This window comes from Taurulus bubalis (assembly GCF_910589615.1).
Source record: "Taurulus bubalis genome assembly, chromosome: 15".
Taxonomy (NCBI): Eukaryota; Metazoa; Chordata; class Actinopteri; order Perciformes; family Cottidae; genus Taurulus; species Taurulus bubalis.
The window spans coordinates 3,781,893-3,853,598 of record NC_136603.1 but is presented as its reverse complement, the minus strand read 5'-3'; the positions used below and the strand labels follow the sequence as shown (position 1 = coordinate 3,853,598).

General features: G+C 41.0%; 5 protein-coding genes and 1 long non-coding RNA gene across 6 annotated transcripts in view; 3 read left to right on the top strand and 3 right to left on the bottom strand.

Annotated features, from left to right (window-relative positions):
- psmd13 (proteasome 26S subunit, non-ATPase 13) overlaps positions 1–5,451 on the bottom strand; it is a 7,468-nt gene extending 2,017 nt beyond the window's left edge. Inside the window, exons 1-9 of the mRNA XM_079231206.1 lie at positions 5,269–5,451; positions 4,390–4,468; positions 3,688–3,722; positions 3,542–3,597; positions 3,385–3,428; positions 2,927–3,013; positions 1,552–1,723; positions 1,396–1,475; positions 522–647 (exon numbers count right to left, since the gene is read on the bottom strand). Of these exons, the coding sequence (XP_079087332.1) occupies positions 522–647; positions 1,396–1,475; positions 1,552–1,723; positions 2,927–3,013; positions 3,385–3,428; positions 3,542–3,597; positions 3,688–3,722; positions 4,390–4,468; positions 5,269–5,369 (780 nt within the window). The 5' untranslated portion in view covers positions 5,370–5,451. The remainder of the gene's footprint in view (positions 1–521; positions 648–1,395; positions 1,476–1,551; positions 1,724–2,926; positions 3,014–3,384; positions 3,429–3,541; positions 3,598–3,687; positions 3,723–4,389; positions 4,469–5,268) is intronic.
- Positions 5,452–5,563: 112 nt separating this feature from the next.
- Positions 5,564–11,324, top strand: sirt3 (sirtuin 3). The gene is made up of 8 exons (XM_079230719.1): positions 5,564–5,646; positions 5,729–5,774; positions 6,926–7,090; positions 7,172–7,404; positions 7,605–7,705; positions 8,236–8,397; positions 9,976–10,182; positions 10,740–11,324. The coding sequence occupies exons 3-8, from the start codon at positions 7,044–7,046 to the stop codon at positions 10,761–10,763; spliced, it is 774 nt and encodes a 257-aa protein (XP_079086845.1). The 5' UTR covers positions 5,564–5,646; positions 5,729–5,774; positions 6,926–7,043; the 3' UTR covers positions 10,764–11,324.
- A 6,149-nt stretch (positions 11,325–17,473) lies between these two features.
- Positions 17,474–30,044, bottom strand: drd4b (dopamine receptor D4b; the record flags this gene model as incomplete). The annotated part of the gene is made up of 4 exons (XM_079231216.1): positions 17,474–17,676; positions 24,440–25,035; positions 26,815–26,927; positions 29,796–30,044. The coding sequence occupies 4 exons, from the start codon at positions 30,042–30,044 to the stop codon at positions 17,474–17,476; spliced, it is 1,161 nt and encodes a 386-aa protein (XP_079087342.1).
- A 16,662-nt stretch (positions 30,045–46,706) lies between these two features.
- LOC306747329 lies at positions 46,707–47,500 on the top strand. Its single transcript, XR_013771143.1, has 3 exons — positions 46,707–46,738; positions 46,869–46,955; positions 47,443–47,500. It is a non-coding gene; the product is annotated as an uncharacterized lncRNA (long non-coding RNA).
- A 114-nt stretch (positions 47,501–47,614) lies between these two features.
- cdhr5a (cadherin-related family member 5a) lies at positions 47,615–53,247 on the top strand (the record flags this gene model as incomplete). Its single annotated transcript, XM_079230516.1, has 8 exons — positions 47,615–47,809; positions 48,097–48,187; positions 48,426–48,523; positions 48,611–48,817; positions 49,354–49,467; positions 49,554–49,620; positions 50,565–50,725; positions 51,887–53,247. 8 exons carry the CDS (start codon positions 47,615–47,617, stop codon positions 52,436–52,438), a joined length of 1,485 nt encoding a protein of 494 aa, XP_079086642.1. The 3' UTR covers positions 52,439–53,247.
- Positions 53,248–53,987: 740 nt separating this feature from the next.
- ctsd (cathepsin D) lies at positions 53,988–63,004 on the bottom strand. Its single transcript, XM_079230402.1, has 9 exons — positions 62,884–63,004; positions 60,467–60,623; positions 58,142–58,265; positions 57,925–58,043; positions 57,144–57,343; positions 55,864–55,986; positions 55,477–55,621; positions 54,781–54,879; positions 53,988–54,540 (listed from the first exon to the last, which is right to left on the bottom strand). The coding sequence occupies exons 1-9, from the start codon at positions 62,943–62,945 to the stop codon at positions 54,379–54,381; spliced, it is 1,191 nt and encodes a 396-aa protein (XP_079086528.1). The 5' UTR covers positions 62,946–63,004; the 3' UTR covers positions 53,988–54,378.
- Between the last annotated feature and the right edge of the window lie 8,702 nt (positions 63,005–71,706).

Below are 71,706 nucleotides of genomic sequence, written 5' to 3'. Positions count from 1 at the left end.
TAGTTCAGCGATCGGGTTCAAGGCGACGAGTCTTTGATCTGGTTCTGGATATATTGATCTCTTGTTGTCGTTAGTTCTCTTAGAGTCGTGTAGAAGCTCCCTTAAGGGTAATGAAGCGGCCCTGAAAGGTTAAACCACTTCCTCAGTTTAAGTTATTTTACATGGCGATGTTTTTGTTTTTTTAAATACAATTTTATCTACTTTGTTTGACCTAAAAAAAAATTCTTAGTTTTTTCTTTATTTGTCATGCACATCTTATTGCCCATTTATAAAATAAATAAATAAAACGGACAACGTTGTTATTTACTTTCATCAAGAAAAGTAGAAAACAAAACCTAAATGTACATTAGCCTCCCGTAGTTTTAAGATGTTTGTGCACATGTTGTCACGTATGAAAACAACCAAAATGAACATTGTAAGCGGACATTTTATTTGAACAGCGTTTGTTGAGCATCGATTCCGTCATGAATCGATGCTCAACAAACGGCGATCAGTTGCAGCGGCGAGGTGACCCGCCTCACCTGTTGGCCCCAGGCCGACTTGAAGCCCTGGAACTTCTCCACGTTGCCGCCGTTGAAGGCGTAAAGCGTGTCGATGAGCCACTGCTTGTCCGTCTTCCTCAGGGACTCCAGCACGGGATGCATCAGCTGCAGAGACACGAAGACACGGCTCGGTGAAAAGGAGGACCGGGCGAAGAGAAATTATAACGCCGTCGTTCAAGGTTCAAGGTTTTTTATTTGCCATTTGTGCCTCGACCAACAGTCCAGACACATTGGAATTCTGGTGCAGGACTCTGAGTCAACAGTTTAGGAAATAAAAACACACTATAATCAGAAAGAGAGAAAAATATTAAATATAAAAACACTATACATACGGCGGTATATGTGCAGAAGGTGCTAATATGTACAAGAAAGGTATTAGATACCGTTAAATAACAGTAATAAATAGGCTAGTCCATCGTGACGTGTAATCTGGTAAAATGTAGTTTTGGCGAGAAGAAGAAGTTTTCACAGCAACTTAAATAGATATTAGAGATAAATTATGAGCAGTTAAAATACATCATTGAAACTACTAATACGATTTGACGTAGTCAATAGAAATACAGTATTATATTACCTTATTTAAATTGTGTTTTTATGAAGAAAAAAAACACTAGATGACTAGAACTAATTACAAATAAAACATTTACATTATTTGATCGTGTGAACTGACTTCAGAGCGGTTGAAATATAAAAAAAAATGATATATAAATCGTCTGCTATGACAAAACTAAACGAAAAAGGATCTATATCCGCCAGTTTGGATCATCAATGACCGCCATGTTCTCTTTTGTGCCGATCCGAGAGCTTTCTGACCATCGCACCACTAACGGCGACCATTTGTTTTTCCTCCTACCAGCTCCCCGAAGTTGTAAACTCCTTCTCCCAGCAGGCCGGCCAGCCCCAGTGTGAACGCCCTCTCCTGCTTCTCCGTCTCTGTGGAGGAAGACAACATGAAGTCACGCCGCCGCCCGAGTGAAGCGCGTCCCGGCGCTCCATCGCCCCGCCTCACCTGGAAGGTCTTTGATGTCCACGCAGCCCAGGTAGCGCAGCGCGTCCTTGTAGTAGGAGGCGTGGTTCCCGATGATGCGATAATATTTGCTGGAGAGGTCGTAAAACCGGCCGTGGACCGACGTCACGCCGGGGAGGTTATTCAGCATCTCCTCGACTTCTTCTATGAGTTTCTGGAAGTAAAAGAGGCGACGACGCGTTTATCGTGAGCCGTGTTTTCTTCTTCTTTCGAAAGAGGCAGTTTTCACTCCCTTTATTTAGAAGTGTAACATGTTTTAGCTCCGCTTTCCCCCACAGGTCCAGTTAGGCGACCTAGAAATACCAACGTCTGGCCGGTCGGTCGCACTACACACGTCATACGACAGTTATTGTTACGGATCAAAGCAATCTAACTTGTTCACGCTACCGATGCAGATTCATCCAAAAGAATCAGACTCCTGTTGGTGCAAAGTCGTGATCCAATCTGTACGCCTCACAGCAGGGAACCCATAGAGATGACTTTCATGTAAAGTAGCATGAGGTCAGGTTTAACTGAGGTGCTCTGAAACTTACTCCGAAGCCCAGAATCAAATCATTTTATGACAAAGCAGCTGTATTTAATGCAGATGCAGTTTTAATCATATTTCATTTCCTATGCATTTTATTTTGTGCTCGTTTAACTACAGGGTTTCAACTCACTAAAAAGATAAATTTATAGCAGAAACGTCAGTGTTCCAGAGAGACACTGACAATATTGATAGAATATGTTTTGGTTTTTACCGCCACGGTTCCCATCATGCTTTGGGAGATGGATAAACTGGGTGTCGTCAGCTCACTGCCGTTCTGCACATTAATTTAGCTTCATATGTTTATTTATTATTTGGACAATCTGGGTAGATGTTGTTATAATTACATTGAGCAGAATATAATCTGCACTGTACTGACAACAGAGACACTGAAGAAAATAACTGATGATCATGAGTGAGGATTTCAAGTTTAATTTAAGATCAACTTTTTTTAAATGTAATTGTTCAACAGATTGATGGTCGTTTATCCCTCAGAGACCTTTGGGATTAAATTTGTACAGATTATTTTTCTCCAAGTGCAACAAATGCTTTGCTGCATTCCATTTTTTATTTCCAGAGTTTTCACGTTTCCTCCACAGGAAATAAAAGTGGGGAGAAACACGCCACGTTTGACACGGTGGATTCATTTTCTTGTTGCTTAATTAAAAATGTCGCCGAAACCGTCAACAAGTTACTTCAGCGAGAAAGAAAGACGCCTCACGTGTGAACGCCGCCTGCGGCTCGACGTTTGAAATGTGACAAATCTGAACGAGGCGCGAGGCTCCTTCTGCGTCAGCAGCTTGATTTAAAGAAACAGAGCCGAGTGTTTACCTTTGTGGCAGGAAGATCGCTGATCTCCAGTTTGAGTCTGCCGATAGAAGTCTTGCAGAGAATGAGGGCTTCGTCGCAGCTTTTCACCTGAACCAGAAAGAGACACGTTGGATCAAAAACACTTTATAAGCGCCGATGAATCCTCCGTCGGGAAGGTCGTGATGTTCACTTTGAGAAAGCTGCCGCTCCGTTTCAACAGGATGCAGTTTGTGGGACTGATGTGCTTCATGCAGGAGACGTTTGGGTTATTTAATAAGTTACGTGTGAAGGACAAAATAATGAAGTGCAACGTAATTCAACAGTACATAGAACCGGCAGCCTACGAAAAGTCCTTAAAGTATAATACAAACTGAACATTGTAATATTCATTAAATGAATGAATTACTATTTATTGTGGGGCTTTTGTATTTGACGAATTAGCTTTATAAACAAATGAAGCGGTGCATCGGTCACCTTACCTTGTCCTTGGTCTTCTCGAGAAAAGTGATGGCATCTTTGGGCTCTGGCGACAAAAAACAAATTCAATTTGTAAATACTATTTATTCATTTTGAAATGTGTATTCTGCTGGGAAATATTTATTGCTGCGTTGTTGTTGTTGTTGTTGTTGTTGTCACCTTTCATCTGTCTGGCAACATACAGTATAATCTCCATGAGGGACAATGGGTTGATTCTAGTGAGGGACAGAAACAATAAGTCAGCATCAAACCAGAAACCACTTCCTGAGCCGCCAGGAGTCTCGAGGTCAGACTGAGATTCTCACCTGTGTTCGAAGTCACTGATGAAGTTGTCATAGAGCTTTAAAGAAAGAAAAGGAGCCGTCAGATCACAGGTGGTCAAAGTATAGCCAAGTAGTATTTGGATTATGGCAGAATTTAGGGTTAAAGTTGCTCCTTAGTGAACAGGGAAAGTCATTAAAGTTATTTTAATCCTTTACAGTCGGCATCAAAGCTTCCTGTTGTGCCTTTATTGTATTAATCGTTTAAAAATGGAAAGTTTATGAACATAAAGGAAAACAATATATAAACAAATGCATGTTGTCTAAATTAAAGAATCGGTGAACGTTGTCACTGCAGAACAAACTAGAGGAGTTACCTAAGATCTTAGTTCTTCAACCATCATTTTAACCGTTTTATTAATCTGCATACATTTGCGACGTCATGATGAATATAAAATGTTTAAATCAATATCACGATGCTGATTTAAAAAAAAAAAACATGAAAAAGCTTTTTACTAAACACACAAGACGAAACGATTACATTTAACGGCAACGTCACAATGAACAGAACGTGTGTTTCAAAGAGTTAAACTGTTTATGATGGCATGTTATCGCCTCTATGTCCCTAAACTTGATGCAATAACTTTGTTTAATCCCCTTAAAAAGGTTACACTGAATATCTGAATACAGGATATGAAACGTGTGCGTCCTCATGTAACAACAACACCTGTGTCTGTGAGCGTTTACCTGGATGAGGCCGTCTCCTGTTTTGAAGCAAGGATCTTTAACAAAGTCTGACAACCTCAGAGTCAACTGATGCCACAACCTGTCAATCAAAAATATATATCAACACTTTATCCAGAAGATGAACAAATGTCCCCCCCAAAAAGGTAGTAGTTTTTGCCAAGAAATCAGCTACTATATTACAATATTGTGATACCAAAAACACAAAAATCTATATTAAAAGTAAAAAGAATTGCAACTATTTTGAGAAGTTTCAGTAATTTTTCATTTAATGGTTCCAGCATTGCAAATGTGAAGCTGTACTAATGGTAATATTGGTGTATCTGTAGAATCTTGCTTTTACATTAATGTAAAAAGTTGTAATAACCCTATAATATATGAAAGTATAACATGGGTTGTATTTGTTATACTTTAAGTACATGTTCAACATTATAGTTATATACAATAACTTATTCTAGGCTCTAAAATAAACACTTTGTGATAAACTTCGTCTTCCACTGGCCTAAAGAGACGATGTTGGGTTAAAACCCTAAACAAGGAATTTGACGAGGTAAAAAGTGGATAACAATAAACATAGACATAGAATAAAACAACAACAATAAACAGTAGTGCAATCGTAGATAAATATGGTGAACAATTAACAGTACTAAAGTGGCAAGTGTGATGAAGGAAATTGTCCTTCAGATGTCTTTACGTGACTGATTTACATGATTATAAACTAAAATGAACAGTCATGATCTTTAGGGAGGAACATAGCTGGCTAGCCCCAGCTAACAGCGGCTAACGCTAGCTCCCTGCATGACTCAGCGTGCGTTCAGAATGAATGGGCGAGCTAACGCTAGCTAGCCTAGCTTGAGCGGAGCGCTAGCTAGCTGCCTTTACCTTTTGTTGTGCAGCTCCTCCAACGTGTGCCACTCCGTCGCCATCTCCGGAGTGGTGCTGGTGCTCTGCTGCTGCTTGAGGAACCCGGAGACATCTCTCATCGTGGCGAAGAAAACTATTGAAGGTTGAAGTTGAACTCTTGTATTCTTCCGCTAAACGTCAAGTAGCCTGTCGTGTTGTGGAGTCCGCTGCCGGGCGCAAAGGATGACGGGAAATAAAGTGGGCGTTGCTAAAGCGAAGCGGCGTTGCTAACAATCTGCGAGTGACGTCATCGCGTCACTGCTGTCATGGCCCCTTTACTGAGCTCCTCAGCATGCTCACCTGTCAGGCTCGGTCTGTACCTGAGCGCGAGGGCCAGCAGCACGCGCTGTGCACACGGTGAGTGGACACGACAGATGCAGTCATTATGATATGAGAATGACTGTTTGGTGATACTTGTGAGTTATTGCTCTCTTTATAGGTCGTTGGAGTCAAAGGGGGTCGTGTCCAGCTGCAGCTCTGTGCAGGTATTTCACCCTCAGTGACGCAACACAGCAGAATGTACCTAAGTACATCTACTCAAGTACTATACTCAAGTACTCAAGGTACTTTTATTTCATGCAACTTCCTCCTTCCACTCCACCACGTCTCGGACATGTTCCTTTATGTGCTGGGGAATCCTCCCACTTCTTCAGCTAAATAAACTATTTATAGACCATGTATCTCACAGGGTATTATTTTCTTTAATAATCAATGTCACCAGTATTTCCATGAGTCTTCAAATGTCTTATGTCCAGCAGTCCAAAACCCAACAATATACAATTGATTATATATATGTAAATATATATGACAAGCACTGTCACATTTAAGGAACTGGAACTATTAGATTGTTCAAATTGGCTTACAAAATGGCATTATTGTTATTTTGATTGCCAATTACATTTATATCAATCAACTACTAGTTAAATCGAGTGGAGCAGTATATTCTCCGTTTCTTTAAATGAATAAGTAGAGCCTGCCACAGCTTTATTGGAGTACAGAATCAAATGAGACACTGGATGTTTATGTGATGTTACATGTTATAATGTTACATTATGGACTGTGATGCCTCTGCTGAATCTCATATTTCTGTGCATCTGCATGGAGTTCGAGCCAGAGATGGAGACTAAAACCCTGGGACTTGATTTGGACTTCCAGAAAGGGACTTGTGAGGGATGTGTTGAACTACAGTTGATTTTAAGCTGTCATTAGTTGGAGACTCAGTGTAAATATACAATACAGTCATACTAACTGTTATTGAAAAGTACTTTAAGTTATTATTGCAAGCCTAATCATGTTTCCTTTTATGGATACTTACTTCAAATATTGCAATTGGCATATTTAAAGGAGGGCCTTTAATAAGATAAGAGGAACCCGCATGTTTATTAGTCCCGCAATGGGGAAATTGCAGCATTACAGCAGCAAGAGATAGTAGTAAAATAAGAAACAAGTAATAAATATAAGTAAACGGTAACAAATAATCCACAATAGCACTATTATATATACAGGCAGAATAAACAAGTATTTAAAAATGTATTTATACTGCACCAGTTAAAGTGGTAAAGTGAGACCTCGACTTGGACTTGGAAAACATTACATGCAGACGAACATGTTTATATTTTGTTTTGCTTCTTCGCAGACAAACCAACGGGACTCGGGGGTTCCTCTCCCACGGTGGCGGTTCCTCCGAGGAGCGGCAGACCCTGGAGAACATCGCCAAGAGCCTCCGAGAGCGGCAGTACCAGAGGGTGGTGGTGATGGCCGGAGCCGGGATCAGCACGCCGAGCGGCGTCCCAGATTTCAGGTGAAGGCGCCGGATGTGCACGTGACGGGGTTCTGACGCTCATGGAGAACCTGGAGAAGTCAGTGTGTTGTGACCCCGCAGGTCTCCGGGCAGCGGTCTCTATGACAACCTGCAGCAGTACGAGCTGCCCTACGCCGAGGCCGTGTTCGAGCTCAGCTTCTTCCACCAGAACCCTCGGCCCTTCTTCTCCCTGGCCAAGGAGCTCTACCCGGGGAACCACCGGCCCAACCTCAGCCACCACTTCGTGCGTCTGCTTCACACCAAGAGGCAGCTGCTCCGCATGTACACGCAGAACATCGACGGGCTGGAGAGACGTGTGTTCCTTCACGTGTTCCTTCACGTGTTCCTTCACGTGTTCCTTCATGTGTTCCTTCATGTGTTCCTTCATGTGTTCCTTCACGTGTTCCTTCATGTGTTCCTTCACATGTTCCTTTGTGTGTTCCTTCACGTGTTCCTTCATGTGTTCCTTCACATGTTCCTTCACGTGTTCCTTCACATGTTCTTGTGTCTCTAGAGGCGGGGATTCCTCCTGAGATGTTGGTGGAGGCTCACGGTACGTTTGCCACGGCAACCTGCACGTCCTGCCTGAGGGAGTACGAGGGGGAGGAGCTACGGGTGAGTTATGAACCAAAACACTCAATTAGTGTGTATATATATACACTACCGTATTGTTAATGTGGTAAGTGACTATTCTAGGTGGAAACGTCTGGTTGTTAATGAAACATCTACAGAGGTGTATAGAGGCTCATTTCCAGCAGCTATCACTCAGTGTTCTAATGGTTCATTGTGTTTGGTCATCACATAGAAGACTAATGGATGATTAGAAAACCCTTTAATTATGTTAGCACAGCTTAAAACAGTGATGCTGGTGAGAGAAGCTATAAAACTGGCCTTCCTTTGAGCTAGTTGAGTATCTGGAGCATCACATTGTGGGTTCATTATACTCTCAGAATGGCCAGAAAAAGAGAACTTTCATGTGAAACTCTCCAGTCTGTTCTTGTTCTTGGAAATGAAGGCTATTCCATGAGAGAAATTGCGAAGAAACTGAAAATTTGTCATGTGTGTGTATATATATATATATATATATATATATATATATATATATATATATATATTAAACATTATGAATTTGAATGTCTCTCCAGCCCGACGTGATGAGGGGGGTGATCCCAAAGTGCCCGACCTGTAAAGGTGTGGTGAAGCCGGACATCGTGTTCTTCGGGGAGGAGCTTCCTCGCCGCTTCTTCCAGTACCTCACAGACTTCCCTCAGGCCGACCTGCTCATCGTCATGGGGACGTCCCTGGAGGTCTTTGCTTTAAAGATGATGTCTTTGCTTTAATTAAATATATTTTTAAGTGAAACATGGGGGGAGAGATGGACGTGACCTCATAACCTCTAGCCACCAGGAGGACCCTGACGTTGAGTCAGCTGCCAGCAGGATAAAACCGTCTTCATCTGCAAAAGTAGTAAAAGTCTTTGTTGCCAAGGTTCTTGGTCGTGTTCCTCTTGATTCTTCATTGTTAAATATTTGTAGTCCTTTATAAAACCGCTGAAGGTGTTTAGTGAGTGATGGACTCGAGACGAGCGACTCAGAACCACCAAGTCGCTGTTCCATCCTGGACCTCTTGTTGCTCGTCTGCTTCCTGCCTGCTTCCTGTCTGTCTGCTTCCTGTCTGTCTGCTTCCTATGTGTCTGCTTCCTGTCTGTCTGCTTCCTGTCTGTCTGCTTCCTGTCTGTCTGCTTCCTATGTGTCTGCTTCCTGTCTGTCTGCTTCCTGTCTGTCTGCTTCCTGTCTGTCTGCTTCCTGTCTGTCTGCTTCCTATGTGTCTGCTTCCTGTCTGTCTGCTTCCTGTCTGTCTGCTTCCTATCTGTCTGCTTCCTATCTGTCTGCTTCCTGTCTGCTTCCTGTCTGTCTGTTTCCTGTCTGCTTCCTATCTGTGTGCTTCCTGTCTGTCTGCTTCCTGTCTGCTTCCTGTCTGCTTTCTATCTGCTTCCTGTCTGTCTGCTTCCTATCTGTCTGCTTCCTGTCTGTCTGCTTCCTGTCTGCTTCCTATCTGTCTGCTTTCTATCTGTCTGCTTCCTGTATGCTTCCTGTCTGTCTGCTTCCTGTCTGTCTGCTTCCTGTCTGTCTGCTTCCTATCTGTCTGCTTCCTATCTGTCTGCTTCCTGTCTGCTTCCTGTCTGTCTGCTTCCTGTCTGTCTGCTTCCTATCTGTCTGCTTCCTGTCTGCTTCCTATCTGTCTGCTTCCTGTCTGTCTGCTTCCTATCTGTCTGCTTCCTGTCTGCTTCCTATCTGTCTGCTTCCTATCTGTCTGCTTCCTGTCTGCTCCCTATCTGTCTGCTTCCTGTCTGCTTCCTGTCTGTCTGCTTCCTGTCTGCTTCCTGTCTGCTTCCTATCTGTCTGCTTCCTGTCTGCTTCCTGTCTGTCTGCTTCCTGTCTGTCTGCTTCCTATCTGTCTGCTTCCTGTCTGCTTCCTGTCTGTCTGCTTCCTATCTGTCTGCTTCCTGTCTGCTTCCTATCTGTCTGCTCCCTATCTGTCTGCTTCCTGTCTGCTCCCTATCTGTCTGCTTCCTGTCTGCTTCCTGTCTGTCTGCTTCCTGTCTGTCTGCTTCCTATCTGTCTGCTTCCTGTCTGCTTCCTATCTGTCTGCTTCCTATCTGTCTGCTTCCTGTCTGCTCCCTATCTGTCTGCTTCCTGTCTGCTCCCTATCTGTCTGCTTCCTGTCTGCTTCCTGTCTGTCTGCTTCCTGTCTGTCTGCTTCCTATCTGTCTGCTTCCTGTCTGCTTCCTATCTGTCTGCTTCCTGTCTGTCTGCTTCCTGTCTGTCTGCTTCCTGTCTGCACCTCCACTATGAATCTCCCCCAAACCTCTCTTTGCTGTGCAGGTGGAGCCCTTCGCCGGCCTGGCAGGATCCGTGCGCGGCTCCGTCCCCCGGCTGCTCATCAACAGAGACCCGGTGGGTTCGTTCTGCGGCCGCCGGCCGCGTGACGTTCTGCTGCTGGGCGACGTGGTCGCCGGCGTGAGAACCCTGGTGCACGCCTTGGGCTGGACTCAGGAGCTGCACGCTCTGATGGAGGCCGCTGCTGAGAAAGTGTGTGTGTGTGTGTGTGTGTGTGTGTGTGTGTGTGTGTGTGTGTGTGTGTGTGTGTGTGTGTGTGTGTGTGTGTGTGTGTGTTGTACGTGTGGTGTTTGTTGTATGGTGTACGTGTGGTGTGTGTATTTGTTGTGTGTGTGTGTGGTGTGTTGTGTGTTTTTTTTGTGTGTGTGTTATGTGTTTGTTGTGTGTGGAACAAGTGTGTGTAGTGTGGTGTGTATTTGTGTGTGTGTGTGTGTGTGTGTGTGTTGTGGTCACCAACTCTTCCAAGTCAGAGTTCCCATGAGCCTTTTGGGTACCTGCATCTTTTTAATCAAACAGCCAATATAACGGCTCCTAAATGAGGGAATAATTAATGTGTAATAATGAGATCCATATCCAATCATTTCAGTTGATATACAAACATATCAATAAGCAGCTTTAACGACCTGAAGACAGGCTTTTGATGCGACTCCATGCAGAGCACAATGGGGTTTGTTGATGAAGTCTTAGAATTATAGGATTTAAATGTTTCTACAGCTGATGAGTTGTTTTGCTTCTTTTTGTATCTTTAGGCTCCAACAAAGACAGAAGAGTGACGTTTTCACCGCGTCAAGATGGAGGTTCGGCTTTTATTCACTCGCTGCAACAGAAACCAACACTGCAAGAATAAATCTAGGCTGTTTTTTCTAATGGGACTCATGTGCTGATACCCGGATCTTTGGTTCGATGGAAACTCGGACTGTAAAATAAGGAACAGAAGCATTTCTGCTCCTTATTTTCCAGTCTGTGAGTTTCCATCGATGCAGACTGGAACACACAGTCTGTATCTGGATCTGTTTTTGTTTTTGAATATCAGCAAAACGCAGGTGAGGAGAAACAATCACGTGTATCTGTGCAGCTGATGGACCGTGTTGACCTCCCAGTTAGAAAGATGTGCAATATTATATTTTACTTATTTAACCTCCAGCTGCATGAAATGTGTCAAAAGTCTGCTAAAGGTCCCATTTTGTAAAAAGAACGACTTTTATGTTTTGTTCTTAAAATATAAAGCAGATCTAGATCCATGGTGAAATACACACGGCCCTAATAAAGACACATGCACCTGAAAATTAGCTCAATATGTCTATTAAAAAATACTAATATTTAAGGTCTGGAAATACAGGAACATTTGTTATTTGTTTGCCTTTTAAGCTCAAAATGAGAGGAGCTTTACCTTCATGAAGACAAGCTCAACTCTCATGCTGAAAGTCAGAGGACATTAAACAGATGTAAATGTGTAAATACAAGTCACAAATACATAATTTACAACGTCAGTTTTTTCCTAAATCGGCTGCTCACTGCAGTTTTTAATCAAACAAACACGAGGAAATAGAGCATTTGTTTGGGACTATTTTCAGTGGCGGATTAATCAATTAATCCACTGTGTGTGTGTGTGTGTGTGTGTGTGTGTGTGTGTGTGTGTGTGTGTGTGTGTGTGTGTGTGTGTGTGTGTGTGTGTTTTCATGGTGACAAAGGAACAACATTAGGCTCATTGATGTATTGATTAATAGACACACATGAATTACTAGTTATTGGATTATTTCATTGCTGTTTCTTTTCATGAGGTGATACTATTTCTAACCAGCAGAGGGAGCCAGAGGACCATGATAAAGAGTATGACTGCTACTTGGTTGTGGTTTTTATAACACTGAAAAAATTAAAAGTGAACCTCTAATATGTTTTTACAATGTCTGTATTAAAGCCAAATGTCAATGAAAAACTCACTTTAAACTACATTACTGCAAACTCGGAAATATGTATCTGTGTTTAAGTTGTGTTTAAAAAAAAAAGTCATACTTACTTTTATGAAGGATTGGCTGTTACGTCTAGAATATTATTTTCCTTTTGTAATCTATTATTTTCTAAGTTATCCAACTTCTTGTGATGCTCCAGATACTTCCTTTTAAATTACTAAAGTTTATATTCGCTCAGACATTCATCAAGTTTTAATGGCGCCATCTGATTTGAATGAATCACAATCTGAAGCCACTTGTTATTCAGCATTTAAGACACACAAATGAAATAGCTGGAGCAGCTCAATCAGGATACTTTGGTGTGTAAAATCAAACAAATATGATGTAAAAAGTCTGATTTTGGTGATCCAGAGGAATTGTTCTACTATTAAAGGATTACATCCAGACTGAGATCATTCACAGAGTTCACTCTCTTCCATCTGTCTACATTCCTTTCAGTTTTTTTCCTCAACCTGTCTCTCACACCTCACTCCAATTTTCACCCCCAAACCCCCGCCCCCCACCCTCGGGTCCTTCTAGTGCCGTCGCTGCTGACGTCTATAACAAGAAAAAGTATCACTGCATAATATCATCGACTATGAGAATGTTTTTGTGCCTCTCAAACGGTTTGAAGTACGAAAGTCAAAGCCACTGCTTTTCTGTTATTTATTCTCTTATTAATGACATCGACTGTGTACGTTTTTTGTGTACTCTCGGCTGTTGTTTGTGTGTTTATTTAATAAACGGTATATTAGAAGTAGACGTCACTCTTTGGTTTGTGGACTGCCGTTATGAAGCCTTGAGTTCGCCATTTGGCTGTCGCAATCTTGGCTTTTTTTCCAACAAGTGAACAGGAAGTGACCATATGTGAACTGAGGCGGAGGGACGTAAAGACTTCTATACAACCAGAGGAGTCACCCCCTGGTGGTCAGGAGAGAGAATGCAGCTTTAATACATGAAGCATATGCTTCTATACAACCAGAGGAGTCACCCCCTGGTGGTCAGTAGAGAGAATGCAGCTTTAACACATGAAGCATAGACTTCTATACAACCAGAAGAGTCGCACTCTGGTGGTAATTTATAAGAATGCAGCTTTAACACATGAAGCATATATTTCTATACAACCAGAGGAGTCGCCCCCTGGTGGTCAGTAGAGAAAATGCAGCTTTAACACATGAAGCATAGACTTCTATACAACCAGAAGAGTCGCACTCTGGTGGTAATTTATAAGAATGCAGCTTTAACACATGAAGCATATATTTCTATACAACCAGAGGAGTCGCCCCCTGGTGGTCAGTAGAGAAAATGCAGCTTTGACACATGGAGCATATACTTCTATACAACCAGAGGAGTCGCCCCCTGTTGGTCAGTAGAGAGAATGCAGCTTTAACACATGAAGCATAGACTTCTATACAACCAGAGGAATCGCCCCCTGGTGGTCAGGAGAGAGAATGCAGCTTTAACACATGAAGCATGTACTTCTATACAACCAGAGGAGTCGCACCCTGCTGGTAACTTATAAGAATGCAGCTTTCACTACAAAAAGCACCCAACAGAGGATGCCGTCCAACCGTATTATGGTTTTAAGCCGACGTATATACGAGAAGTCCTAAAAGTACTACTCTGTACTACAGAGTACTACAAAATATGACTGTTTGAACATCTAGAGTTCTGTGTCAACGGGGCAACTTCAACGGATGAGGAACTGATTCAACAGCTGCTGATTGTAGAAGATTGTGTTGTTTTCCAATAATGCTGTTAAGCATCAAGGCACCCAGATGTAATGGGTGAGTCACACATACCTGCAGGTAGCAGCACTACAACAGTAGGAATGCAGACTGTGGATGTAAAAGGCAGAATTTGGTGTTCAACGTGAAGTCACCACATGATGAGTCAGAGGTAATAAGCCTGTGCACATCCCTATATCCAATTTGCACGTCTCAGTTGGGTGCCTGGTTTGTTCTTCCTACTTGGTTGTTTTTCGGCTCAATTAATCCAACAGATCCTTCAGAACTATTCCTCAAAGCCCTTCTGGCACTTTCAAGTTTTCCCTCAAAGAAGCAGAAATCTTGCAATACGTTGCTTATTAAATGCAGGGATGGATTCCTGGACAGGACCCCCGGATCTTCAGACAATCAGCCGCATCCAAGATGTTTCCTTTCATGGTGAACGAGGAAGTACATGTGTGTGGGCGCGTGAAACAAAAAGTCAAGAAGACTTTTTTGTTACATAACTTGTGTACTTCAGTAACAGTACTTCCCTAGTTATTTTAACCCAAACGACAATCTTTTATTAAACCTAACTACGTGTTTTATGATCTTTTCCTAAACCTAACTAAGTACTTCACAATCTTTTCCTAAACCTAACTACGTATTTCACGATCTTTTCCTACACCTAAGTATTTCACGATCTTTTCCTAAACCTAACTACGTATTTCACGATCTTTTCCTACACCTAACTAAGTATTTCACGATCTTTTCCTAAACCTAACTACATGTTTCACAATCTTTTCCTACACCTAACTAAGTATTTCACGATCTTTTCCTACACCTAACTACGTATTTCACGATCTTTTCCTAAACCTAACTAAGTATTTCACGATCTTTTCCTAAACCTAACTACATGTTTCACAATCTTTTCCTAAACCTAACTAAGTATTTCACGATCTTTTCCTAAACCTAACTAAGTATTTGTATTGCCTAAACCTACTGGAGTTGTTTTCCTGTAAAGACAGAAGTTTATTTTGAAAATACTAAACATGCATGTAACAAGCGTAAATCGGCGTGAAGCACAAGTTATCTCGCATTAAAAGATGAGAAAGTTTGACCTCGACCTCAGTCAACAGACACTGGAACATTTAGAAAGATGAAACGCTTTATTAGAAAGGTTTCCACATAAAACGTGGATATGGCGGACGAGAGGCACAGTCAGTAACCGAACACACATACTGTGGTGACAGGCTTCAGGGCTTCAAGGACAAGCTCACATGTAAGCATCCTGCAGACCAGAATCTTTCAGCTTCAGTCATAGAAACAACTTTTTCATAAAACTTGACAAAGATATAATGACTCTACTGAGCAACGTTCATCAAGACACAATCTGGAAATGCTTCACTCACATGTTCTATTACAGCAACTTAAAGGTTTCATTCAACATCAAACAAACATCGTTGAAAGCTAAATTGTTCCGATATTTATTACTGAGAGTAAAATTAAAATAAAAAGTCTTCCTCTCCGGGGCTGCTGCTTTTTTAGATGTACAGTCTTATGAGAGGAGACGCTAATATTATTAATAAATCAGAGAAAGTACTATATTCAGTATTTCATGGAGCAGAAACAATAGTTTTGGAAGGAAATTAGATAATTCGAAGCTGGGAATTAGTGTAAAAATATTAAGTATAAGTTCATTCCGCCACAATGACAAAAACATATTCAATCACATTCTTGTTTTTTGTTTGAATAAGATCCTTGTCACAGATATTTTTCATATATTTATTGTTATTACCAGTTAAAAATAAATGCTGTTTTAATAACGTATCACTTTTTTTTTAAACTTCGCTGTTTTTCTAAAAAAAATCCACGTCTTAATTTTAACGACATTCTTTTTGTTTGGTTTTAGTGCGATGAGTTGGTTTGTTATTACAATAAAATGTTAAAAGAAGCAAAAGGTTGCACGAGATCTAGATGCACGGAAACGTAAATAGACGTTTGATTTTGACTTATCGCAGTATTATATATGACTTATTGCAATTTTTGGGGTTTACATGTTCAACGTTAACCACAAACTGTTAAAACCTGCAAACCGTAATCCCGGAGAAAACTGTTTTCTCTCTAAATTTAATTGAGGTGCAGTTTAGTTGAATGGGAAAGTAAAACGTCTTATTTCTGCAAATAAATGAAACGCGAGCAAGAAACGTTGAGTTAAAGAAAACGTAGATTAACGTAGATCTTTGTGCAATAATGAAAGATTTATTAATATAACAATCAGGATAAAGTGATTTGTTATTATATGAAATATAGTATGGAAATAATTGGTAATAAAGGATCTTGTTTAAACAATACATTTGTTTAAATGTAACGCATAGACAGTATATATCTGTCATGGTGGCGAATAAACCGCCGCAGTAAAATAATTGGTGTGAAGATAAACGTTCTTCTTTGCTGAGCAAAGAGGAGGATTATTTAAAACTGTCTGCTGAAAGATGGCCGCCCTCTTCTCCTGCCTGGTGTGATTTATAATCACGCGTGTGTGTCATATTCTCACCACTGGAATGAATCCTATCACTTTGGTAAAAAAAGAAAAGCAGAAGTCGGGACTCGTCAGTGTTTTTGACATTATGTGTGAAAACGGGTTTGAATATGTTATATATATTTATATATACTGTAGTCTGACTCCTATCACGAACATCCTCTGAATTTTAAGGCATATTGCTGCTTAATAATGTACAAATGTCTTTTTTTTGTTATCAGTACACACGTTAAAATTACTTTAATGGCCGAGATGAGCTGGAGCAACGTTCCGCTTTATTATTATTATTATTATTATTATTATTATTATTATTATTATTATAAAACACAGAAACAAGAAAGAAATCATTGATCCAGTGGACTGGATGCAGTCCATCTTTCCAGTTCTGGTCCTTGATGTCTCGCTTCAGATTCATGGTTTTGTGTAGCACTTTATAATAACTACACACTATTTAGCATTAGTAAAGCATGAGTAAACACTTCATCTTTTCGTCTTCATTTATTTTCACTTTCGATGTGAACTTTGTGCCGCTTTTAAAATGATTTTAGTTCTAACATTTGGTGAAAGTCTTCTTCGACGCGTTCTTGATGCCATTCTCTCTACAGCGAGGAGCCCGGTTAGCCTAGCTTAGCATAATGGCTGGAAACGGGAGGGAACGGCTAGCTGTGGAGTCTCAGCAGGTTGCCAGAAAGTTACTCCGCCGGGCCAAGAAATAGTCCCACATCATAACGCGTTACCTAAAGTTAGCTAAAGGCTAGCTGTAGTCTTTGTGCTAATCTAAGCTAACCAGCGGCCGAATGTAGCTTCACATTTAGCGTAGAGACGTGGGAGTGGCCTAACGCTCAGCAAAATAAAAAATGTTCCCCAATGTCAAACCATTCCTTCCAGCGTATATAAGGAAGAGAAAATCAATGACGGATTTTAAAGGATTTTAGTTTTTCAAGTCTTGAAGCTTCTTTCGGCTTTTTTTTTTTGACGTTCTGGTCTGTCGAAGCTCATTCGATCTCCTGGGGGACGTTTCCCTGCGCTGATCCTCTCAAATCCCACGTCGCTGGCAGGAACTGTCCCACCAAAGCTTCTCCAGCAAAGAGTACAGAGACACGGAGAGGGGAGGAAAGCTCCTCTCACACGGGAGAGTTCATCTTTCCTCCCCGACAGTCTGGGCAGTGAATCCCGGAGGACGGAGAAAGAACATCACCAAGCGATCAAACGGCCCAGAAACGTCCCGTATATCCCCGGTACATATCAGTGTTTCTGCGTTTTATTTGGAGCGGAAAAGCGGGGCATCAGCAGCAGCTGCGGAAACATTTCTTGAAGAACTTCTTGAACTCGGTGTTGAAGATGGTGTAGATGATGGGGTTGAGGGCGCTGTTGACGTAGCCCAGCCAGGTGACGGTGCTGATGAGGCCGGAGGGGATGTAGCACGTCACGCACACGGCTCGGGTCGTGTGCACCACGAAGAACGGAGTCCAGCAGAACAGGAAGCAGCCTGCGGGTCAAACACAATGAATATGAGTTAGTCCTCGAGGGTTTCATCCTCAGGAGCGACTTCAGACGACGGCTTTGCATTCATCGCCTCCAGTGCCAGCGGTGGAACAACAAAAAGCAACACAAAAAAAGTGACACCTTGATTGTCAATATGTCACAAATATGTGACGCGTACACATCTGGGAGGTTTTTATTCTCTCACCAATTATGCCTTTCTGTACCAGTCGGTCTTGCTTTGGCTGGCAGGATGAAGGAAATCACATAAATCAGCAATGAACTGTTCAGAGGGATCGGAGCAATTAAAATGTTGGCACGGAGATTTTCTTCCCAAAGAGGAAAAATCGTGTCTTTTTATTTATTTGTGTTTTGTGGTGTTTTGGGAAATCTCACTCCAACTAAGTTCTGACATGATCACGTTATTTATGTATACTTATTTTGTGGTGAAAGAACAATATGAGATATTTTTACATGAGTAAAAAAAAAAAAAGCACAAACACTCCACTGCGTGTTAAAGTCCTGCGTTGAAAATATTGAGTATAAGTACGCAAGTAATTATCAGCAAAATGCAAAGAAAGTAATGAATGATGAAAAATTACCCCTGCAGGTATTTTACTGGTGTACATGTTTTGTTATTGGTGATACATTCAAGTATAATTGGCATTGTTCAACTAATGTATATGTTCTTGCGTAGTTTAATATATGTTAAGTACAGAACACGTGATGACCTGATACAACTCGATGTATTTTATCAGATGCGAACAAGTCTGGTTCGCAATTTATCTAAAGCTGTCTAACTAAAGGTGTAGAAAGTATAGAAAATGGAAATTCAGAATTACAGTACTTAAGTAAATGTACTTAGTTATATCCCAGCACTGCATGTAGAAAAGCATTGTTAAAAAATAAATAAAAGTTAAGAAGACTTTTTTTCACGTATTACCACAAAAATCAATATAATCAAGAATAAAATAAAGATTCAAAGTTTGTTGTGATCCAGCTGTGTCACATCAAACTGTGAGTACTCTGATTCATACTTCAGTAAAAGTAGTAACAACTGAAAGTAAACGCTCACAATTATAAACTTCCAAATATTCTTTGAGTACCAAAATGGCTGATTTCAGAATAATATATATTGCATTACATGTATTATATATAATCGTCTTATTTTAATCCAAAATAATATTAATCTATAATCTATCTGTAATCTCTATTTGAAAAAAAATTCACTACATGAAAAGGTTTTGTATTTTTTGAACCGAAGGTGGAAGTTTGAAAACGTGAAATCAAGTTTAAGATTGCAATGTTCAAGCACATCTAGTTAAATTCAAAGAACTCTGGCGCCCCCTGTGGACTAATGTGGTAGTGTCTCTGAGCACCAGAGTCCCTTTTAGAAAACCTCATTCTACTGCAGCAGGGTTCCTCACAGTCACTTCAATAAAGCATATTATGGGAAATAAAAGTCAAGCTGAAGCCGAGAGTCTAACGTCTAACGGACGACCTCGTTCTGTAACTGCAGGCAGAACATAGAACGTCTTATAGAACCGCCTCACCCGTCTCATCTGGAAACAAGTCTCTCTCTCGTCGTTAGTTCTGTCCCGCCTGAAGACCCGGCTTCAGCGAGGACGTTCCTAATGATTCACGAGCGAAGACGAGTTCATTAGAGAAGAAGTAGCAGCGTCATTTCATCCTGAGACGTTCCTGCTCAGGGGGAGGTTTGATAAATGTTGCATTCCTTCACTTTTCTTTTCCCTTGTCCCTCACGAGGAATCCATTAGAGCCCCGGGAAGGAAGACGATACAGAAGAAGACGACTCCTATGTATTAAATGGTCCACGCGAGGACATTCATTACTGTCCGATTGTGTGAAAATATGATTTACGACCCAAAAACAAGAGCTCCGTCTCCGACTGAGCAAACACAGGTGAGCTCTCTGCTGGAAGACGATGAACCCGCCTCTAACAAGCTCAGGTTGCCGGATACCGAGGCCATTTGTCTCCGTCGCTGAATAAACGCCTTCCGAGCAATTTAATAGCTTTTTGTGTTGAGAGTTTGATGGATGAGGTTTACGTCTCTCTTCCAGAAGACTTTGCATAATGTGCAACAGCTGTACTCACATTTACGCTGTACGCACATTTTACTGGCCTATACCTGTCATATATACACTTATATATGACAGGTTAAGTACCGCAAAGGTCGGGTTACACGCCGCTACTACCTTCGGTCAGTGTCCCCTTTTGCTCCCCGCTGTAGCCAGCTGGCACTCATGCTAATTCCCTGCTAACTTCCGCTAGCTCCCTGCTAGCTCCCCAACAACCACCGAAGGTAGCAGGACCAGCCCCGGCTTGACACCCGACTTGGGCAGAGGGGACGCGAGCAGTAGCAGCAGCAGCGGGGAGCTAGCAGCAGGAGCGGGGAGCTAGCAGCAGGAGCGGGGAGCTAGCAGCAGGAGCGGGGAGCTAGCAGGAGCGGGGAGCTAGCAGGAGCGGGGAGCTAGCAGCAGCGCTAGCTAGCGCTGCTCCTAGCTTGCTACAGCGGGACACTGACCGGAGGTAGGAGCGGCTTGTAACCCGACTTCTCCGGTAGTTGTATAACCTTGTTTGTATGCCAGAGAGCCGGGTTGCATTAGAGTTATATATAATATGTTTGAAATGCAGTGTTTCATCTAGTTTATTATATATTTGTCCAGTCCTGGGCTCTAATATCTTAATATTTCTAATATCTTCGCACAAGATTAACAGAGATGCACTCTAAGGTATTTGAACCAGGAGGATGGAAACATTAAAAAAAACTTTATTTTGGTGGCTAAATTACTGAAAGGTGTCCACACCTGTTCGGTACAAACAACCAATGGGAGGCCATGACACAAACCAGGTGATACATGCAAGATATTATTTAAAATACAACGTAATGTAATAAAACATAATGGGAAAATTATAATAAAGTGTTATTTTATTATCATTTATTATTATTATTATTGTTAAATATGCTTTATTTTTCTTGGGCAATAGTGCGACACACAACTGCAATAAAACAATACACAGCCACAGAGGAAATAATGAATTAAAGGCAAAAGAAGACAGATGTATACAATACTGCACAATACTGTGAGATAAAAACAAAAGAAAGAAGTCGTGAAACCCTAAATAATCGATGCTCTTGTGTGCGTTGATGTAAATGAGTGCGGACGGTTAATTGTAACGCTACAAAGTACAACAGAGCCAACGCCGGCGGGTTGTTGGTTCTAGCAGCCGGAGCCGGAGCACAGGACAGACAGAGTGACTGTTCCGTCATGTGCTGCATATTAATTGGATTAAAGGCTTTAAGCTATAATGGCGGCGCTGCTTGTTGAGAGGCGGGCGAGTCAGAGGTGACGCTTTCATCGCGGCGCTCACAGAGCACCTGCATGAATGGTCTGCAGCCGCACACACACACCTGCACACACACCTACACCCACCCAAACACCTGCAACACAAACGTTAATTAAGCTGCAAAGTGTGAAAGCTAAGTCCTCAAGAGGCCAAAGTCCATTTTATCTTCATAAACACGCAGCAGGTAAACATTCCGGAGGTTAATTTGCTCATCGTGTGTCTCGTGTGATTAATGGGCTCCAAACAGCTGCTGCAGCGCGGGCTTTAAACAAGGGAGCAATCACGGTATTGAACTGTTCGGCACTCAAACGCCTCATCTGCTGTCACACGCAGCGCTACTTCCATTTCCTGCTTCAGTGAATAAACAGATTACCGGAGTACACAAGTGGCTGTGATGTAAGGCGCGAGGGCCCTCGACAGCACAGGAAACTACATTTTCACTGGAAAAGTGGAAAAACATCTTCTACGAGGGAACAAACACCTCATTTGTTGTTTTCTGAACGGTACAAAGAGAAAGCAATCAAAAGAATCTACAGTTTCAATCATGTAGATATTACCTTAAACAAGACGTCCAAGCACACACAGATAATGACCACGAAGTACCGACAGGTGATTATTTATTATTTTGTACGTATAATGTTATTTTATTTTGTTTTAATTTATTTTAATGTATTTGTTTTATTTTCATACATTTAATTTATTTTAATGTATTTGTTTTATGTTAATGTATTTTAATGTATTTGTTTTATCTTAATGTATTTGTTTTATTTTAATGTATTTATTCTATTTGAATGTATTTGTTTTATTTTATCTATCTATTTACTATTTATTTTACCAGGGACAAATGTAATTTCGGTAGCGTTTCATACTTAAAATGCCATCGATTAACACTCATACGTTTGCCAGTGTATTTACAGTAATCTACTGTGAACAAACAAAAACAAAACAAAAAGAATAATTCTGCATCCAACTCAATGATGATACAACGTATAAACTGGTAATGTGGAGTTTGAAAGACCTGGATTTAGAGAAGGTGTAATAAAAACGGCCAATGAGAGAATGTTCTGTAAACATGAATCGACCGTAAAAAAACTATTCTTCGTTAGTGGATCTGGACCTGGGCCCCGTTCCTCGTAGCTGGCTTACTGAGTTAGCTGGATAATTTTCAGGATAAGATGACGCAGGTCAGGCTTTTCGGTTCCACGAAGCAAGTTTGGAAAAATCACCATAGCAACACATCCAAATCCCTTAACCTGCTCCAGCACAGGCTTACTGAAATTCACTGGATAAGCTGGCCACTCCCATCGGACAAAAAAGGCAGCTCACTTCCTCATTGATGAAGGAGCTATATTAGTTTTATAGGGATATATTAATTTGTATACTACTGCCAGCAGGCACATTTAAAGAAGTATAAATCTGATTGATTTGGGTGACGAGGCACTTCAAATTAGCCGGTACATTTTCCCAACACTGACACATTTAACTGATATTTTTTCAATGCTTATGTCTCGCCGGTGTTATGCTGTGTTCACAACAAACGCGTTGTGAATATTCGCAACGCGTTGGCTGTGAACGCAACATTAGACTTTGCCATGATTATGGTCTTGACTTCCTCATATGCGTTCATGATCATCTCCTGCTCCTCAGCTGAGAAAAAAGAGGCTGTTCCTCTGAGTTTATTTGCCATTGTAGCGCTAGAAGATCATGGAATCTGTGTTTGACTCCTCCCCCTTTTGAAGAATAGCGTGCACGCGCAATTATCCAGATGACTGACGTCTTGTTCGAATTAACGAGACTGTTTGAAGGCGGATCAGCATTTGAGGAACCGACATACATCAATCATCTCGGTAATTTAAGATGGATAATAGGACATTTGATCGACATTGTTGAACCATGTACGAGGAATAGGGCCCAGGTCTGATGACCAGAGGGTCCATGTGATCTGGATCAATAAGACTTTCTCGCTCTCACTAAATTTGCAACATGCGAGCTTCAGTTTGGAGCATCATGGAGACGTTTTCCTCTCTCGTTGTGATTGACAGGCTTCACTAATTGCAACGAATATCAAACTGGTGCTCCCAAATTAAAAAGTTTGATGTCTGATTTTCCAGAAGCAGAAAACAGGAAGCTACATTTTTCTTCAAGGCACTTGAATAACGTTGTCCATGTTGTTTATTTACATTGATGAATCAAAACTCTTTCACATTTCTTCCATAGACGCACTGGTTTGTGTACATCGACAATCCTGATTTCTTTTTCACAAACTCTGGGTGTAACGTGTCGGACATGAGCCACAAAGTAGTGATTTTTAGTTCAGGATTAAAACCATAGACCGTATATGAGGAGCGGACGTAGTCACTGTGACGTCACACGTCGGTTTGTGGACTGATGTGTCGAAGCCTCGAATTTGGCATTTTTACTCTCGCCATCTTGTTTTTTTTGCGACCAGAAGTGACAACCACATGCCGAATAAGACATTTTTAGGCGATCAAAATGTTTCATGAACTAAGACCCAGAACAGACACCGCCGGGGTAGCGACCTGTCAATCACATTGTAGCCCCGCCCTAAAGCGTCCCCTGCTTTATGGTCTGTTTGACACTAAATGACCATCATTTACTAAATGAACATCATGCTGTATTGAAGAAGACTTGAAGCTAGAGATTAAGACATAAACTCATGTTTACAATGTTTACTGAGGGAATAAATCAAGAGAAGTAGTCATTTATATAGACTTCTATACAAACAGAGGAGTCACCCCCTCGTGGTCAGGAGAGAGAATGCAGCTGTAACACATGAAGCATAGACTTCTATACAACCAGAGGAGTCGCCCCCTGGTGGTCAGGAAAGAGAATGCAGCTGTAACACATAAAGCATAGACTTCTATACAACCAGAGGAGTCGCGCCCTGGTGGTCAGGAGAGAAAATGCAGTTTTAACCCATGAAGCATAGACTTCTATACAACCAGAGAAGTCACTCCCTGGTGGTCAGGAGAGAGAATGCAGCTGTAACACATGAAGCATAGACTTCTAAACAACCAGAGAAGTCGCCCCCTGGTGGCCAGGAGAGAAAATGCAGCTTTAACACATGAAGCATAGACTTCTATACAACCAGAGGAGTCGCCCCCTGGTGGTCAGGAGAGAAAATGCAGCTTTAACCCATGACGCATAGACTTCTATACAACCAGAGAAGTCACCCCTTGGTGGCCAGGAGAGAAAATGCAGCTTTAACACATGAAGCATAGACTTCTGTACAACCAGAGGAGTCGCCCCCTGGTGGTCAGTAGATAAATTGCAGGTTTACGGTACTTTTGCATGGGTTTCCCTCTTGAGCATGGATTAAAACATGGTGCTTCAAACAGCTGTTGTGTGCCTCTGATTGGACGACAACAGGAACACTCACCTACGACCACAGGCAGCACCTGCATGGCTTTCCTCTCCCGGCTGTTGATCTTGGCCCTCTTCTTCCTGTGCAGCTGCTGGCTGAACGTCACCGTGGGCACCGAGTTCTCCCGGTACTGTCGGGGATAGGGAATCTCCTGCTGCATGTAGTCGCCCGTGTCGTCCAGCCGAGACTGGGCCAAGTCCCTCTCGATGATCCTGGGCAGGGGCATGGGCAGCGGGCCGGGGATGGTGCCGGCCAGCGGGGGGAGGGCGGTGGCGACGGCGGCGTGCTGCAGCTTCCTGCAGGCGTCGATGCTGCTGCGCAGCTTGACCTTGCGCGTCTCCTCCCAATGTCGCAGCCCGCGGAAAACCCCGAAGTAGAGCAGGACCATGATGGGGCAGGGGATGAAGAAGGAGCAGACTGAGGAGTAAACCACGTAGTTGTTGTCCTCCAGCTTGCACTCGCCGGTGTCGCGGTCCGGCACGTTGTTGATGCCGAAGATGACGGGCGAGGCTACGGCCAGGGCCAGCAGCCAGGTGGCCGACAGCAGGATGATCTGACGGTGGTCCACGTGTTTACGGTTGTAATTCAGTGGGATGGACACGGCAATGAACCTGCAAAGAGCGGGAAGCTGCGACTTTACAGATGTTGAATAGACTAAACCGTTACTTAATGCCTCATAAGTATTTATTTCTCATTATTTCAGTTACCTTGTATTTGATAGATATTAATCAGTCATTGTAAGTCACTCCAAAGCTTTAATTTTCATAAATGACATGATTCCTTTAAGTTCCAAGATGTAATTTAAAGGGTCACTTTAAAAACAATGGTGTTCTAGAAGTATTTGGAAAAAATATTTGTTTTACATATTTTCTATCCAACTCATCCACTCATAATATTTATATTTAATGAAGTGGGTTGAAAAGAAAAGAAAGGAAAATCTCCGTAAGCGCATCACCCTGCTGCTCCCGATCAGAAAGTCAGCAGTCGCTGTTAATTTCTACTTTTTACAGGTTGTGTGAAATGTAAATTGCCTGTTTGTCATGCAGAGATCTTCTGCAGCGCCCATCTGCTGTGTTTTTCATGAACACTTCAGTTGTATTCTGTCTTCACCATCAGAGACTAACATAAGCTGTTAATATTTAAAACATGTATGTTCAGTTATTTTAGGAATTAGACCAAATTCAAGTGTAGCAAACAGACTCAGATTTCTTTTCCTCATCAGTCAAACAAAATGTACGCGAGCCTTTCGTATTAGATTCGATGTTAAAGGTCGGCAACAACTATCAGAACAATGCGAACATTCAGGCTCCCTCACCACCGCAACGATATCTTCTTAAAAATCTTTTTTCCGAAACCTAACTCAGTATTTCCGGATCTTTTCCTAAACCTAACTATTTCACGATCTTTTCCTAAACCTAACTCAGTATTTCCGGATCTTTTCCTAAACCTAACTATTTCACGATCTTTTCCTAAAACAAACTAAATATATTATGATATTTTCCTAAACCTAACTCAGTATTTCACGATCTTTTCCTAAACCTTTCTAAATATTTCACGATCTTTTCCTAAACCTTTCTAAATATTTCACGATCTTTTCCTAAACCTAACTATTTCACGATCTTTTCCTAAAACTAACTAAATATATTATGATATTTTCCTAAACCTAACTCAGTATTTCACGATCTTTTCCTAAACCTAACTCAGTATTTCACGATCTTTTCCTAAACCTTTCTAAATATTTCACGATCTTTTCCTAAACCTTACTATTTCACGATCTTTTCCTAAAACTAACTAAATATATTATGATATTTTCCTAAACCTAACTACGTATTTCACGATCTTTTCCTAAACCCAATTATTTCACGATCTCTTCCTAAAACTAACTAAATATTTTACGATCTTTTCCTAAACCTAACTCAGTATGTCACGATCTTTTCCTAAAACTAACTAAATATATTATGATCTTTTCCTAAACCTAACTAAGTATTTCACAATCTTTTCCTTAACCTAATTATTTCACGATCTTTTCGTAAACCTAACTAAATATTTTACAATATTTTCCTCAACCTAACTAAGTTATTTCCTGTAAAGACGGAAGTTTATTTTGAAAAGACTATATGCATGCAATGAGCGGAAATTGACAAGCACGAAAAATGTATAACTTTTCCTCCGACATCGTCCGAACCGTTGTTCAATGAGGACTCAAGAATATTCAAACAATATCCGTTGACTGATAAATTGGATGAATATTGAATCTTCAAACTTTCAGATTAATATGAATCACCACCCTTCCACCTCAAACACACGCACACACACACACACACACACACACACACACACACACACACACACACACACACACACACACACACACACACACACACACATACCTGTCCACGCTGATGGCACAGAGGTTGAATATGGATGCGGTGCACAGCATCACATCCATGGTCATCAGGCCGTCACACACCACCATGTTCAAGGACCAAACTCCCCCCTGGAACTACACAGAAGACACACACACACACACACACACACCTAATGATTAGCTGCCCTAAGTCTTGAGAGCAAATATGTTTAATCCTCTTGCCCCACTGCAGCTCAGCGGTGAGACAAACATTCCTCCATGAAACACTTTCTCCTCTCCTGACTTGTCTTCAGGTGAACACGGCGAGGTTTTTAACTTTCAGACTTGACTCCTCTAATCCGGTGGGTGCAGGCGAACGAAGAGCCGTCGTGCCTCCGGGTAGATTAACTGTCTGCAGCCACTGGCACAGGTAACAAGATCACAAATGCAGCTAATTAAAGACTTAAGGGGAAGCCTCAGTAGGGCATCTCTGAGATAGTCAGGGAGGCGGGCAGGTGGCGTTTAATACTTTAATAAGGGCGAGATTAGCCTTTCAAACGCCTTTAGGCCTGGAATATGGTGATGCATGGACCATGCATCTCCTAATAACCAGTGCGGGCCCCCGGTGTGCCCGTATAGTCTTTAATTGATCCTGATGGAAGAAGTGAGTGAGGCAGCAGGTTGACGGTCTCTCTTCTTTTTTTGTGTGTGTCATAATTAACCGGCTCTGGGGGGCTTCATGAGAAACCCTTCCAGGGCGGATTAAGCTCACACGTTGATCCTTTTTTTTTTATTATTTCTAATCGACATATCTCAAATATTTGATTTTTCTTGAGAATTGTGAGATTTATTGGACAGCTTTTACACACAAGTGTGACGTGTCTGTAGGTGTTCGTAGTGATGCGGTCTTCTGTGAGAGCCGGATTATGAAACAATGGGCACGAACATGTAAAAAGGCCCCCGGACGCGATCCGAACACCGGACTGGAAGAGACACAAAGCGGCTGGCAGTGACTTTCTGTGTGTGTGTGTGTGTGTGTGTGTGGTCACTTTATCAGTTTTTTGTTTGTTTTTTGGACATCTTTGTTGTCGTTTTGTGTCTCTTTGTGTTCATTTTGCACGTCTTAGTGGTTGTTTTGTTTATCTTTGTGGTCATTTGCTTGTCTCTGGGTTCATATTGTGTTGTTGTCCCTTGTGTCTTTGTGGTTGTTCCTTGTGTCTTTGTGGTTGTTCCTTGTGTGTTTGTGGTTGTTCCTTGTGTCTTTGTGGTTGTCTCTTGTGTCTTTGTGGTTGTTCCTTGTGTCTTTGTGGTTGTTCCTTGTGTGTTTGTGGTTGTTCCGTGTGTCTTTGTGGTTGTCTCTTGTGTCTTTGTGGTTGTCCCTTGTGTCTTTGTGGTTGTCTCTTGTGTCTTTGTGGTTGTTCCGTGTGTCTTTGTGGTTGTCTCTTGTGTCTTTGTGGTTGTCTCTTGTGTCTTTGTGGTTGTCTCTTGTGTCTTTGTGGTTGTTCCTTGTGTATTTGTGGTTGTCTCTTGTGTCTTTGTGGTTGTTCCTTGTGTCTTTGTGGTTGTTCCTTGTGTCTTTGTGGTTGTTCCTTGTGTCTTTGTGGTTGTTCCTTGTGTCTTTGTGGTTGTTCCTTGTGTCTTTGTGGTTGTCTCTTGTGTGTTTGTGGTTGTTCCTTGTGTCTTTGTGGTTGTTCCTTGTGTCTTTTTGGTTGTTCCTTGTGTATGTGTGGTTGTTCCTTGCGTCTTTGTGGTTGTTCCGTGTGTCTTTGTGGTTGTCTCTTGTGTCTTTGTGGTTGTTCCTTGTGTCTTTGTGGTTGTTCCTTGTGTCTTTGTGGTTGTTCCTTGTGTCTTTGTGGTTGTTCCTTGTGTCTTTGTGGTTGTTCCTTGTGTCTTTGTGGTTGTCTCTTGTGTCTTTTTGGTTGTTCCTTGTGTATGTGTGGTTGTTCCTTGCGTCTTTGTGGTTGTTCCGTGTGTCTTTGTGGTTGTCTCTTGTGTCTTTGTGGTTGTTCCTTGTGTCTTTGTGGTTGTTCCTTGTGTCTTTGTGGTTGTTCCTTGTGTCTTTGTGGTTGTTCCTTGTGTATGTGTGGTTGTTCCTTGTGTCTTTGTGGTTGTCTCTTGTGTATGTGTGGTTGTTCCTTGTGTCTTTGTGGTTGTTCCTTGTGTATGTGTGGTTGTTCCTTGTGTCTTTGCAGTCATGTTGCATTTCTTTGGAGTCCTTTGTTGTCTCTTCATTGTTATATTGCATGTTTCTTGGTGTCTTTTGTAATGTGTTTGTAGTCAGTTTGCATGTCCTTGTAGTTTTGTGTTTTCTTGTAGAGTCATTTTGTGTTTTTAAATGATACTGCAGAACAATCGTAGGATGGAATATTGCTACGTTTTTCTGTAGAAGTCTATTTTTCACAAACTGCTCATACAATCATTGAACAAAGTAGCAGCTTCTCAAGGACTGCAGATAAATAAATGCCCTGTGCCAGAGAAATCCAGATTGGTTTTCAAAGGATGTTCCAGTCAACACTGTTGTTTCGACTCTCTGCTGACACAAAACCATCAGTAGCCGCGACCTCCGATCATGAAGACACATTAGATTCAGTCATCCAACCAAAGTGTTTCCTCCCTCATTTCGGTGTGAGCTGCAGAGACATTTTAAACTATAGTTTATAAGCAAGATTAAAAGAAAAGTAAGAATTTAGGACCATTTCAGCACTAAACACAACACAATGAAAATGATTGTTTTGTATATATATATATATATATATATATATATATATATATATATATATATATATATATATATATATATATATGGGGTTAACAAAAATTCTGAATGAAAGTATCCCAGTTAAAATGAACAGAGGCTGTCTGATAAAGCAGCAGATCCACACTGACAGCGCGCAAATCACAGATATGAAACACTAAAACGTCCTAATATAATATCTAATGACCCCCGTGACCCTTGCCCCGTTGCCCAGTTGCCTCATTGCCTCGTTCAGTAATCCCCCGGGATTCCCGCAGACCTGCGCTTACCTCTGCGTAAACAAAGAGCGGCAGGACCAGCACCGCCAGCAGCAAGTCCGCAAACGCCAGGCTGACGATGAAGTAGTTGGTGGTGGTCTTCAGGGCCTTCTCCAGGTACACGCTGAGGCACACCAGCAGGTTCCCGCCGGCGATGATCACAATCAGCAAAACCCCGAATATCAGCGCCGGGAAGTTGTAGCCGGCCGCGGCGGGCTCCGGCAGCGTGTCGTTGTTGAAGTCGGTGGAGATGTTTGACATGGCGCCGCGCACTCACGGGCTCCTTGTCCGACGCAGAACGACTCTCTCCGGGGTCGGTTTTCATCTATGAGCCGTATCCAGCGGTCCCGAGATGAGCACGAGCGTTACAGGGGAGAGTCTGGCCCGGTGAGGACGCTCACCTGATGCGTTCAGGCTCCGACGCCTCTGCGCCTCTCCAAAACGCGCGCTTAGACCCTCTTTTCATCCACTCTCTCCAGCCCCCCCTCCCCTCGTGTCCCGGTTCTTTGACGTGAACAGCAAAGAAACGACCTGTTACAGCATTATGGATATCAGTTCCCCAACCGTCTCCTCAGCCGGCGCCTGAAGGAATGAGTTATCCGAGTGGACGAATCAGGAGCAACAGCTTAAATCCATCCGCACAAATCTGCTTACCGTGAACACATCGGGAGAGTGTGAGTGTGAGTGTGAGTGCGTTGGACTGCAGAATACTCTGTAACAAGTACTACAGTACACAAGTATTAGCATACAAATATATCAACAATAAAAACTATTATATATATGTATAATATGTGTGTTCATCACTCTAATGTTGCAGCTGGTAAATATGGACCCTATTCTGCCGGAGACATGAATATATCATCATGTGTTTGTTTATAATATTTCATATTTATCTGAATCTAGTACTACGTTTGACAAATATACGTAGTAGTGTAAAAAGTCCAAGGTATTAATACAATGAAGGTATTCAAATACAGTGGAGTAGTTGTACTTAAGTAGTGGATTAGTTGATTTTGGTGTAGTAAATTATTAAATGTTTTATTAGTTTTTTATGCTGAATACTTATTTTCAAGAAACTTGTGATAATAATAAGAATGAATTTGATTTGTAACACACTTTTCATTCAAAGAGATCTGAGGGTGCGGCTGGAGGTTTGGGGAGTGATGAGTTCTTGTAGGGAGGTGCATGTCCATTTATGCATTTATAGGTGAGTAGGACTTTGTAGTCACTGTCATGAGACAGAGAGCCAGTGTCGTGAGAGCAGATGGGTGTCATGTGCTCATGTTTCCAGACTCTCATCAGGATCCTGCCACCGCTATTTTGGATGTATTGTAGTTTCTGGATGTTCTTGCCAGTGAGTCCAGTAAACAGTGAATTCTAATAATCTATTTTTGAGAAGATAAAGGCGCATCTCCGATAAACACCAGATTTAAAGTGGTGTTTATCTATGAAATCCTTTATTCTTGCAAGAGGCCCAATTATACCGAGTCCCAAAGAGTCTGGGGGGGGGGGGGGGGGGGGGGATCCTTCAGAGCACCATCAAAGGATACATGTTTTTAAAGTAAGTATTTACTAACACGACATTAAAAAAACTTTAAAACATGAAAATAAATAATAGGATCCTAAAATCAAAACTGCTTCAGTGCAAACTAGACCAAATATATATATATATATAGTTTTTGATTTATATACATATATATATGTATTTATATATGTATATACATATATATATATATGTATATAAATCAAAAACTAATTGATGACTCGAATAGGAATATACCTACTACTACTATTGTGCTGCTGCAAAAAAATACTTTCATAAATAAGTTTCCTGTCTACTACTACTATTAGTACTACTGCTAGTATTCTACTACTATTACTACTACTGCTAATATTCTACTACTATTACTACTACTGCTAGTATTCGACTACTATTACTACTTCTGCTAGTATTCTACTACTATTACTACTACTGCTAGTATTCTACTACTGCTGCTAGTATTCTACGACTATTACTAATACTGCTAGTATTCTCTTACTATTACTACTGCTGCTACTATTCTACTACTGCTTTTTAACTAGTACTGCGACTACTTCTATGTACTGATACTATACTACTTCATATACCCTTTTGTGTTGCAGCTACTACTTACCTGCTATTCCACGACTAGTACTTCAACTATTTTACTACCGCTGGTACATTTACTGCTGACACTGGAATTAAAGCAGGCTAGCTGGAGCTAGCAGGACATGCTAACGTTAGCAGCCATGACGTTAGATGCTGGGGAGATAAATCCTTTGCGGTGGGAACGTTTATCCCATATTTACATATTTCTGTGTCGCATCTGAACTTATTTTCTCGGGTGAACGAGCGACTTTTCTTGCATCTCAATCCGTTTGAAAACTAAATGCAGCAGCGAACACAGATCATCTCGGGGTCAAGACGAATCTCCTCGTCGCGCCTTTTGTTTTTGTTTATTCACAGAACCGAGACTTCAAACGGCAAACGTTATTTTTACACTTCTTATGCACTAATCTTAGATCTGAAATCTGAGGAAAATGAGAACGGCACACATGCTTGGAAAAAAAGAAAACCACAACGCAGATGTTCAACTCGCCCTGAAACCTTTTGTGGATGAGAGGAGAAAAAAACCCATAAAGAGGCGGAAGATCACTGTGATCACACGTTTCTTTCTTAACGATGGAAACAAAGAAAGCCTTTTGGTGTGGATCTCGTCACCCCGAGACAAAGATGAGACCTCGATTTCATGAATGCAATGTGATATTTAAAGATCCTCCCTGCAGACAGTCGCCTGTTATGGAAGCAATCTGAGTCAGAGGTGAAAGAAAAGTTCTGGGCTGAAAAGGAAAATCAGTGACGAGCGCTTTCACTGGAAAATGTATTTCAAGTTTAGAGAATGCAGCTTTAACACATGAAGCATTTACTTCTATACAACCAGAGGAGTCAGGAGAGAGAATGCAGCTTCAACACATGAAGCATAGACTTCTATACAACCAGAGGACTCACCTCTTTGTGGTCAGTAGAGAGAATGCAGCTTTAACACATGAAGCATAGACTTCTATACAACCAGAGGAGTCGCCCCCTGGTGGTCAGTAGAGAGAATGCAGCTTTAACACATGAAGCATAGACTTCTATACAACCAGAGGAGTCGCCCCCTGGTGGTCAGTAGAGAGAATGCAGCTTTAACACATGAAGCATAGACTTCTATACAACCAGAGGAGTCGCCCCTTGGTGGTCAGGAGAGAGACTTCAGCTTTAAAGACACTTCCGCATCGGCTTCACTTTTCAGAACCGGTAGCGTCTCTAACCAGATAAACACGATATGTAAACTGCAAGGAAATCACCGGCAGTCCCGTTTTAATGGATTTCTAATGAACCCTGATTTAGAACTCGGATCCCTTGCAGACCATGTGACCTATAAACAGCCTGTTCATGAGGAGGTGCGTGTTTGGGAGACACAATCAATCGAATAGTCGTCGTAACATTAAAGGTCTCTGGCGCCGCATGCAAATGTTCTGCTTGACCTTCCCGCGGTCGTCTGCTGACTCCCGGGCGGAAACGTCTACACGGGTCCGGAGTCCAGACGGCTCACGTCCGATCCCGGTGTTCGTTCGGTGTCTCTGCGGCGTTGAATGCAGCCGCCTCGTGCCCTTTTCTTAATGGAGCCACGGCTCTTCTGAGCACGACAGGGTCAACGTTAGCTGATGAACCAGAGCAGGAAAAATGAATAAAAACAATAAAAAAGTATGTTTCTGACTCTTATTAAGTGTAAATCTATTTTTCTGTTTGTCTGCTAAAATGGCCGCTATCTATCTGTTCTGATACTTTACTACATATTGCACATCTACTACTACTAGTATTCCATTACTGTTATTCTACGTTTACTACTATTTACTACTTCTATGACTACTGATACTAGTACAACTGCTACCATTCTACTACCGCTGCTAGTTCTACTTGGTAGTATGTTTCTATTAGTACAACTGCTGCCCAGTATTAATTACAGCTGTTCCACTACCACTACTGCAATTACTTCTATGGATACTTATACTGTTACAACTGCTACAGTTTTCCACTACTACTGCTACTATAACATGCTAGTATTCCTATACTATAACTACTTCTGCTAGTAATCTATTACTACTATTCCAGACCACTACTGCAATTACTACTGCAATTACTTCTATGACTACTGATTCTTCTATTCTTCTACAAGTACTGCGGCTGCTAGTATTCTATTACTACTATTCCTATATTGCTACTAGTACTATTCTCTCACTACTGCTATGACCACTATCAGTCTACTACTACTACTACTACCACAACTATTATACTGCCACTGATACATGTACTACTGATATTCTCCTACTACTACTATTCTAATACTACTACTTCTACTTTTAAATTAAGTAAAACTCAATTTGACTGTCCAGTAACATGAATAATGTGAATAATCCTCGACATATCTTCCTTCATTCTTATTCAAGAGAGATATATCTTATCTCGAACAGTGACATTTAAACGCATAAATAAATTAAAATATGGAAGTGAGTGACTACTTTTTCTTTTTCTTTTCTTTTTTAAAGTTTTCAGGCTTCTCATTTCATCTGGAAGAAGAATTTTTAGTGTTTAAAAATTCACAAGATGAAAGAAGCACGATGAGCCCGATTTATGGGATAAGGCTAATAACTGGGGTATATGTGTGTGTGTGTGTGTGTGTGTGTGTGTGTGTGCGTATGTGTACGTGTGTGTACGTGTGTGTGTGTCTCTGACCAGATACGAGCAGATAAATAAAAGCAGAAGAAATAAAAATAATAAAAAAAGACGGATGACACAGCAGATAAAAACACCAGGAGAAGAAAACCTCATGAACACTCGTCTGTGTGACGCTTTAAACACAACGTGCTCATTGTTCCTCTCCAGTTGTTTCCTTCACACTGTGACAGATGCATTACATGTGTTTGCAGTGCATGCTGGGATTATGAAGTTCTACTCTCATGAGGTTTTCATTAAAATGGTTTAAAAAAAGACTACATAATTAATTCATGACTAAGACGCCAGGTCTTTTATTTCAGTCTGTTGCTGCGAATATTGACTTTCTAATAAAAGAAACATTTCTCTGATTTAACAATCAGAGGTTACAGTTTTTACAGAGAGACAAAAACAAATCTGCCAATATTCGGCTGAAGATTCCTCTGATATTAACACGTTTTATTTTTTACTTTTTTATTAATACCATGTAGGGGGGACCCTAGGGCTCAGCAGGTTTTAAACTTGCAAAAAAAGCACATTTATTTTGGCTTTGGGGGCAGAAACCATGTTCAAAATGTTGTGCACAATTTACCTGAATCTTCAACAGAACATGCTTATTAATGTTTGTTTTCCACTATTACTATGTGAGTTGTTTCATTCATTCAGTTTAAACCATTGCAGAATAATCCAGGCTTCTGCAGGCAGGCCGGTCCAACCTCACACGAGTCTGTTTCCGTCGTCCTTTTGCCACATTTTCTTTGTAACGTTTTAACAGAAACATCCGTTCCCTCTGATGCTTCACGTGAAGCCGACCGCTAGCTGGTCACAGCTGGACCGGCCGTCCGTTGGCCCTAACAGCTGTAATTGAAGTTGTGTCTGCACATACTGTAAGTCAGAATGCTATTAACGGCACACGGTTCTCATCAAAGCCGGAGCAGCAGGGTTTCTCTCTGCAGCCGTCAGCTGTTGAGTAAACACCTGAATACCAACCTGCGCTGCTTTCATGCCGTTTACTGTGTGGAAGCGACTGGAACCATTTCTGCTGTTATTCATTCTGCATTCTGTATTTCTTTGACATTCCGATGGTAAATTAATTAAGTAATAACCCGGAATGTAATTATGGTTTATTTTGAATACCAGCAGTTTTGTATTAGGCTAAATGTTTTTCAGGGGAAGATTGAAATCATGTAACTCATATTAAACCCGAAGGCTTCGGGATTCATCAGCCCTCATGTGACTGAACGGAAATAACCAGAGAGGATGTCGGAAGTGTTTCCTGCAGACAGACTCTGTATCACTGACTTCCATTGTCTCCATAATAAAAGTTCATGAGGGGAAACACAGATAATTAAAAGGCGAACCTTTCTGAAGCTGTTTTTGGTCCCTTTGTTGTTCAGACCTTCATTCAACACTTTAACTCGATGGGGAATCAGAAAACATATCACACTTGAGAGGGAATGCAGTGACGTTGAGATGTATCAGATCAGTCCGGACAGCGTCGGATCAATACCTGATCATTCAGTGTGTCGGCCGATAAAAGACCTCTGTGAACTCTCTTGTGTCCTCGCTCCTCATACGAGAAACAAGAGGAAAAGATCGTGAAATAGGTTTCGGAAAAGATCGTGAAATACTTAGTTAGGTTTAAGAAAAGATCGTAAAATATTCATTTAGGTTTAGGAAAAGATCGTAAACTACTTAGTTAGGTTATGGAAAAGATCGTGAAATGCTTAGTTAGGTTTAGAAACAGATCATAAAATATTTATTTATGTTTAAGAAAAGATCGTGAAATACTTAGTTGGGTTTAGGAAAAGATCGTGAAATACTTAGTTGGGTTTAAGAAAAGATCGTGAAATACGTAGTTAGGTTTAAGAAAAGATCGTGAAATACTTAGTTGGGTTCAAGAAAAGATCGTAAAATACGTAGTTAGGTTTAAGAAAAGATCGTGAAATACTTAGTTAGGTGTAGGAAAAGATCGTGAAACACGTAGTTAGGTTTAAGAAAAGATCGTGAAATACTTAGTTAGGTGTAGGAAAAGATCGTGAAACATGTAGTTAGGTTTAGAAAAAGATTGTGAAATACTTAGTTAGGTTTAGAAAAAGATCGTGAAATACTTAGTTAGGTTTAGAAAAAGATCGTGAAATACTTAGTTAGGTTTAGAAAAAGATCGTGAAATACTTAGTTAGGTTTAGAAAAAGATCGTGAAATACTTAGTTAGGTTTAGAAAAAGATCGTGAAATATTTAGTTAGGTTTAGAAAAAGATCGTGAAATACTTAGTTAGGTTTAGAAAAAGATCGTGAAATACTTAGTTAGGTTTAGGAAAAGATCGTGAAATACTTAGTTGGGTTTAGGAAAAGATCGTGAAATCCTTAGTTATGTTTGGAAAAAGATCGTGAAATACTTAGTTAGGTTTAGGAAAAGATCGTGAAATACTTAGTTGGATTTAGGAAAAGATCGTGAAATCCTTAGTTAGGTTTAAGAAAAGATCGTGAAATCCTTAGTTAGGTTTAAGAAAAGATCGTGAAATACTTAGTTATGTTTGGAAAAAGATCGTCGTTTGGGTTCAAATGAACTAAAGAACTGTCGGTAACTGAAGTCCACAAGTTACGTGAGAAATAAATCAACTTTGACTTCTCGTTTCACTCGGGGAACGAACAGAAGTCACCTGGCTGAAAGATCCGTGTTTGACGGATCCATCCGCCCCTCTCGCCTGCTCTGTTTGATCTTTGTCATTCTTTATTCCTCGTTCATGATTACCTGGATAATAATATTAAATCTACGGATTACGCCGCATTATTTTCCGCAGAGGAAGCTACGGTTGGTGAGAGCAGCCGGACTCGAGGCGCCAGTGTTTGTCGTAAAGCTCGTCAGACTCGGACAAATCTGCAGCTCTGTTTGTCCGTCACGCTTGTTTCCCACGCCGATGACAGACCTGCGTCCCATAATCCTCAGCGTGTGATGTCACAGGGTCAGCCCCAGGTCAGACCGTCCTCTGTCTCGTGATGCCGGTCAGACGGGAACAGGAAGCAGGAACCCCACAGAAAGACCCCGCTCAGAACCAAATGATGTCCATGGATTCTACTCTGAACACGCAAATCATTCCGAATAAAGAAAATGCATCAAATTCATTTGTGGGTTTTTATCTTTCTGTTGGTCATTACATCTCCAATAAGATAAAAACGATCAAGATAATTTGTTGTAAACTGTAATTTGTGTGAACCTCCGTCAGGCGGTGACTCTAGCTCTCCATGTGACGTTTGTGGTTTTGTTCCCACTGTGAACGAGATGTCTGTGAATGCATGTGAGGATCTGTGTGAGGGAGCGGAGACTTTTAAAACGAGCAAAGTAAAACCTGAAAAACACCCTGAAGCAGCTGAGCGGCGAGGTGTTCACAGCGACACTTCCTGAACGCTGCATTTTAAATTAGCGCTATTTCCGTCAGCAACAGGAGCTTCTTCAGTGAAGTGGAGCGTGACACGTTCATTCTACTTCTCTGTGAAGGGCAATTTAATCAACAATAATAGCACATTGTATTTGTGTAGTGCTTTAAAAGGTACTCAAGGCACTTTACATGGTAGAGACAAACAATAGAGGCAGCAATAAAACCAGAAAGATTACATTATAACACGTATACGCTACTTTATGCCTGTTTTCCTCCAACAAATACTCAACAAATACTCTTTTTCCAGACACTTTCCATGTAATGCAACCTCTCTCTCTCTCCCTCTCTCTCTCTCTCTCCTATGAAACAAGAACATTATTAAGTAGTTCTCTAAAGAGATAAGCTCCTCCGCTAAACCACCGACCACAAGTTACAGTTATGTCACCAACACAAATTATTATATAAAAAAGGGGTCAGTTAAAAGTCCAAAGTTTTGTAAACACAGGAAAACTTGGTTGTATTTAAGATAGAATACAGGAAGTTACTGTTAATCTGTGATCTTCAGAGTCGCTGGGAGGTGTTTTTAGTTTTCTAACTATAGAGCACAATATCAGATTCATGTAACAAGGGAGGCAGAGAGAGTCTGCAACATAACTGTAGAAACCCGTTATTTAACTGGATTATTTAACAATGTCATACTTTATTTACCTTAGAAATAGGCTGGGTGTTTCCAGCTTTTATGCTAAACTAAGCTAAGCTAACCTGCTGGCTGTATAACACTTGGTTATTACATGTTGTGAATCTTTGTTGCTGCCTTTTATACATTTTCCGTATTATTTATTAGTTATGAGGCGGCTGTGAGCTCACAGTTGTTTCACAAAAGAAAAGTAAACACGTTTTATATATTACCATAATAAATATTGAATGCAACTATTCACTTCAGTCCTGATTATTCTGAAGAGTAATTGTAATATATTCATACTTGAAGCTCATTGGAGACTTTGAGAGGGACAACAAAAACAGAAAAGCTCAACCCAGTTTGACCTGAGAATGAAAGGGATACTCATAATAATAAAAATAATAATCAACTCTATTTATAGCACTTTTATAAACAGAATTAGAAGTGCTTGAACAGGATTAAAATATTTCAAGATGCAATGAGGGAAATAAATAAAATAAATAAAATTAATTACATACATTAAATACATTTAGAAATGTATTTTATTGAATTCAATTAAATTAAATACTCAACAATAATATAAGATACAAACTATTTATTAAGAATGATGATAATATAATATATGATCTTTATCTATAATTGTCATGGTCCATTTTATTATTATGTGTTTTGTTGTTATTTGTAATAATAAACCAATAAGAGAAGTCCTTTATACCACGTAGTACTTAAGAAGTTCATTTCTGTTCATTAGATTGAGATATTTATTATATTTATATTCATAATCAACGTGTAGTTTTTAAACTTAAAGGCTGTTTTTAGTGATTATCAGCATGGTTTCCTTTGTCTTCCTCTGCGGCTCACAGATGAATGAAGTCGTGTTGTAAATTATAATCGCAGCTCCGCGGCCTCTGATGTGGAGGCTCCTCCCGGTGGACGGACGGGGAACCAGCACAGAGCAGCCGCGCATGTGTGTGTGTGTGTGTGTGTGTGTGTGTGTGTGTGTGTGTGTGTGTGTGTGTGTGTGTGTGTTCAGTGTTAGCGGGGAGCATCTCTGCATAAGCATAAGCAGCTTCATAACAACATGCCACTGTGCGCTCCTTGTTCCCACACAGGGGACGTGTGTGAGACAACATGGCCGCCACAGTGGCTCCTTGTCCACACGTGAGGCCGCTACGAGGCCCGCTTTGTGCCAACTAGTGTAGCGTTGTGTCACCGTGACGGAGGGCTCAGACAGGAAGGAGAGGACAAACATCTCTGACCCGTTGGGGTTTGTTTACCGGACCAATCAGCTGACAGCGTGGAGGAAAAGGCGGTTTTCTTCTCGTCGACAAATCCTGTGAAAAGACTAAAACCAACAAAGTGTCTGACTTCCTGTCTGTGGCTCTCAGCTCCAAGCCCATTGGTTCATGCTGAAGACGGGAATCTTCAGGAAAAGACTCACACATGTACAGTTTCATTTCTTTTCTTTATTTCCTGGTCAGCTGGTCGCCATGTTGAGAGCCATTAGGAGGCAACAGAAATGCTCCAGTCCCGTATTTCAATCAGGAGACAACGTGAAGTACCGGAGTCAGAGAAACAATCTTATTGAAAGAGAGACGGCGTGATGGTGATGTCATTGTGTCGCTGTGCTTCTGGTCAGAACAGCTGAAATGCATTTATCTTATTTTATAGCTTATATAAAGTATTAGTCGTGCGGATGTGTCTTCAATAACACGTGCATGAAACACACGAATATCTCCTCTATCTATTCCAGATTATATGAAGTGATGTGGAAAAATGACAGTAAAAAAAAAATGGCCGGGATATATATATATATATATATATATATATATATATATATATATATATATATATATAATTATATATATAATCATATATATATATAATTATATATATATATATATATATATATATATGTATATGTAATTACATATATAATGATATATATATATATATCAATATATCATTATATATATCATTATATATAACAATATATTGTTATATATAATCTATATATAATGATATATATATAATTATATATATAATGATATATTGATATACATGTATATATACACATATATATATTTATATATGTGTATATATAAATGTGTCCACTCTTGACAGTATCATACATATTATATAAGTATATATTATATATATTGTTGCAGATGTTATTGTAAAGTTATTTATTGAGAGACATATTTAAAACAAAGACTCCATGTTTTTAAGTCTGCACCAAGATGTGAGACGTGTGTCATTTTACACAAACCTCCCCAAAATGAAGCCTAAAATATTTGATATCTGAACAATGTTTGGCTGCAAACATTAGTCTGTGATGACGGACAGAAGGTCAGTGAGGTGTAAGAGGACATATTTATTTTCATATATATATATATAAATGTATATATATATATATATATATATATATATATATATATATATATGTAAATATATATATATATATGTATTCATGTACACCTTGAAACCTGAAGCGTATTCATCCATGTGGGAAATGTTTCCAGCTGCCAACATTCCTCTGCTGGACTCCTCCCAGAATGCACCGGGGCCACCGATACAGAGTGACCCGTCCGGCTAAAGCAGATGCAAGTATTTTAGTAGGAGGCAGCGAGTCCTCTGCTGGCAGGCGCTGCATGCAATATGCGCCCGTAAGATGAAGTCACAAACATCGCGACTGTAGTCGACTCCCACTGGCCGGGCAGCACAGACGGGGCTTTATGTGGACGAGTACCAGCTGGTACCACGGGCTCCTCATCCTCCTCCGGGACTTCATTCGCTGCTGCCTTTTGAACATCGGGACATGGAACTGCAATGGAGGAGCCGACCGGTGGACGTTCTCCTCGGATGCATCGTCGCCGTCTGCTTTTGGGCCGTTTGTCCGGCTGAACGACGTGAGTAGAGCGGGGAGGTCGGGGAGGTCGGGGAGGTCGGGGAGGTCGGGGAGGTCGGGGAGGTCGGGGAGGTCGGGGAGGTCGGGGATGCTGAGGAGAGCCTCTGGGACTCTATGGACTTTATGGACTCTGTGTCCACAAAGACACACTTAGTGTTAGGGGCCTGGAGAGGTGAAAGAAGCTAGTTTGTCACTACGAAAACACAGATATTCTTCACTTCATTTATTGTCAATTCTTAGTAATTCTTTCTTTTCGCTCCTCCTCCAGATTTTGGGGCCTAAGAACCGCTTTAAAAGAATGAAGAAGTGTGGTTGTTTGTAAAGGGTTCAGACGATGGGATTTGTTAAAGAAGCACAGCGTATCAGCAACTTTGTGACTTGATGTTCACCCTTCAGGTTTGATGGAGTTGATCTGTTCACATGGAGGCTGGAGAGCATCCTCCTCTACGTAGGAGCCGATGTTGTTTTGGCAACACGTCAGCTGAGGGCCGAGCGCCAGCCGGACAAAGTGTTTACAAAAGAAGAGCCCGAAAGTTTGAAAGGGCCTTTTTTCCCTTCTCACAAACGACTGATAAGCATTAAAACCAACATTCATGGTTTTATCCTGCAGCTGCAGCAGGTTACATACTGGTGCTGCACGACCACGTCTTTAAGTCTTTAATGCACTTTTTTTTTCACAGGGCTGGTGTTGCATCTTTTCTGTTGTTGGATTGGATTTGTTTCGTGCTTTTATGAATATTTGACGGTTTATGGATCTTTGTTTCATGTATTATGCGCTTCATGAGTCTTTGAAATAAGGAAAATAGCAATCAGTCACGTTGATATGTCAGTAACGTTTTGTGTTTTGATGCCGTCAGACAGCATGCTAGCTGTTTACACCTGCTATAGCGTTTATGCTAAGCTAAGCTACAGGAAGTAAAGCTTCATATTCCCCGTGCAGTAATGACGGTGTCTTCTCATCCACAGTGAAGTGAAGTGCAGCCCTCAAAATGTTGAACTATTCCTTTAAGCAGTATTACGTTCGCCGGTTTGTCCTTCCTTGGTCCTTATTTGTAGAATTTGTTCCCGCGTAGAAGAACTGGTGCATTCTGGGTAGAGGCAGCGGATCAATTTGATCTGCAGGGTTTTACAAAGTGAAAGTGCTCAAGAAGAAACAACTGTGTGACTGTTATACTATTATATCTTTCATCAATAGATTATAATCACTCATGCATTGATGGAACATCTGGAGTTTACTGTTATAGTTGGTTCATTTTCAACTAATCTGCTGATTATTATTTCTCTTAATCCATAGTGAAAATAGTGACATCTTCAGAATCCAAACATTTTTAATACATGAACATTATTAAAAGGAAAATCTGCAATCTAGAGACATCAAATGATGGGAAGAGGGTCCTAGACATGGTTTATAATTTATTTTCTGTCAATCCACTGGATACATTTTCTTTACGTTTTACTTTTGGGATTCATTTATTTAAAAAGAAAACATTATTTTATAACTTTTGTGTGTAAAAAAATGTGTAAAAGTGAAAAGTACAATATTACCCTCTGAGATTTTGATGGAGAAATTGTACAAATATAGTATATAAAGTATATACAGTAGAATAGATAGATTTTTCGCTACAGCTTAATTAATGAATGAATAAAACATGTTTACCTGTATGCACAATACAATATAACAAATGCACAATAAATACAAAATAATAATATTATGAAAATAAATTAACTAACAAATAAAAACAAATAAAACAGTAGTGCAACTATGTAGCCAGTATGTGCAGTATATAGTATGTATGTACAGTATATACATACAGTATATATATATGTATATATATATATATGTATATACATACTGTATGTATATACATATATATTATATACATATATATGTATATACATACTGTATGTATATACATATATATACATATATATGTATATACATACTGTATGTATATACTGTATACAGTACATGCAGTGTATACTATCTAATTGCTGGTGTTTGAAGTCAAGTACACCAACTAAGCGTGGTAATAATCATAATATATATATATATATATATATATATATATATATATATATATATATATATATATATATATATACACAGCAGTATCTCTTCGGTATCTCACTGGTCCTCTCTCTCTCTCCCTCTCTCTCTCTGTCTCTCCCTCTCTCTCCTCTCTCTCTCTCTCTCTCTCTCTCTCTCTCTCTCTCTCTCTCTCTCTCTCTCTCTCTCTCTCTCAGTCTGCACGGTGCCTCCGGGCCCCGTCACGATCCCGGAGAACAACACGGTCGACGTCCAGCTTGTGACCATCGTCTCCGACGGCGACGCCACGCTGAGCGTCTCGGTGAACCCTGAAGATCTGTTCTACCTGAAGGGAAGCGCCCTGATGGTGAAGAAGGGCCTGGACTACGAGGTGACTATGGACCAGAGTCTGAGGCGTGGGCTCCGGTCCGCTCAGAGGACGGGGAGCCTGTGAATTTGTTCATTTCTTTGCAAATTCTGTGATAGAAATCTACTAGAAATCTATGTGATGGTGACAGTTGTTTCCAAGACGACGGCGTATCTTTTGCATTTCCTTTCAACTACTTCAAATTACTTATCGGTAAAAGTAGACACCGATAAACTAATATCAGCTAATCTCTAATCCAGTGTAATCACATGTAATATAGATAAAAAAATGGAGACTAATCTGATTGGACAGAAGTCAGTGATTCATCGGTGAGGGGAGCCAATCAGGGCCCGGTCCGGTTGTGATGCACTCGATGGTCTGAAACATGAGTGGAGATCTTAATGGGCTTTAAAAGACATATTAATATTAAAGAGAACCTTATCTAAGTAGCACAGACTGCATATCAGAAGTGAACGTAGTCGACGTGGCGTCACCCGTTGGTTTTATTTGGCTGCTGAGTTCGGTGTTTTTGCCGTCGCCATCTTGTTTTTACGCAACCAGAAGCGACAGAAAAGGGAGGAGCTACGTGCAACCCGACACTGAATAAGACATGTTTATGCAGCTTTAACACATGAAGTATATACTTCTATACAACCAGAGGAGTCTCCCCCTGGTGGTCAGGAGAGAATGCAGCTTTAACACATGAAGCATATACTTCTATACAACCAGAGGAGTCTCCCCCTGGTGGATACTAGAGAGAATGCAGCTTTAACACATGAAGCATAGACTTCTATACAATCAGAGGAGTCTCCCCCTGGTGGTCAGTAGAGAGAATGCAGCTGTAACACATGAAGCATAGACTTCTATACAACCAGAGGAGTCACCACCTGGTGGTCAGTAGAGAGAATGCAGCTTTTACACATGAAACATAGTCTTCTATACAACCAGATGAGTCGCCCCCTGGTGGATACTAGAGAGAATGCAGCTTTAACACATGGAGCATAGATTTCTATACAACCAGAGGAGTCGCCCCCTGGTGGTCAGGAGAGATAATGCAGCTTTAACACATGAAGCATAGACTTCTATACAATCAGAGGAGTCACCACCTGGTGGTCAGTAGAGAGAATGCAGCTGTAACACATGAAGCATAGACTTCTATACAACCAGAGGAGTCACCACCTGGTGGTCAGTAGAGAGAATGCAGCTTTTACACATGAAGCATATACTTCTATACAACCAGAGGAGTCTCCCCCTGGTGGTTAGGAGAGATAATGCAGCTTTAACACATGAAGCATAGACTTCTATACAACCAGAGGAGTCACCACCTGGTGGTCAGTAGAGAGAATGCAGCTTTAACACATGAAGCATATACTTCTATACAACCAGAGGAGTCTCCCCCTGGTGGATACTAGAGAGAATGCAGCTTTAACACATGAAGCATAGACTTCTATACAATCAGAGGAGTCTCCCCCTGGTGGTCAGTAGAGAGAATGCAGCTGTAACACATGAAGCATAGACTTCTATACAACCAGAGGAGTCACCACCTGGTGGTCAGTAGAGAGAATGCAGCTTTTACACATGAAACATAGTCTTCTATACAACCAGATGAGTCGCCCCCTGGTGGATACTAGAGAGAATGCAGCTTTAACACATGGAGCATAGATTTCTATACAACCAGAGGAGTCGCCCCCTGGTGGTCAGGAGAGATAATGCAGCTTTAACACATGAAGCATAGACTTCTATACAATCAGAGGAGTCACCACCTGGTGGTCAGTAGAGAGAATGCAGCTGTAACACATGAAGCATAGACTTCTATACAACCAGAGGAGTCACCACCTGGTGGTCAGTAGAGAGAATGCAGCTTTTACACATGAAGCATATACTTCTATACAACCAGAGGAGTCTCCCCCTGGTGGTTAGGAGAGATAATGCAGCTTTAACACATGAAGCATAGACTTCTATACAACCAGAGGAGTCACCACCTGGTGGTCAGTAGAGAGAATGCAGCTGTAACACCTGAAGCATAGACTTCTATACAACCAGAGGAGTCGCCACCTGGTGGTCAGTAGAGAGAATGCAGCTTTTACACATGAAGCATATACTTCTATACAACCAGAGGAGTCTCCCCCTGGTGGTCAGGAGAGAGAATGCAGCTTTAACACATGAAGCATAGACTTCTATACAACCAGAGGAGTCTCCCCCTGGTGGTCAGTAGAGAGAATGCAGCTGTAACACATGAAGCATTGACTTCACTGTTCAGAACCGCAGGTTGCCGTTTGGTATCTGTACTTACAACATTATGAATAAAAGATCACTTGAAGCTTTTTAACGTGGGACCTTTAAAATACCCAGATGTTAACAGCATGAAGTATTTTTTTTATGCTGCAATTTTAAAATGAAACCAACCAAAACAAACATATTTTAGTTCGGGGAGATGTAGCGTCCTGCAGGAGTCGTTCTCGTAACTTCATTCCCATCAGATCAGTGGTGCATGAACTCTTGACATAACCGCTGTGTGTTTGTCAGTCGTTGCACAGTGCAGCTCTGGTGGTGTGGGTGCAGTGCAGCAAGGCCGGCTTCAGCTCTGTGAGTAAAGCAAACGCACAATATCAACAAAGATGCCAACACAACATAACGTAAACATCAGTAATATATATATATATATATATATACATATATATATATATATATATATATATATAAACACACCGCGTGCCCGTTCCTCCTCCAGGTGAACGAGTCGGTGGAGGTTTTGGTGGAAAACGAGAACGACAACCCTCCGAACTTTGCACAAAGCCACTACGTCCTGGAGGTGAACGAGGTGAGGGCTGCTGGTGTGTGTGTGTGTGTGTGTGTGTGTGTGTGTGTGTGTGTGTGTGTGTGTGTGTGTGTGTGTGTGTGTGTGTGTGTGTGTGTGTGTTAACACGATGTTGACTCTGGTCCTTTTGCAGCTCACGCCGGTGAACTCCAGTGTCGGACTGATCGAAGCGTCGGACGTTGATTCAGAGCCGCTGTTCTACCGCTTAGAGCCGGCGACAGTAAGAAGATATTGAATGATGACTCACCTGTCGTATTATTTTAGAGAACAGAGAGTTACTGAGGGAACATCCAAACTGTACCTTTATTTATTATGTATTCTCATTTTGATATTACATGTTTATGACATATTAAACAATACGTTTTTATGCCGTTTTTATGCCATATTATAGTTTTTGTATTACATTTTCATGACAGTTGCTTTTGCAGGATCTCGTGGCTCTGCAGAGCTGCACTTTCAGTTTAATAATATAAAAAATGTTGCATGTCCAAATTGCACCAAATGTGGAGAAACACTATGGGTTTTTGTTTTTCTTACATACTATAATATAACTCTTTTTTATCACATGACCTACTGTGACTTTTCATGACAGTTTTTACGCAAAATGAATTTATTGTAAATCACATCAGGATGCTTTATGAATATAGTTATATTTTTAAATCCTATATATACATATTTATAATCGATGTCTCTCTCGTGTTAAATAGGATAAATACTTCCGTCTGGAGAACATCAACACTCCAAAGATAATCGTGAAAAGCATCCTGGACTACGACGTCGTGCAGAAGGTCTCTCTGGTTTTACACGTGCAGGTACGTTCATAGAGCCTCACCCCGGTGTCTTCTCGGTGACCTTTGACCCCTTGTGAACACGCGTCGCATGTTCCAGGACACGCTGGATGGCTCCGCCTCCGACAAGCCCTTCTTCACCTCCGTGGCCTCCATCACGGTGCAGGTGAAGGACGTGGATAACCGGCCCCCCTGGTTTCAGCCTTGTTTGAGGACCAACTCGGGAATCGCCAAACTGTGCGTGAGCACCGGCTACAGAGGCAAAGTCAACCTCACGGAGAAGGAGGTGAGCTCACATGCCCCATTTTTTTTTTTTTATAAAATCTATGATAATGAGATGAGAGAACATCTGACTCAAGGGACATTTCGTAACAGTCATCTGAGATAAACCTTTAATTATTATATTTGCTCTCGAGACAATGAGACCTTTTTTTATGGTGGGGGGGGATTTAAAAGACAAAAGGATCAGATTTTGTAATTTTTGTGTCATTTAAAATTCTCCTGGATTCAACCAAAGCCGAGCCGGTGAAGCTCGTGACTACAGAATCGGTGGGTGATGGTTTTGATCCACAGGACGGGCCGTTGGTGCTGGAACCCGGTCCGGTGTTCGCCAAGGACGGAGACAAGAACCGGAGCGAGCAGATCAACTACAGAATCCTCCGAGGTTTGAACCCAGCAACACCACCTATAACTCCTCTTCAGCAGAACCTTCAGCTCCAGCGCTCAAGATTTTACTTTTATCATCATCATCAGTAGTATTCGTGGTAGCAGCAGTGAGCTGGACCAAGACCATCGAACATATAATATATAATAATAAAACATAATTTATATATATGCAGGTCTTCTTTCAAGCCTTTAATAAACTTCTTGCTCACAGTGACGACGTCTTCTTTCATCTCCAGGAAATGAGGGAAGTATTTTCCAGATTGATGAGGAAACAGGAAACATCTCGATGGCGAAAGCTGCGGACATCGTCGGCCCGATAACTCTCACCGTTCTGGTAAAAAAAAATCTCATTTATTATTTCATTAATGCAAAGAAAATGGCCGACTCTTGGGTCTGACGTTGGTCCGACTCGTCCTCTCAGGCGTCCCAGGTCACCAACAGGGATCAGTTCTCGGTGACGCAGGTGACCATCGACGTGATGAAGAAGAGCAGGAACCCTCCTCGCTTCGAGAAGGAGCGCTACGAAGGATTCATCTACAGCAACTCGGTGCCGGAGAGCATGATCCTCCGGGACCGGGGCACCAACCGGCCCTTCAGGGTCCGAGCGCGGGACGAGGACTTCGCCGCCGTGAGTGTCGACGGATAACTGATCATTTTATATCCAGAACTATTCTCACCATTTATCTGTTGCTCCAGATTTTAAAAAAATATATACGATCAAATGTTTCGTATAGCATCTAGGATTAGTCAATATGTATCGGAACTGATGACAATCATTCCTTCATTACAATGGATTAATGATTATAATGTGAAATAGAGAATCGTCGCCAAACTCTTCAGCTCTTTCCGCTCTTTGGAGGTTTTGGGTCTTTCGGGCATTTTTTTTGGTGGCGGTTTACAAACCAACAATCAGAGCAGTTCACAGCTGTTTTTAAAGAAAAAAGCTTCACCAAAGTCACCGTTCACTTCCTGCTCAGCAGCAGAAAGCAGACGGACTCAGTTTGAGGCCCGCTGGTGGACACAGTGGGGCATTAAGCAGCTAAAGAGACGGATACTCCCCTCAGGAGGAGCTGGTGGAGACCCAAAACGGAGCAAAAAGAGAGAGAATACCTGAGTCACATCCCCGAAAATCATTTTTCTTTGGTTGCCCTTCATTGACGTCAGGGTGTGAATCCGGACTTGAAGTACGAGGTCCAGTACAGCAGCTACGTCAACGTGACCTCGGACGGGTTCGTGATCCTGAAGAGAGTCGTGAAGACGGAGTCCTTTGCGCTTCAGGTGACGGGAGAGTTTAAAGGTTTTAAAATACCGTTTGCACACATTTACTGACGCTGAACGTTTGTTTTATTTACGTCTGAACGCAGCTCCGAGCCGTGGACACGGCGACAGGCGAGTTTGGGTCAGCGGCCCTTTCTGTTCAGGTCATTCCAGGTAAAACCGACATATTTCAGCTATTAAATATATGATGCATGATATAGTGAGTATCAATGACATCATAATGCACATTATGTGAAAGCTGCATATAATTCAATTGAGTTTATTCTACTATACTGCTTTTTTAATTTAAAAAATGGAGCTCCAAGGTTTAAAATACAATATAATATTCATAATTCTGTCATAAGAAACCTTTTCTTCATAGGTTAGTATTGTTATTATTGTTCTGGATGGCAAACAAAGGTTCAAATATTTTTACTGAACCATTTTTGAGATATTTAAAGGGAAAATCAGCCCACTATCAGTAAGAAAAAAGTAATAAAAAGTAATAATTAAGTACGCCATAAAAAAATCATCATGCCATAATAAATCATAGTTTGGTACATCATGAAAAATGTGATTTAAAAAAACCTTTTAAAACCTTTTTTAAAGTCATTAATGTAATTACAAAGTCAAACTGTATGCAATTAACAAATACAATGTCATAACAAGTCATAAAGTATGCCAATAAAACATCTTACAGTATACTAAATCAATACAATTGTAAACAAATGATATATCATACAACATAGTATTTTATAGAAATGGCAAAAAATCACAAAATGGTATTTTTTTTATAAAATGTCTTCATATAGGAAGTCAATAAAATTGTAATAAAGAAATCATAGGTCATAAAAACATATGAATAGGCTTGCTAGTATTCCATATTATTATTATTTTAGGTCACATTATAGTAAGTCAAAGAAGAAATGTCCTGAAAAGTCTTAAAGTAAAGTAGTCAATAGACAAGTCCCACACAGAGTGTGATGTAAGAGTCGTGAGAAAACTACAAGAAATGTGCTGAAATAAAGACGGCGTGGTCACGAGGAGGTGGATGTCGTAATAACTCCATCGATATGAATGTTTAAATGAAAGGTGACGTAATCTCTCTCCCGGCGCAGCGGTCGCCATCCCGTCCCCGTCCAGCGTCGGCTACCGGCCGGGCGACATGGCGCTGCTGGGCCTGGTGATGGCGGCGCTGCTGGTGCTCTGCCTCATCGTCATCGGCTTCCTCATCTCCCGCCTGTGGAGGGGCGACAGCAGCATGGACAAGATATGCGAGGTCAGTCCGGTCCTATTATCAATCAATCAATCTTTATTTCAGACTCAAGGTCCAGATACTACAAAACAGGCTGAGCGATTGTTTTATAAAACTGTAAGTCATAGCTTGTTTTATGAAGAGGAAAAAAAAGCCCAAAACTGTTGTATTTGGATTTATTGAACACCATAAGTAATATACAAGTGAAATATATGGTTTGTGAACATGAAACAATGAATTGTGTAAATATCAGTCTATATGTTACTGGTTAAGAGTAAATGAAGATGACACACAGCAAAAATTAAAGGTTTCAGGTCCGTCTATAAAATAATCACTTCCAGGATGATTATTTCTTTGAAATGATGCAGCTGTAAGGTCCAACTCTAACCCAAATCATAGCTCAATATGTGAACATTCTCTAACCCAAATCATAACTCAATATGTGAACATTCTCTAACCCAAATCATAACTCAATATGTGAACATTCTCTAACCCAAATCATAACTCAATATGTGAACATTCTCTAACCCAAATCATAACTCAATATGTGAACATTCTCTAACCCAAATCATAGCTCAATATGTGAACATTCTCTAACCCAAATCATAGCTCAATATGTGAACATTCTCTAACCCAAATCATAACACAATATGTGAACATTCTCTAACCCAAATCATAACTCAATATGTGAACATTCTCTAACCCAAATCATAGACAATATGTGAACATTCTCTAACCCAAATCATAGACAATATGTGAACATTCTCTAACCCAAATCATAGACAATATGTGAACATTCTCTAACCCAAATCATAACTCAATATGTGAACATTCTCTAACCCAAATCATAACTCAATATGTGAACATTCTCTAACCCAAATCATAACTCAATATGTGAACATTCTCTCTGCAAAGGTTGACTTTGATAAAGTGAAGCAGAACAAAGTTATAGAGGGTTTTTTTACACATCTGTGACATTTGAATTTTCTCATGTACCAAACCATATATTTCACTTGTATTGTACTTATATTACTTATGGTGTTCAATACATCTAAATACAGCAGTTTTGGGCTTTTTTTCCCAAAAAACAAGCTATGGTTTACAGTTTTATAAAACAATCGCTCAGTCTTGGTTTCTAAAAGCTTGACTGCTGTGTTGATGAGGGGCCTCTGTCCCCGCCTGCAGTGCCTGGGCCCCTGCCTGAAGTCGGACCAGCACCAGTCGGGCCACAGGGACTCCCTGCAGTACACCAACGACGGCTTCCAGACCGAGGCCGACCCGGGCCGGGGAGGCGGCCGGCGCCGGAACAACGCTCCGCCCCGACGGAGCACCTTCCCCCAGGCGCGGGGCCGGGTCCTCCCCATGGAGCGGCGGCACTGCTCCTCCTGCGGGGGCCACGCCAACCACGTGGCCGCGGGGAGCCCCTCCGCGAGGCCCTCCAGGAGGGGCCGGGCCGACGGCGACGACGAGTACAAGAAGAGGGCGACGCGGGCCAAGCAGAGGAGGAAGGAGGGCCAGAAGACGGTGTGGTTCAAGGAGGTCGAGGACTCCTCCGACATCGAGGTGGAGATCATCCCGGACGCCGTGCGGCCGCTGGAGGAGGAGCCGGAGGAGCAGCCGCAGACGGAGGGCGGCGCCGTCAGGGACCCGGCGGCCCCGCCGAGGGACGCCGACGGCGGGCAGGAGGGCCAGAGCACAGGGAGCGAGGAGGAAGAGAAGGGAGGCCAGGAGGGCTGAAGGTCAGAGGTCAGCCTCCAGTCCCAGAGCCAAACTGAGCCGCTTGTTTTCTTGTTTCGGAGACGACAGCCGGCGGCCGGGAGCAGCACCCAAACCTCAAGAACTCTTAGAAAAGGTCCAAAAACAAGTATTTATTTCCTGCTGCGAGCAACCGAGAGGATGAAACGCTCCAAACGTCTCCGGAGAAACACGCAGAGGAAGAGGTCTGCAAGCTGGGAGCCTCCCACTCGCATAAACTGGTTGAACTGGTTTGTTTACAGCTTGACTGAACTCATGTTCTCATAACGGATGTTAAAATAAATCAAGAATCACTTTCTAATGAGGCATCATTTATAAAAGGTGTTTATGTTGTAATTAGGGCTGCAACTAACTTTTCACTTTCAATTAATCTGCAGATTATTTGCTCATTTAATAGAGTAATTGTTTAGTTTATAAAATATAAATGTTCTGAAGACAAATACAACTAATAGTTCAAAACCCAAAGTTGTTTCATATTCTGTCATAAGAGAAGGAAACGCTGCATTGTGTTCTCTGTTTGCAACTATTGGCTTTATTAAGCGTTAATAAATCATTTATTAATGCTTTATAGGAGAATTTCAACTTCAAGTTTAACCACAACCCTTTGTTCTTAAGATACTAATATTATAAAACTTATAAATGTTATGTTGAACTTAATGGATGTTATTCCGTAAAGTCAGAGCCTAAAGCTGATGATCTTAATGACTTATAACTGATCTTTAAAGCATTAGTCAATTATTTATTTATTAATAAACCACATAATAGTATTTGTTTTGTTTATTTTTTTTTCAGAAAAGATGCCTTACTAGAAAGTGGTAACAAAGGTTTTATTGTAATGTTGGACCTACAAGACTTTTCTATTTATTAATTTGATTAAATATTGATTTGTGAGGAATTTAATTCACCTGATTGGTCGAGACGGAAATACCCATCTGTGTGTTTATAATGTGAGGACATTTACTATATATATTTATTGAGATACATATATATATATATATATATATATATATATATATATTGATACAAAACCAACATGATAGTTTACACCAGTCAGTTCAGGAAGTCAGCTGATAACATGAGTCAGCAAAAGAAAGGCCCAAACCGTGGCGTCTCACCTCATCGAGGTCACCGTCTGCTTCTGTACGACTTTTACTAAACCGGATTTTATAGCGAACAATATATGTGAAGACAAACTTTATCGACTGAATACTAAACAGCTGACTGGATGTTTTTATGACAATTTTTACTGAGAAAGTCAAGCAAAATAACTACTTTTATGGATGAATCTTTGATTAATGTACAGTTGATTTTCTTTATTTTGTACATTGTAAGTGATTGAGGGCATAATAAAGTTTGAAGGATTCGTTGAGGTCGCCTCGCTGGGAAATTACATTTATGAGTTTTCACATTCTAGTAAAGACTTTGGTCTTTTTATACTTTTATTCTCTTTATTGCCGAGAGGATCGACTCATTTCTGTTCTCTAGTTATGAAGTGAAACGTTTAATCTGAACGACAAACAAGACTCACCGCTCCTTTTAAAAACGGTTTATTCAGGCCAATCACATTCAAATACACAACTCAAAGTCAGTGGAAGAGGAACAACTTCCTCTTAAAAATTAAATTTAAAAATCCCTGATTTAAAACAAATAAAAAAAATCACTTTGATGTTTAAAAAAAGAAAAGGGCGTTTCTGTCAGTCAACGGATCCTGGATCGTGTTCAGCCGTCACGCATCACGTCAAGCCTCCGATCCTTCACACTCGGCTGGACATCTTACAAACGACTGAGATCAGAGCATTAGGGCGCGACACAACATCTACTCATGATTACGGTTCGATGGCGAAGCAACAGAAAAGCGTGCAGCTCAAGATCTTCGTTGTGCTTTTCTTCTCCTCCCGGCTTTGCGTGTGAGCGCAGGACGCTCACTTGGCCTTGGCGAAGCCGACCCGGTCGTTGTCCCGGTCGAAGACGGTGTAGTACGGGCCGATGAACACGTCTCCCAGAATCCACAGGGGCCCGGCGGGGGCGGGGATGTCCAGACCCATGAAGCCGCTGAGACAAATGGTCTTTCCAGCCTGACTTACCTGGATTAAAAAATTAAAAAAGAGGAGAAAAGACAGTCAGAGCTGCAGAAATGTTGTTGAATAAATAAAAGGAATGTGTAGTCACTCCTCAGACAACAAACCAGCGCCCTCCTGACTTTGCAAAGTGAAACAAAGCTGCCCTTGTTTAGTTTGTGATGCAACGCTCAGTGGACACAGTGGCCATTGTTGGCGAAGGAGCCGCCTCTCCGCCGCCCCCTGCTGGCCGGCTCAGAGTCTCACCTTGAGGACGTACTGCTCTCCGGTCAGAGCGTAGGACTGGCCGCCCACGTTGAAGGTGATGACGGGCAGCGAGGGCACCTTGTCACAGCTCACCATGTACTGAAACGACCAGAAGGAACTTTAAGGCACTGAAGCTCAAATACAGCAACAGTTGGGAAAAGTAGAGCAACACAAAGTAAGTAAATGTTACAGTGAAACATTGGAGAATAGAATAAAAACTCAACGGAGTTATTATTTCAACAAGTAACAAGACTTTTTCTCCCACTTCCTGTCTGTGGCTCTCAGCTCAAAGCCCATTGGTTTCTACTGAAGAGGGGAATCTTTAATAGCTCACAAATATATCATTTAATTTAACATAAATATATAGTTTATTTTTTCCAGCTGGTGACTGCAGGTGGAAGAAATCGTTTTATGTCTGGGACTATTTTCAGCGGCGGATGAATCCACATTTGGTGCTCTGGCGAGTTATATGTGGCGGCAGGACGGAGTCAAAATAAAACTAAAGTGTGTTTGTTGACGGCGATGAAAGAAATATTGAGGCTCACTGGTGTTTAAATGGAGCGCCATGGTTCAGAAGAAGAAAACACCAGTTGAAGTTTATCATTGAGTATCACCAGACTCGCTCTTTAAGAGCGACACGTTTACGGCGTGTGTTTTATCTTCATCAGTGAAGAAGGGTTCGTTCGTTTTCCTCACCTCTCCCTGGATGAGGGGCGTGGCTCCGATGGCCTTCTGCAGGGCCTTGACCTCCGCAGAGGGCCCGGTGATCAGAGACGTGCCCGTGTCCACGATGGCCTCGCAGCCGCTCTTACACAGACTCAGCTGGCTGCCCACCGACATCCTGAAACATTATAGAACAATATAGAAATAGGGTAAAATATTAAGCCTATAAGTAGTAATACTGAGCTAAATATAAAAGCAATACAAGTAAGAAACATTCAGTAGAAAAAAACAACGAAAGAAACATTTTTAAAAGTAAATTACAACATCAGATCTTAACGTCTCTGAAGACGGCCCGATATAATAATAATAATAATAATAATAATAATATTATAATAAGCTAGTTTAAGGTTGAGCCCTCACCCGTCCACGTGGATCTGCCAGTAGGCCTGGCGGGTCACGTTGACGTAGTTGAAGTCCCCGCTGTAGTATTTGGGGTCGGTTCCTCCCAGCAGCAGCTCCCCGCCGGGCTCCGTGTCCGGGTTCCTGACGAGGAGACAGGAAGTTAGAACGCCGTCGCCGCAGACGGAGAAACGTGACGATGTTAAAATGTTGTTTTAAGAGGATTACAATAAAGTCGTTTCTCATTTCCCCCCCTTCTGGAGTCGTAGTTTCTTTTTGCATTTAAATGGTTTTAAATATACCACTTTTATGAAACAACCGCTCCCACAATGCAATGGTTTGTACCCCGGTTACGTGGGACTTTGGTTTGGTTTTACTTTTCTTGAAATACTCGATTGACAAACAGAAAGTTTAATCGATCTTTGCAGCCGGATCGCACGACGTTTCTACGAGACGGGAGTACAAACACATTTCCTCCCTTCAACTTTATTTAAAACACCCAGCAGATTCAGATCGTTGAAAACAGTTTCCTCCAGGACAGTAAGACTATAGTAGCGACCTGTTGTGTCAACGTATTATAAACTAAATACAGAACCAGATCACGGCCGCAGCAAAAAACGACATTAATGTCATGAATGAACTGAAGTTTAAATTGTATTTCAGCTTGTATAGTTTCTCTTAAACGCAGATCAGGAACCAGAACAGTTGTCTAAATGTTAGGAGCACATTTGTGCCGGTCTCCAGGAGGTTTTTCTGCTCTTTGCATTGCTCTGCATGAGCTGCCAGCGTTAAAACAAACTGATTGAATGCAGAAACTCATCAAAGCGTGTCATAAACTGACCGCTTGCTTTGCGACGAGATCAGAATGTGAAGCTCAACGCAGGTTCCGGGTCGTTTTCAGTCCGCCGGCAGTCGATCGTGACGGATGAAGCAGATTCATTCTGTTCTGTTTGATTTCTCTAAAACGCAGCGATGCATTGTTTCTTTTTCAATAATATGCAATTACTTCATGAATCGCTCCAGAAAGCAACAAACAAATAGAAAAAGAATACAGTTTTTTTAAGCACTGAAACTAGATGACAGATCCATGCAACAGAGCAAATAGATGGACTGGATGATGTTTTGGGCCAATAACCGGGTCCTCGATTAGAACCAGCGTAGCATAAAAAATACAAACAAGATCAGACTCTAAATTGCTCGTTTCACTCTCCTCCGGCACATCAAGAGTCTCTAGTACTCGGCTACGGGTTTAGTTCCCGCAGCAGAGATCAGACTTCACATCCTACAGAATCTAGGCGCACCTGTTCAGGTAGAAGGAGAAGACGTTCTTCTCCACCTTCTTCTGGCTCATGATGTTGTCAAAGACCGGCGCCACCCCGTCCACAGAGATGCGTGGGTAGGCCATGCCGAGGATGCCGTCGAACTTGGCAGCGATGAAGGCCACGCCGGGCTGCTTGATGGCTTCACCGAAAAGCTGCTTATCCACGGAGAGGTCTCCGATCTGCACAGAGAAACACGGTTAGCTTAATAAAGTTGCATTAGTGGCGTCGGCATTCATGCTTTCTAGACGCCGAGCTTTGTCACTTTGTGAACAACAAACCTGTTTAAAGTGACAGGAGGAGAGCTAGTAACGTTAGCAGCACCGCTAACGTACGGAGGTTCTGTTCAGTTACATTGTGGTGCGTTCAGGCTCTGCGCGGTGAAAAGGAGTACTTGCTGAAGGTACGTTATAACGCCATCATGTCGGGTTCACATGTAATCTAGTCAAATTCTGTTTTTTTGTGAAAAACATGAATAAAGTTTTCACATGAATATACAATTATTAGAGATGAATTATGAGCCGTTTAACTTCTTAACACTTATGTACTTAAAATACATAATTAAAACTACTAACAATAAAATTAAATATTTTAATTCCGAATCATCTAAATTGAAAAGGCCCCAAAAAATAAAATACCCCGATAACAAAAGCAGAAGGATGACATTTAGAATGTGATGTTTACAGACTTCAGAGCAGCTGATGGGATCCGAGCCGCTTCATGATCCGTATTGAAACCACGGTTCACCGCGAGGGGAGCTTACCGTGCACGTGTCCTGACTGAGGTAGCCCGACAGACTGCCCGACCCATACTGGATGGCGAAGGCAGTGCCGTTCTTCACGTAGGAGCTGGACTTGGCGGAATTATACTTGTGGTGAAGCACTTTGAAGAAGGAGAAGAACAATAAAGAAGTAAAGAAATGGAAAAGGGAAGAACGGTAGTTTTTCCAGCCGACACGCGGGAGACGTCACTGGACTCACGGCAGGCGATGTCCAGGAGGGAGCAGTGGACCGAGGGCACCCACAGGTTGGAGGAGCCGGTGTCGAACACCACGGTGAAGGTCTGAGGAGGCGTCCCCAGGCCGATCTCCCCGTAGTACTGGGCCTGGACAACAACAACAAAAACACCTTAATAAGCTTTGTGGAGAATGAAAGCCAGCAGTGAATAAAGCCGGGAGAGAGAACACGTAACCCGTGAGCTGGCCGTGTGCAACTCAAGCAGTTATCAAACGTCTCCTGCAGCTAGTTTGATGGGTTTTGTTGTAAATAAGAAAGAAGCATCTTAATCGACTTGGACGGAATCGTTCCAAAACAAATGCTGTTCCAATTATAACGTTCATTGCGAGTCTTTTCTCACATGAACATGGAGAAACATTTTAAAACCCAAGACTATTTGTAATGGAACAATACCGCACGTTATAAAGGTTGCAGATTGGAGTGAACACTTTTTCCTGCCTGCCTTCTTTCGAGACGTCAACATGAAGTGATGCTGGTTGTTGCTTTCAGATTTGTGCTCCGTGTTTGTTAAATTCATTATCGCCAGACTTTCTGTGAAATTGCATGAAGAACACATTCTTTTGTTACGCCCATCAAGCCCGCTTCCTCTTCCGTCTGCTGTGGCCTTCGGCTTATGAATCTGCCGCTTCTGAAACCTGTCGCCTCCCTAATGATGAGATAACGTCGTCTCCACCCGTCGGAAGGACGGCAAAAACGAAGTCAGAAAACCAATGTGCATTTGACTTCTTCCTTCTTGCAAGAATAAATACTCAGAAGCTTTAAGGTTGTTTGTTGGATCTCATTATGTTTAAGCATCTCATCCGAAGCTTGTGAACAGGAGTTACACATAATTCCACCACAGCTTAACTTTAAGTGTCATTTTGTGTTCCCATTATTCCCATAATCCTTTGCTTTGCAGTGACCCGTCTGCTTTAGATCACATCCCTTTCATCCTGAACGTTGACAGAGTTCATGCGGCCGTGTCTGTGCAACATTCAACACCTCCGTCTGACGCAGGACATCGTAGTTCTGAGTCCTGGTCTCCTTTTGTGTTGGAACGAGGAGACGGTGCGCTCTTATTTTGAAAAGAAAAGGCAAAATGAGTGCCGATAATGTGAATGAACTATATTCAGCAATATTTGTAGTTGATTTACTGAGTGTTCACATAACAAATTGGATTTTTTAAAACAGGAAATGAAAATGTATACTATAATGTATATACTGTAACCTTCATCATGAAACTGTATCTGTGACTAATGCACCAACAGGTAGCAATGATTTCTCAATAACCCAGCCGGGTATGAAATACTTCCTGTATGAGGTCACCAGCTTACTGCTAAGAAGCTGGACTTTAGCCCGAGTGAGGAGCGAGGTCCAGAGATGTAAACAACCAGGTCTGACAGCTCAGTTCACTCCAGACTACCGTCTGCTGCTCTCGCTGATGAAGATGATTATAAAGATGATGATGATGGGGCCTCACAGCTGTTGGTGTCAGCGAATGTTAGAGGGACGCAGGTCAAATAGTTACTGAGTCACGACAATAAATCACTCTCCGTTGTTAGTTTGTTGTGACGCAACAAGACGCAGGAAGTGAAGCAAACTTCTGTTCCATCAAACCCGGCAGTTATTTGTCAAGTCACCCAGGACTCACAGGACTTCCTTTCTGGTTTCCTGAGCAACGTCTGAAAGCTGACAGATTAATTGCGGTGGAGATGGCTTTGCTTTGCTTTGCCCAAATTACAGAGAATGAAACACTTCATTCGTGGTTTAGCTCAATTTGGTTTTGATATTTATTCTTTTCACTGAATATTACGGCTGTGACGCTTATAGAGAAATATTTTTTTTTTTTTAAAAAGGGTTTTCCGTGACCTTTCGCTCCGTTATCGAGACACGTGACTTGCAGAGGACAGAGCCGGTGTTGTCAGCTTCTGGGTTATCCAAAATAGTGACACAAGTCAACAATGTGGATGCAGTCTAGAAAAGGCTGACTTGTGTCTTCACGCGACTGCCTGATAAAGTGAAACAGCAATCCTCGTCAGCTGACAGGAAGTTGGGGTAGGAGGCGTAGAGATCAACACTGAATCCGCCGTCACTCGGCTTCATCTCTTGAAAGACGACATGAGTCATCACCAGAATGAGTCAGAATGAGTCGGTGAAAAGGCTGCGTTTGCGTTCAGCTGGGAGGATCTGTAGGAAGAAAAAGGGCCGAGGTGGCGGCCTCGACACAAGAAGACCTTTGTCGTGTCGCGGCTCCCCTCCCCCTGCATGAGGGGAAAGGGAAGACTTTAAGGGTCTGGGAGTGATGCTTACATCAAGGTAGTTCTTCAGGGTTTCTGGAGTGGGTCCGTTGCCGGGGGGGAAGCCAAAGTTGTACTTCAGGGAGGGCTTGTCGGCCCGAAGCTCCTCTGCTGTTTTCCCCGAGTCGGTCAGCTCGCGTCTGATGGACCGGAACTTCTTCAAGGGGATTCTAAAGGGGAAGAACAGCAGAAAGGTGATGTGGGTTTAGTCATCAGGCTGCTTATCTTAAAGTAGAAACACAGCTGGTAGCGTCACAGGTAAGGTTGGACCTGCATACTTCGTCCTTATCTGCTCACCGTTATCTTTTAGAGTGTTGCAAAATATAATGTCTGAGCGGTTCATAATGTAGAAACACAAACATGACCCCATTATGTCCATATTTTAAAAACAGTCAGTTTAACAACTCCAGTGAGCTAAAACTAATGCACTTTAATGCAACAGTGCTGAAATACAGCCTACAGTGTGTTGAGCGGTTGGACTATTACTTTAAATAGCCAACTATTTAGAGAATGGGTTACTCATTTATAAACATTATTTAACAAAAAAAGTACAACATTCTGATTCCAGCTTCTTAAATGGGAATATTTCTCTCCTTTATTACAATAGACTGAATATTTTGGACAGATACTATTAAGTTCAGCGTCTGTAAACAGACACCAACAAAACAAGTGACGACAGCTGAGCTGTGGCTTTTAAAAAGCAGTGGAAGCTTTATATTTTTAGCACATGCCACTTGTCGAGAGACTGTACATGTGAATCATGGGACGTGAATCATGGGACGTGCATCATGTGTGTATTCACATATCAAACGATAGCATTTGTTTTTTGCTGATATTTTACAAAATAAAAGGCTAAAACGGGTAGATGAAATACTAATGAAGGTTTTCACGTTTGACTGGTCTGGGAGCAGCAGTTATTTATTTTTTACTTAAAAAGGCGTGTTTAAGCCCCGTCCTTTAAGTCCCTTCACTAGCACACGTTAAAATTTGGACTCGTACAAAGAGAAAACAACGGGGTTTAAATAAAAGCAAAATGGCCGTATTGTGGAAACCATCACCAGAATGGTCGAAACCAAGTTACTTTCTATTACTTTTATATTATATACAAATAACAATTTTAAGTACCAGCAATATTACAAATTCTAATTGATATGTTATCCTAGTCTTTCCTTTTACCTTATTTGTAAACACACATTTCAGATGTATGCCTGGCACAATAAACATGATCACGTTTATGAGCATGTTATTTTTCAGTTCAGGATTTTAATTCACAGAACACAGAGACTGCTGTGTAAAATATAATGGATTGTTTTTGATTAACCTACTACTTTGATTTAACTATTAGAAGAACAAATAGCTCCAGCACGACTAAGAAATCTGACTACCTCTCACATATTCACAATATTGATCCAATAATACAACTCTGACATGTGCCAGTCTGCAGAATGAGTTATTTTACTTTTCACTCAAATAGGGCATTGTTGATAAAGAGGAAGATCTATTGCACTCTATACTTATGTACGTTATATACTGGACTTATAATTCATGTTTAAGTTCAGGTTGCTGCATTGCAAATAATTACATTTGACTGGTAATTCCTGAGAATTTTGAAAATTGTTCACAAAAGTTGCTGGTGCACAATTTTAAATTTTTATATGCAATTGATTTGTTGGACATTGGTTTCACAACAGTTTGACTTTTCATTGCAATAATGACCCCAGTCTCTTATTAATTTAACACCCTCACTTTCAATATATGCTGTTGCTAATATTTAATTTAATTTAATATGTTTTAATGCAGGGCTTCTAATTGAGTATTTTTAGGGTGGCATTGCTACGTAAAAAAAAAATGTAACAGAGCAAAAACAGGAAAGACTGCAAATACAAAAATATTACATTAAAAATATAATATATTAAAAATAATATAAAATCATCCCATATGTATTCAGCACTCTTTGCACTAGTCTCCACAGTTCATAGCTCATATCTGTCCACAGCAGTTTACATGTTTACGTTTCACCTTTTGTCCGCCATGTTCTTTGGCTGCATGTTTATTTGTGCGTTTAAGGCGTATTTAACACATTTAACCGGATAAACACCGGAGGTACACGCCCAGTATGATGCACTGGTTTCCATTATAAGCCGACAGACAAAGTGGTGGGATCCCAGCGGACAGAAGTAGGCAGTTTAATAAGTCACAAGATCAGCCCCGTCCTCCATGAAGATTACCAAGACGCGGGCCAGAAAGCAGCTGTTGCCAGGCAACACCGTCCTTATTCGACATGACAGACGTTCTATGTGACCGTTTTCAGCCGTTAGGTGTCCCGGTAACGTTGCGTAAGCGTCCCGGTAGTTTACGTACACCGCGTTCACTCGGCTCAGACGCATTAAAAACACCTTCCACGCTAAGAATATGATGTCACGGTATTACCTCACGAGCGCGTTGGTCAGCGCTAACGCCGCGAACACCAGCAGCAGCAGCGGGACCCTCATGGCGGCGGGAGAGGCACGACGACGACGGAGGGATTCTGACTTGTTGTCGACAATAACCGCCGACGTTTATCAGCTGACTGGGCAGCGGACGCTGTGTCACGTGAGCCTGAATCCGCTCCAACTACGTCACTTCCGGCGATTAGTGCGCCGCTCTGCTTTTTTTTAAATGTATTGCACAATCAAAAGGGAAAATGTCATATAAGAGAGTTCAGAATAATTAAAAACAAGGAATAAGGAAAACATTATAATAATAATTCAAAAAAGGTAAATAAATATGAATAATCAAGTACTTTTTGATATATATTACAAGGGAGGAATACACTTAGGTGTGTGAGGGGGCGGAATACGTCACTTCCGGCGATTAGTAGAGAGTTCACAATAATTAAAAACAAGGACTAAGGAAAAAAATCATGGTAACTAGTTAATTGAGTTTTACAACATTTGGGATGAAACCAACATATTACCAGGAAGGAACCCACTTAGTTATATGATATGTTACTGTCCCTTCTTCTAGATGCTTTTGGTATTTCTTAGTGATATGAAGTGGGATAAAGCAGCGTGGGCGATAAACAGGTTACTGTATGAATAACAGGTATATTACATATGCTTCACCTGGTAAAACATGTGTTTGAAAGATTTCCTACACTTGAATAATTAATTCAACAATTTGTGTTGTTTATATTAATAGACTGATTATTTTAATAATTGATTGGTTTGTAAAAACAGTGACAGTCATGAGAAATGCAGTCACATTTCTGAGGCCTGACTCCTTCACAATGTTTGTCTTTTGTTAAAGAGTTTTACGATTCAAACAGAGTAGCGACATAGCAAATTAAATTATATATATATTTGTACAAACACAACAGAAACATAAAAATAGTTGCCAATTAATTTCTGTCAACTGTTTTGTGCAAACATCTTAATTTGTAAAAACTAAAGCTGTCAGATAAATGTAGTGGAGTAAAAAATACAGTATTTCCCTGTGAGATGTATTGAAGTAGAGAGCGGCATGAAAACCTGGTCTTCCACCAGGTGAAATAATAATTCTCTGGAGTTTCAACAGTTTCTTTGCAGCCAGTGAATACAATCTGCCTTGTAATGACGAGGACTGAACAGCTAGAGGCGACCTCGTCCCACGAAGCACGGACGGCATCATCACACGTAAACCTTTCCCTCATAAAGCCTCATGGGGGGAAAGTGAGCCATTAAAACATCACAATCACCCTTCTTTCCTTCTCAATAATCCAAACACTGACAATCACACAAATACAGATAAAGGGATATTTAACAGCATGTCGGAGCCTCACAGCACGGCTGCTTGAGAAGTACTGCAACTGTAGAAATTCAAAACATGGTACGTGCAGCAAATCCTAAAATGATTAAAAACACAAGACCGCAAACCCCATAATGAACATTAATCCTGCAATAAATAACTTTCATCTATTGCCTGCTATTAGAGTGATTTTTTTTTAAGGAAAAAAGAGAATTAAATGAGAAAATACCTAATTAATTTAGCTGTGCTTTATCTTTGAAGACTGAAGCAAATAAAGAGACCAGTTCATCTGCAGTTTGAAGTTTGATGTTGTGTGTAAAACCCCAAGAGCCTAAAAGAGCTGTCAATCACCTTGTAGTCCCGCCCTAAAGCGTCCTCTGCTTTATGGTCTGTTTGACTCTAAATGACCATAATTTACTAAATGAACATCATGCTGTATTGAAGAAGACTTGAAACTAGAGATTGAGACATAAACTCATGTTTACAATGTTTACTGAGGGAATACATCAAGAGAAGTAGAGTCATTTATATAGACTTCTATACAACCAGAGGAGTCACCCCCTGGTGGTCAGGAGAGAGAATGCAGCCTTAACACATTAAGCATATACTTCTATACAACCAGAGGAGTCACCCCCTGGTGGTCAGGAGAGAGAATGCAGCTTTAACACATGAAGCATATACTTCTATACAACCAGAGGAGTCACCCCCTGGTGGTCAGAAGAGAGAAAGAAAGTTTTAAGACACTTCCACGTTGGCTTCACTTGGCAGAACCGGACGTTGCCGCCTGGTAAAAACAGTCTCTAGAGCCGGCGTCTGGTTTGTCCGTTCTGGGCTCCTGTAGAAACATTTCAGACTCTGTGAAAAAACCTGCTCCCCATGTAGATAAACGGCTCATTCTACGCTAACAAAGTTTCAGGTGATTATATAGTCATAAAAACATGCTTATGAATATAATATCCAATTTCTGCCATTGAATCCCCCTAAATGTTACTTAGTGTTTTTTCAAGTAAGGAGAATGTTGGAGCTATTTATTGGATATTAAGTTATTTTACTTACAAGTAGTATAGTTTAATTATTCTAGCTGTTTGCTTATTTTTCTTGCTCTGTCCATATCCATAGATTGACATTGTCCCATTTTGTTTCCAGTGTTGATGCTAAGTGATGACCGCAGCAGTTAGTTATAAACCAAACCAAAACAATACATGTGAAAAAGACCAAAAAGAGTGCTATTGATTTCCTCATCCAACTCTCTGCAAAAAAATCAACAAACAAGTCAGTGTATCACCAAATGAAAACGATAAATACAATAAAATGTCCCAAAACAGAACTGAAAAACAAATTAATTTCAGGGGTTTTAACATTTCCAGATAAAGACGTGTTAATTCATTTAAATTCTTATTTGGTTTGAAGTGTCCTAAAGGGTCCATATTGCAGATTAAAACATTTTAATTTCATTTATTTCTTCCTTTTAGCACAGGCACGTCTTAAACAAATTGTTATCAGGTGGCTAATTCAGGAGAAACACATCTTGCAGACGCTGCCGTCTGTCGTTCCAAGGATCAGATAAGAAAACTCAACAGTGTGTTCCTGCTATTTACTGCTGTTTCTCTCATTACTGAGTAAGACTCGGGCGCATTAGAAATGTGGAAATGTTACTTCTGACTCATGGAGAATTTACAGTATGTATCACATGATGGTGCAGAGTTCAAGCCAGCCGTGTTGTTAGAAATTAATCCTGTGCTTAGAAATGAATGAGTCATGTTTCGGAACGAGCGATAACACTAAACACTGTTGGATTAGAGCCACATCTGCAGCATGAAGCAGTGAAATCACGTGTTTTTGGGCTAATTCACCTCCAGAAACTGCTGCTGTTCACAATCCCTCCAGTCAGGCTTTTAATTATTGCATTCAGCTGTGTCTGCAGCTTTAGATAACGGGTATTTACATTCACAGCCGACCATCAATCCTGCAAAATGTAGTATTATTGTATTACTGAATTGTAAAACAATAAATAACCGTTTTACTCCGTAGAAACAAACGCACTCTGATGCCAAGTTGTTTTAATGTTGTTTTAGTCGCGTTTGAAACATGGATTTAAAGTCCAGACCGATTGTCCCGAGTAGGTCAAAGTGACAAGATGCTAAATCAAAAATTATGAGAAAATGTTGAATATGGTGAGATATTAAGTCAAAATCTTGAGCTTCTTAAATTGATGACACAAAAATCCAAGTTATGAGTAAAAATGTGACTTATTTAAATACATTCTGACATTTTATAGAAAACATCATTGATGTTCAGATAAAAAAGAAAATATATTATGAATTATATTAATATAAGTTACAGCTGAACAGATGGCAATGTAGGTCCACGGATTGTCATGATTTGCACAGAAGTTCATTAATTAAGGATATCCTGACTTTTTACAATGTACAATGTCTCAATAACTAAGATTTAATTTTTTTTATTTTGCGCTAAAGGAACTCGTGTTCCCTCTCAGGATAAATTGTAATACATTTAAAAAAAAATTTTTTTTGTGAAATCAAGCGTCAAGGTGAAACTTTAACCTCCTATAAGAAAACCTTAATCAAAAGCCCATTGGTAAAAAAATAAAAATAAAAAATAAATAAAAAAAGCCCATTGGTAATTACTGTATACAAAAAACAGCCTTGGAACATAACCTTAATTAACAGTCTGTTGTTTAAAGGGGAAAGTAAGAACAGTAATTTATAAATAAAAAAACATTGTTTTGCTGTTTATTCTGGTGTTAGTGGCCTCTAATGAATCCCATTTCCATTAAGCTGAACAACATCGAGTTCCAAATTCTTTTTTAAATATGCTGTCAATTATGAGACAATATTTATCTGTAAGAGGCAGTAAAAGTTATGCACAAAAGGACAAACTTTGAATCAACTCAATCACCATTACAACGCAACAAATCAGTTTTGGTCCATCAGCATTGTGGTGTGAACTTTCAGAACAACACGAGTCGACAGAGCGAATCACATGATCCCAAACTGCAAGAGCAGCATCCAGAAATAACATTAAAAAAAAACATGCGCTGACGGTAAAGGTCAAGAAAGTCATGAGAACATTTGGCAAACAAAGACAAAAATCAAAGAGGAACATTGGTCACGAGTTGAAAGTAACCGTTTGGAATGTGACAGAATAATAGAGAGTTGAGAAATACTGAAAGCAACAGTGAATAATTTACCAATCATCGTGTCATCTGATCTGTGGACGGTCAGCAACATAGCTTGTATACAAACCACAAAATGGTGTTTGGTAGTAACATGTTACTGTAGTGTAATACAGCAATATAATGAGTAACATAGAGGAGTACAATCGTTACCCTTTATTAAATTCCTACAGGTGACGTAGCATAAAGTGCAGCAAAGTCTGCGTAAGGAGGAGGTCGGGTGGATGGATACAGTAAATAAAAACCACAGGACTTTCACCCAGGAGGCCTCTGTCCGTGTCCCGCGTGAAGTTACCATAGTCGAGTATGTAAGTTACGTGACACGTAGAAGCGACTGATTCGTCGTAAGCGGCTTCTCAGATGGTTCTGGGTCTACGGATGACGTGGCGGGTCGACCCCAACCAAGGCCTCCATGGCGGGCTGGACCAGGCTGTCGGTAATTTGTTCCAAACCGACTAGTTTGAAGAAGAAGAGTTTTAAGGTTGCTCTGCGAAGCCTTTTGTCACAAAGGAACTGGGTGAAACGCAATAACCTAGCAGATGACTTCTGGGCAGTTTCTCGTGGTGTTGCACTTGGTTACACAAGAGGTTGTGTGAGGAATGAAAAAGAGACCTTGAGAGAGGTTCAAACCCTGCCTACGGGGCTCCCTCTGTCTGAGCCTCACCTGGGACCTTCGTTGAGTCTTTCTCCCTCATCACCTGTAATCTCTCTCCCTATTGTCAGTTTTAGAAGCATAATAAAACTGTGTGTGTGTGTGTGTGTGTGTGTGTGTAACGCTGCCGGAGCCACCTTTCTGAGGAAAGTGAGGAAATAGAATATTTTCAGTTTGCATACTACGTTGAAAATCACATTTTCAAGAGCTTAAAGGGAAGACGGAGCAAATTTAATTATGTATTTCTTTTTGCTGTAGAATGTTTTAAATTACTGGCGGCAGTTTTGCCTACAAGCTACTCTACAATTATCTACCATGTCAAAAGAATACTGCAACTTACTGTAATCAAAGGATACGGTAAGTGGCTGTAAATAAAACATTGCAGTATTTTAACTAAGATACGGTACAATTTACAGCATCTTAGTGGCAGTGATATACAGTAAATTATTGTAATTAAATTGAACAGTAATTTGTCAATGGTGAGCAGTTAATTACTGTGAAAAGAAGAACTTGACTGTTGGGATCAAGTGAGCTGGCGTTATGACTCCCAGAATGCATTGCTGTCACAGGAATACACAGTATAAGGATAATACTGTTCAGAGTTTCACTGTAAATTCACATCAAAGTGTTATTTAACGGATTAATTCAAGGCTGCAACAATTAATTGATTATTAGATTAGTTTTCAACGATTAAATTAAGCTGTAACTTACTTAATTACCAAGTAGTAGTAGGTAGTGAGTATTAGACAAAACAAGACATCTAAGGACGTCGTTTTGGGCTTTTAGCAATCGGAGGGGAACAAATCCCTGAAGCCAGACGATGTTATTGCGGCACATTAATTAACGTGGGATTCATGTAAAATGGCAGAAGAGCACATTTCCCACCCTTTAAATAAAAAGATACTTTAAAATGTCTGTATTGTACCTGCAACCTTCTCTTTCTTGGATCGTCTCTCCTTTGACAAAACCAACATCTGTTTCAGTTTATCACAAATCATTTACGCACAGAGTTCTTTACCTAAAGAGTAAGCTTTTAGCATTCAAAACTCCTGCAGAGCTTTGCTGAATGCACACAATGCGTCCAGCATTACAGCCGTGAATGCACCTGGCTGCAGGCGCTGAAGATAACGTGTGGATTGAAGGGGAAACGATAACAGATGGCCCGACGTGGAACCATTGATCGGGCTTCAAGCACCAACATGAGAGCAAAGCATCGCTCGTGTACAGAAATTGGATTTCATCCTTTCCCCCCCCCACCCGTATTGATCTTATTTTATAAAAACATAGACCACAGACTTTGTGTGCCTGTTTATACGGCTTCATTATTAGATCACCTGTGGCACAGATAGTCCAAAAGTAAGATTTTTTCTTCTTGTCACTGGCTTTACAAAAAATGCTCTCAATGATTTGTAGTTAAATGATGTTATCTTGCCAGAGCTGAAGAGTCAAGCGCTCACAAAATTGCACATAATGACAGCTAAAACACTCTTTTTGTCTGACTAATATTTCCCCTCTTGTGTAAACCTCTTCGGGTTATTAAACACCCGAGACCTTTAATCAGCCCAACATTTTTCCTCCAATGTGCTGATGATAATGATGGTGTAATTGCCAGTTTCTCCGCTCCTCGCAGCGTTTACTGGCTGAATTGCTCCGGAAATCAAAGCGCCTTAAAAGCCCCTCCACAAGCTCTTGATGGCTCTTTAGTGAAGGCAACAAAAAAAAAACCCTGCCACCAGGAAAGAGAGTTATACATATAAACTGCCACCTTATACACTCGAGTTCTATTCAAGGAAACACAGTCAAGGCTGGGGGATAATTAGCCCGACAAACAACATCTAATTAAAAATCCAACGTATAAGGTCAGAAATCTTCCTCTCGGCACGCGTTAGCTTACCATCTGAATGAGTTGCAGACCTGTTTGTTAATGCACAGCTGCATTCGTCCTGCTGGGCGGCGAATTACACTCTCACTTCATGACATCCATTTTGGATTCCGACCCACACTTAATGCGAAACATTTGGCCCCTTCAACATTAGCCGACCGACTGTGTCCACGTTCATTTTAAATGCATTGGTTTGTGGAGCAGGTGGATGTGTCATTATCTCGAAAGTGCTCTTTCTGCCCGGCTCTTCTGTTTTTCTCTCAAGCGTCTCATTTTCTCTCACTGTTCCATCGGCTCTGTAAATACTTAAAATTGCGACTCTGTCGTACTTTTACGCTCACAGAAAGCCACAACAAGCAAGCTAAAGTAAAAGGATACCTTTTTTTTCCCTTTAACTCCTCGCGGCTGAGATTTGAAGATGCAATCTGTTCATTCACGGGTTCGTTTCCCTTTCATCGGATACTCCACAACCACCAATCAGTGTCTTTGAAAGGGACTTTGGTTCAGGGCTCTTTCACTGTTGAAAAGTTAATTTACTTACTTGTCACATGTAATCAAACCAGCCTGCGGTTGCGTTTCACCGGTTTCAATCCCAAAAACCTGCAAAGACTTGAAAACGACTGGCTCACAGTTTGGATTCCCTTTTAAAAGGTTTCCTGATTCACACTCTGAAAAGAGCAGGAAGCACGCATTAGTTATTTTATGACAAAACCAGTCTAAAGCCATGCTAGTAGCTCTGCTAAATACCAACACCACAATGTTAGCGTGCTCACAGATAACCAATGCTAACTAGTTACTGGGAAAGTATGGACGCCATATTTTTAACACAATAACGTATATAATAATGTATACATAAAAAACAGGTTTGTAAAGAAAGGCAAAGTCCCGTCCATCCAGTTGTCCCTATTTTAAAAAACAATTTTCAGTATTCAATGGCGAAATAAAAATATTTTAGTCAAGAAAGTTGCAGTTTGTCATAAGTTTGCCGCAGCTACATTTAATTTGGTGTAAAAGCCGATCAGTGAACTACGTGATCGTCTCACTCGATGAGCGTCATCAACACCAGCATGGCCGTTAGCTTGGCTTGCTACCTAGCGAGCTAACTTAGCTATGCTCCACGCACGAATGTGACGTAATCTTACCGGATGTGTTTTTTCTCAGTCGGGGAAACAAAAGAAGGAGCGAGACCCGTTTTTGGAGTGAGGACATCCTGGTACGAAACACACGATCGTAGCACCACTTTTGGGTGCGTCGTCCTTCTAATTACTTAAATGTCAACAGGTGTAAAACAAAATTGGACTTTCTTGACTTGCAAAATTTGCTTTTGAATTGACAAACATCATGTGTGAAATTGATGGCGGGATTGATCAAACGGTATCAAAATAATATTTGTTTCTCGTTAACTACTGCACATATTCTTTCTTAACCCTAGAACACTAACGTTAAAAACAGTCACACTATCACAAACGTCGGGTGAATTTCACTCGATATAATGTACCTGATAAAATATACTTCTCATCAAAATATATTCAAATACAACAATACAAGGCAAGTTGAAGTACTCTTCTTTTATTTTACCCTATAGAACTTCTCATGAAACGATAAAAAGGTATCACGGGGAGACCCTGAAAAAAGGCTCATAATCCAGTGAAAAATGTGGGAACCGTCAATAAAAAATGATTAAAAATATAAATAAAGGAGCTATGAACTTGTTATTTGGTCCACATGTTCCTGGGACATGTGAGTCTTGTTATGTGA

Bases quoted from the DNA above. Each gene is read 5' to 3' on its own strand.
- ctsd (XM_079230402.1), bottom strand. From the start codon at position 62,945: ATGAGGGTCCCGCTGCTGCTGCTGGTGTTCGCGGCGTTAGCGCTGACC. The intron at 58,044-58,141 runs GTGAGTCCAGTG...CCTTCTTCAAAG, and splicing joins CCTCCTGGACATCGCCTGCC to TGCTTCACCACAAGTATAAT. The intron at 55,622-55,863 runs GTGAGGGCTCAA...ATAATGTTTCAG, and splicing joins TGGCAGATCCACGTGGACGG to GATGTCGGTGGGCAGCCAGC.
- sirt3 (XM_079230719.1), top strand. From the start codon at position 7,044: ATGGCCGGAGCCGGGATCAGCACGCCGAGCGGCGTCCCAGATTTCAG. The intron at 7,405-7,604 runs GTGTGTTCCTTC...TTGTGTCTCTAG, and splicing joins CATCGACGGGCTGGAGAGAC to AGGCGGGGATTCCTCCTGAG. The intron at 8,398-9,975 runs GTCTTTGCTTTA...TTTGCTGTGCAG, and splicing joins TCATGGGGACGTCCCTGGAG to GTGGAGCCCTTCGCCGGCCT.